General features: G+C 47.0%; 1 protein-coding gene and 1 pseudogene across 1 annotated transcript; both read left to right on the top strand.

Annotated features, from left to right (window-relative positions):
- The first annotated feature begins 25,253 nt into the window (after positions 1–25,253).
- Positions 25,254–65,154, top strand: LOC8042315 (ferritin heavy chain B). Its single transcript, XM_029988441.3, has 5 exons — positions 25,254–25,582; positions 59,039–59,151; positions 59,707–59,853; positions 59,916–60,044; positions 64,752–65,154. The coding sequence occupies exons 1-5, from the start codon at positions 25,534–25,536 to the stop codon at positions 64,902–64,904; spliced, it is 591 nt and encodes a 196-aa protein (XP_029844301.1). The 5' UTR covers positions 25,254–25,533; the 3' UTR covers positions 64,905–65,154.
- Positions 48,771–49,489, top strand: LOC115329794 (annotated as a pseudogene).
- Positions 65,155–72,089: the final 6,935 nt, after the last annotated feature.

Below are 72,089 nucleotides of genomic sequence, written 5' to 3'. Positions count from 1 at the left end.
CGATGTGCAGCGCCCCCACGGAAAATGCGAGAAGTTCTCCTCTTACGCGCGCTCTTTTGTTTTCGGAAAAACTTCGGCAGGCCGCACCAACAGGGGAGATCGAGTGGCCGTGGTAGAGGTGACGGATGCAAACTTCACTAGAATAGGTGAGCTTACTGCTCGCTTGCCCTGTAGCCTGTAAACGGAGACCCCGTCCGATGGTTTGTGGCCCTCAATTCCGAGCTTGTCTGCGAGCCCCACTAAGACGGAAGGCATTAACTTCTCGTTCATGGCCAGGATCTGCGCCTCGAAAGAGGGGGGGGGGGGGGGGGGGGGGGGGGGGGGGGGGTATTAATGTTAACCAACTGCCTACATATTGTAGGTAGGATTAAAGTAGTCCAGAGCAGTTCCACGATTACCTTAGTGTTCTATCTTTTTTTAACAAAGGTTTGTGATAATTACGTCGAACGCTTTAGAGAAATCAATATATATACACCCATGATACGCTCTTTGTTCTCAAAACGTCCCATACTTTGTTGCTCTCGTACTAAGAGTGCAGATTTGGTTGAACTACGTTTTCGAAAACCATGCTGACTATTGGAAATCACTGAGAATTTTTCTGAGTAAAAATGAAGTCTTTGATTAATTATTTTCTCAAGACAATTAGAAGAATATTTATAATAGAGAAATAGGTATATAGTTCTTAATCGCACTCTTGTCACCACCTTTAAACAAAATGACAACCTTGGCACACTACATTGCAGTAGAAAAAACACCAGGAAAAAGATATAGATTAAATATACAGGGTTGTGATGATGTGACTCAGTGTGCAAATGAAGAAGTGCAAGTCAACCATGGATCGGCTGAGAGGGACAAGGAAGATGACGAAGAAGAGAAGAGATTTGTAGTGCGTGCACGGAGCGCGGTCAAACGACTGGCCGGGAGAACATGCTGGGGGCGGAACGACACCATCGGCGAGGGCAATCGGCGGCCTCCTACTGCCTGACCAACAGCCTGTTCCAGCGAGGACAGCGCATAGAAACCTACGCTGCCCGGCTTCCTACTGCGCGAGCACTTGGTGCGGTGACTCTTGGGTCATCGACGGAAGCCAACCGCTCCCGCTCCTGACTTCCAGCCACAACCGTGGGCCGACAACGACAACTCCAGACACAAGGCCCGCTGCTGCGCATAGTGATTCAAAGACATGGGGACCTGTTGCGTTTTCCTTTCTTCCATTTTTTTAACTAAGTTTTCTTTTTTTCCTTTTAGTATAAGCATATCAACTCTTTGATTTCTTTTGTAAATACATGTTTTAAGAAAAACGAAGGACATTGTATCGTGTCAATTATTAACCCCAAAGAACCTCGCAACAAGGGTGTTTCACGAAAGGTGGACAAATTCGATATTACAAAACTACGCGTCACAACAAAAAAAGGCTTGTGTCGTTTTGGTCCTGGGCCAGGGGCCTATTTAGGAAAATAATTAAAGTTTGAGATAATTAAGTTGTTCATTATTTTTGTGTACTTAACTTTTTTTAATATTGCGTCTAAGGGCATGGTTTTAATTAGAAAATCGCTCAGCATCATCGAAAAGCACAAAATCAACAAATTGCAGAACGATAGAAGGCACGCGAAGAATTTTACTGAGCAATTTTCTAATTGAATCGACGCCCTTAAACGCAATATTAAAAAAGTAAATTACGCTAAAATAAATAACAATCTAATTATCCCGGATTTTAATCATTTTCCTAAATAGACCCCTGGCCCAGGGCCAAAACCACACAAGCCTTTTTTTGTTGCGACGCGTAGTTGTCGCAATATCGAATTCGTTCACCTTTCGTGAAACACCCTGTAAATGTTAACACGGGTGTCATTATGTCGAGGGCTTACTTAATCGCTTTAATACTAAAATCGTTCACGTCTGGACTCTTGGAGGTCTTCAGGTTTTAAAGCGAAGCTGTATATCACTCGTTGGTCGGAGTTTTTCATGCCGGCATCCTCACAAAAAAATAACCTTCAGCGATTGAGGCGAAAAGTGCATACATCACGCATACAACATACAGGCACAATTCGTTTTAATAAAGAACAAGCACAAAACAAGCATCCGAACAAGATAATTGGTGGTAAGGCGCTCCTGGTAACAATGCGAAACACATAGCGCTCACCGCATACGAAATTCTCGGTAAAGATTACTGTTGTGCCAGCTGTCGCGGCGACGGCAACTTGCGACATGGGGAGTGACGTCACTAGCCTTTCATATATGAAAGAACCCGCCTATGCTCCGTTTCACCCTACGTCCGGACGCAGCGGACGCTACGAGCTATCCTAGCCAATCCCGTTCTGTGGACGTGGCCCGTGATAGGCTTTCTGCGCGTTACTGCGCCCCCTCTCTAAGGTCACGTGATACTCACACGGCCTTGGATTGGCTCCGATGGCTCGTAACATCCGCTGCGCTTGAACGTAAGGTGAAACGGAATATAGCAACTGATTTCATTGTTGTTGCAGCACCGCTATGGGTAGGCCACGCACAGTTAGGATTCCCAAGGAGCGGCAAAGGGAAACGAAAAGGCAATACGACCAGCGGCGGCATTTGGTATAGTGCACTGCGCAATCGTTGCAGATGATCCCAGAGATTCGCTGGCCAACCACCTTCACAGTGTGGATTGGAGCCCCAAATTGTTTTAACGACCGCGAACACTTCACCGTCAGCAGTCGGATTCATAAAAAAAAGAGTTTTCGGAATTACGTCCGATATAGCTGCAAGCGTCAAACCCATGTGCAGACGCATTTATATCACTTGACTGACTGACAAAATAATTATTAAAAGCGTTCGCCAAAACACAGCAAGAGAACTGGTCGTCTCCACAGATTGTTTTAGCTAATATTTGGCGTTCGCGGTGAGGACGCACTATATTTACCCTTTCCCAAAGTATGCGCGAATTTTTATTGTTATCTCTTGTAAAAAAAGGTCGTGTCATATGCTAACTGCGCGTCTTAACAAACCCGTTAATTAGATACATTGCTTTTTGAAGGCATTAAGGTCTCCCGAGTCTCTTATTTTTACAAAGCGCTTGTACATGCTGTCTTTATTAGGCATTTTGTTCAATAACTCCTTCGTCATCCAAGGCTTGCGCATATTTTCACCCAGTTATACGGTTGTAGAAGGAAAGCTACCATCATACAGCTTTTTAAATGTTTGTAAAAAGTATTCATATGCACGATTGAAATTTGATTCCAGGTAAACTCTTTCCCAATTTACAACGCGTAAAATATCTCTATAAACCCCCATTGTAACATCAGTAACATTTCGCACTTTGAAAGTTTTTTTTTTTTTGCGTTGGGTCTTTTTCTATTTCACGAGGTTTGTTAATGAACAAAAAATATTGGTAGATGGTCCCTTTTTGGTGGCTGATGTCAACGCTAATGGCATCATCTGCTATAGAGGAAACACGAAAGTTAATAACAAAAAAAAAATCAATTGAAGTGGATGTGGAGGCCATGACTCTCATTGCTTCCGTTTCAATAAACTAGTCAAAATCATTTATTTCGATCGCCTGCATGAAGCCCTGTCACGCTGTTGTATTTGTAAGCATGGTAATGTTGTAATTTCCACCAAAAAAAGGACATAGCGGTTCTCTGTTATAAAGTTGCAAAAGTTATCGAAGTAGTCAATAAACTTGAATATATTTCCATATGGTGGACTATATGCAACAGCGAAGAGAATTTCCTTGTAATGTACACACAAAAACTCAAAATATTCTGTAATTTGGGTGAATTCGGATACCAGTTCACACACTAAGGCATTTTGCATAAGCAAAGATACCCCGCCCCCTCTCTTTTCTTTATGGTAAAGCGAGTAATGACTGTACTATGGCAAGCTAAAAACATTCGAGTAATCTTGGTACGAGGTTTCTGAGAGCATATATGACATAAAAAAAAAACAAAAAAAAACGAGACAGTCAAATAATATACAAAACTCATCCAATTTTGGTTTAACAGACCGAACATTTAAGTGGAAAAAGGAAAAACCAAGAGGTTGCTTTGAAGTGGCAACGTTTGCAAAGTCAACGGGTGCAATACACATTATAAAAATAAAACACTAAAGAATGTGCACTGGCAAAATCCACCTAACGTCTGAGTACACGCAAGTCGTCTTCACTCGAGACGACGTGGGCCTCCGCTTTTTCCTCCTGCCGAATAAACACTTTCCCGTTCCTGTACCAGACAAACTGATAATTTTTCACTATCGCCCAATCCTTTGCCTACCAGAGCAGATTCCTTCCTTGCCTCGTCATGTTTTCGGCGATGTAAAGATGACCAGTGTCAGAATTCCTGTTTAAACTATTTTTGCTCAACCAGAGCTCTCTGGTTTGCCTGGAGCACAGATTGCCTGCTAAGCGGGCAATCTGTCGAAACTTCCGGTTTTAGCTCATTGACGCCGAGTTTCGCAGGGCCTTTTGACTATCATAAACGATTTATAACGCTCAGAGAACCCCCCCCCCCCCCCCTCCCCCGTTCCGTCTCCCGCACACCATGAATCTCGAGGTTCTGCTTTCGGCTACGCCACGCAGCCGAAGGCAGAAGCTTGAGATTCATAGTAGCCGAGATCGCTTAGCTGTGATTTTAGCTTCTGCACTTCGTGCTCCGTCCCCTCTTTTTCAATTCTGTCAACCCGCTTTTTGAAGCAATTAATATCATTTGCCACGCCAATTGAGCGCTTCAATAGTTCATCATACTAATCAGAGAGCGCCTGAACTGAATGCTCAATGTCTTTCATTGTTGTTTTTAGCGACAGCAAGCTGTGAAGCTTGCGGTTCATTTCTGCAAGACTGACATGTCCCGATCGGTTTTTAGAGCGAAGCTGTATACCTCTACCAGCCAAGGAAATTTTCGTGTCGTTGGCGTTGTAAGCAAAAAACTCCCGGCGAACAATTGAAGGCAAAACAGCATATCTCCATTGAAATCAGGCATACAGCATGCAGCTCAGTATCCGCTTCAATAAAGACCACAAAACAAGCATCAAAACCACATGATAGATTATAAGGCGCGTGTAAACAATAGAAACACCCTCCCACGCGTTCCGATGAAGATTAGGTTTGCACCTACTTCGAAAGGGGTTGACGACATTCGAAGGCCCCGTGTGAAGTGCAAACCGCATAATGGAAGATAACGGCGCCGGCGAACAATGCAAAGTACGTTCCTTCTCCCAGTGTGTGTTTTCGTGTCGGCGTTCTCACGAAAAAAAAAAAAGGCTTCAGAAGATTGAAGCGAAAAGTACAAACACCACGCATACAACATACAGCACAACATTCGTTTCAATAAAGAATAAGCCCAAAACCAGCATCGTAACCATATAATGAATGATAAGGAGCTCCTGAAAACAAAGCGAAGCACGTAGCGCAGGTTGCATACGTTCCCGGTGAAGATTACTGTTGCCCAAGCTGCCGCGGCGACGGCAAATTCCGACGTGGGGAGTGACGTCACTAGCCTTTCATATGTAAAAGAAAAACCTACCTATACCCCGTTTCACCTTACGTCCAGACGCAGCGGATGCTACGAGCTATCTTAGCCAATCCCGTTCTGTGGACGTGGCCCGTGATACGCTTTCCGCGCGTCGCTGTGTCCCCTCTCTGAGGTCACGTGACACTCACATGAACTCCGATTGGCTCCGATGGCTCGTAACATCCGCTCCGCTTGAACGTAAGGTGAAACGGAGTATAGCAGCTGATTTCATTGTTGCTGCAGCACCGCGATGAATAGGCCACGCATAGTTAGGACTCCCGAGGAGCAGCGTGAATCCTAGGAGCGGCAAAGGGAAAAGAAACGGCAATACGACCAGCGGCGGCGTGCTGCGACAGGAGGCGGCATTTCGTATAGTGCAGTAGGCAATCGTTGCAGATGATGCCACAGCTTCGCTGACCAACCACCTCCACCACCTGGATTGGAGCCCCATTTTCAATTTTTTTTTTTTACGTTTTTTTTTTTTTTTTATTTTTTCCTCGATCGTTGCTAGTCTGAGCAGTTCCAGCTCGTTTTTAACTCTTCTTTTTTTTTCTTTTTTTTAAAGCGCCGATGTTGTGATTCCCGAGCACGCACCCAAATGAAAGAAGAAAAACGAATCGCATTCACAGCACAACCAAGAATCCTCCACATTACAAACATTACAAAGGTTCATGTGCTTTGCGCCATAGCGAAACCAACACACAACAAATCAGTACTTCTAGCAAACGCCTTGGCAACAGCGGCGGAACGCAGAAATAGTACAAAACAAATTGCAGGAGGCCGCTTAAAGGGGCCCTGCAAGCACTTTTTTACTAATTTTTAATTTGCACCAAACCTGAGCGCACTGAACGTAGTAACTTAGTGTAACTTTTATTTTCTTGAAATTCCCTTTATTTTAAAAGTTATAGGCAAATCAAAATTACAAAAACAAGCAAAAATAACCTCCTTCATGACGTCCTTGGTTGCTTGAGCGGCCGTGAACTAGAGGAGGGGTAGTGAGCTCGTCGCGAGCGCTCACAGCTGCCGCATTCCGTGTCGACGGCGCGAGAGGGCGCCACTAAAGCATGTTCTGGACAGGCTGTATGCCGCGGGCAGCCAGAGCTGCTCTCATTGCCTTTGCTGCGTGATTAAACACTAATTCGGCAGGACACTTCATTGGCCACAAACGACAGCAAACACGGGGTAAATATCAGCTCAGAGTGGGAGCCACTTCGCGCTGCCATACCGCGAAACGGCCAAACCGCAAGACAAAGCATCTCGCCGACGGCCTGAAGGCTCGGAGCCGGTCGGATCCTCCTGGCCATACGACCGCAGCGCTGCCGCGTACATCCGGGGCCTTTCCGTGTCGGCGCCTGATCCCACTACTTCTTTCTAGTATGCGCCGCCTTTTCCACCGCTTGGTGGCGGGTATGTCGACGGGTCATTTCTTGTTTCCGTACTTTATAAACTGCATTTGTTTCTTTTCTCATCTAAAATAGTGAACAAAAACTACTTTTATAAGTAATTGAAACGGTTCGCGACACTTATATTTTATATTTCGACTAAAAAGAAGCTTTTAGCGGCTCTGACCAGTAGTAAGCCCAGGACCAAAGACGTCACATTTTGCGCGCTTTCGGTACCATGGGTCGCCCTCGTCGGTGGAGTTGGTTTCCGCGTCGTCCGGTTAAAATATGACGCACTGATATTTAGTTACTCTCTCCGTGCCCGCTGGCTTGCCCGAACTTCAAGAGACGTGGAAACCGCAAAAAAGGTAGACGCTTAAATATGATTGCAGGGCCCCTTTAAGCTTCGCCTTTAAAGGCCAACGTTCAACCTCGGCTTTCCGCGGGGAAGATAATCCTCTTTGTGCTCCCCTCTCCTAAAATGCGAAAGGAGCCAAGTTGCGTCAAGGTAAACAGTGGAGAAGATATAGGAAAGAAGGAGGCGTGCAAAAGTGGAAAGCGCGAAGTCTACGTCGGCATCTAAGAGTGGAACGCGAAAGCCGTGCAAGCGTATCTGCGTGGCATAGTCGAATAAAGAAAAAAAATCTGCGTGGCCTACTCAGTAGCACTGTTGCGGAATGGACACCCCCATTCCATTTCCATTCCGTTCCGGGGAATTTGAGTTTCCGACCATTCCATTCATTTCAACTCCTCGGAATAGAGACACTCGGACCATTCCCACTCCTGGAATGGCAGAACTCCACCATTCCATTCCTGTGATTCCTAAACGTGAAAAAAAAAAAGAGGGTTATTGACAACCACATTCTGTTACTGAAAAAAAAAAGCATCATAAAGTTGCTGACGTTATCAAACGCGGAGACGACTGCAAAAGTATGCAAAGTTTCCTCAAATCACTCATTCTACTAAGCCGAAGGGTAGTCGCACAAAGCGCTTCGTGCCATTTGGTGTCACTGCAGACATCGATCGCGCGATCAAGCATACAAAAGCTTGCGAGTCGCAACAGACGCTAGAAATGAAGGCCACCGATTTTCTTCGCAAACGGACCGTATACTCTCCGCACACACATGGTTAGCGCGTTGTTTGTTTGATAAACCCATACAAATCTCTAGTTCGTGCGTGGCGCAAAGAAGTATCTGGCTCTCTGCTTCGAGCGCTTGCACAACAGCACCGCTAGTGCGCTGTTAGAAGCGACGCCGTGTATGCCTGCACCAAATCCTTACGCACTGTGGCAAGAACAGAAAACCGCTGATGAAGTGCAATCGGTGTTCACCGATGTTTGTTTGCAAACAAGATCGCTGCCGCCCGCTAGCGGCAGACCCCTGCGCGCTTCCGGTTTTCCTTTTGTCTCAGACCCATTTGTTATTTGTACTACATTCTACTAAGCGCGCAGGTTTTTACAAACGTATTACAGGTACTTCTCCGAAGGAAAATATTCTTACCCGATCACTGTACGTTGCTGGGGAATAAATAAGCACACTACCGGAGTCTACTGGGGCACCAAATACTGTGGCGCCCACGTGGTAGCAATGCCCGCCGAATGCGGTGAAAACGGCGCCAGCACATGGTATTGTAGCGCCATATTATGGAACCTGCCTTAAGTCGTATTCACACTGGTAATTGAACCGCATTCGCATAACCGCTTGAGAACGCAGGTGCCTTATAAATCACGCGCAGTTGATTCTGAAAACGGGCGGATCCGCTTTTCCGGTTGCGATTCGAACGCCATTGTGAACGCAGCATTCAAACGCAAATGTTCACGTGTCCTGTACGATTCGTGCGATGTCTTATCATATTCAGTCCAATTCTTTTTATATGTGTTCCAAGCTAACACTTGAAGATCCGGTCGTTATTCCGGTTCGGGAGTCCGGTCATTATTCCGGTTCGGTTTGAGTTTGGGTTCAGTAGCTTCTCCTAGACCCACAAAATGCGGGTTTACGAGAACTCGTCACAAGCCCGGTCGTCACAGGCCAACTGGTCATAAGTGAACTCATCAAAGAGGCCAACTCGTCACAGGGCATCTCGTACGAGGAATGGTCGTCACGCAGGAATAATCGTCACAAGGAACCTTCGCGTCACGGCGTGGAGTTTGACTTTAGAACTACGAATTTACTTCCGTTTATTCGTATGAATTATTTAAAGCACCGTGTTGGCAGCTGTTATCAAAATATGGCGCTGAAATTTAAATAAATATAACTAGATGCCACGACACGGTTTAGAAAGACCAAATGACAAATGCGATTTTATTGAGCTTGCACGGGCCATTACAGCATGCAACTAAAGACCGGATATTCCTAGCAATATTTTGAAGCATTCAGAAAGGAGATCCGGTAAAGTGCTCCTCTAGAACTCTAGATATGCGCTCATTCACATCTTTATATTTATGTGCGAGACGCAGCAGCGGTTGTTCCGCGTCTAGCTGGGCCATCTTCAGTCCTTGTGGGGCTTGTTCATTCTTCAGACACCTCAAGATAGGCCCAGAGGTTGGGAAGCATCGAGAAAAGACAATACTTATTGGAATATACGTCGATGGAGTATTGGACGGGCTTGACATGCACCTTTGTTATTCTGTGATCATATGCATTTTTGCATCTTCTTTTTTTTGGCGCGTGAAGAAAAGAGGCCGCGGCACAACTGGTCATTTCTGCACCATTTGTAGGCTATAAGATAATATTATAAATATACAGATAAACGAATCCTACCGATTAAATGAAATAAGTAATGAGAACGCGTTGAAGAACTAATAAACGAACGTAAAATTTGGCGTTTAAAGGTTGTTCTGGTGATCGGGCTCGGTAATACAATGAATTTGTGAAAATATTCTACAACATATTGACGCGCGCGCAGCTGGCCAAGTAGGCAGCGCGCGCGTAGCCTAACGATTATCGCGCTTGCCTTCCACGCAGAAGGCCAGGGTTCGAATCCTGGCCGCGGCTACACATTTTTGTTGACACTGTAATGTGATGTTCTCGTGAATTCGAGAACCGTCTTGCTGATTCGAGGTTAGAATGTTCTACGCGCCGAACCTTCTACGCCGAGCGATCCAGAAACCCACGAGGGTACATGGGATTCCGCCAGGCGAGCGGAGTCAGTTTTCGCCCCAGCGTTCGACTCTGCCGCTCCGACGCCCGCGACGCTCTGTTATTATCTTTTGTACCCGTTTATCTTTGGCACAAGTTCGCGACATTAAACGTTTATTTCTTTCTGTTTATTTATTGTTATTTTGGTCACTAACCGTGACAATATGACGTTTCAAAAGAGGAACGCATTTTTCTGAGAGGCTTCATGACATGGTAGGTCGAATAAAGTATTCGAGTATCTCTATGATTATGGCTTACCTTCAAGGCTTAGAGAATAGGCCGTAGTTACCTGAACAGAAAAAAACTTCGTCTTGGCAGTAGCGTGCGTGCATGCCCAACTTGCAAAGCTTCCGGTACACCGATTGGCACAGATGAAACATCCTTCAACCCTCGCTTGAGAGAAATGCCTGCGACACGCTGCGATCACGGCCGCCTCAAAGTTGCAGTAGATTACTCCGACTTCCACTCTTGACATAAAGCCGGAGAGCACCAAAAAAGTCGGAAAACGAAATGAAAGTGATGGTACTGTTTGCGGCATACGAAAACTTGAACCATGCAATATGCACAATGAAGCTTACCGCCGGTAGGTTCCTACTTGTTCGGAAGCAAAGCGTACAGAAGCCGTATCTCAGCACCATTGTACAGCCCATGCACCGTGTATAGACAAATACAAGCATGGCGCCACAAGTGGTGCCCCATGCGTGCAAGCGCGTTCAACGCGCGGGTGAACGTAGCTTTGGCAAGCTCGTAATCGCACGGGCGTGCCTGCTCGAGCAGAGACATGGCAGCGGCCAGTCGCCCAGCTTGCAATCGTGTATACCTGGTAGAATAGAGACGGCGCCGCCTTGAAAGTCCCGCCCATGAACCATGTAGCCCTCGTAGCGGAAAGGCGCTCAAAATTTTTCGGTGTGCCGAAAACCAGAAGACTGTCCTTGTCTCCAGAACCGCTGTCATGAAAAAGAGAGTGCTCATCGTGTAGCCCCGACACCTGGAAAAGACATAAAACGTATTGCTCTAAATTGATTAACCGGGTAGTTCAATAGGAATTTATGGTACAAGACTTGAATTACCTTGTACTCGTCTGGGCAGAATTATGTTTTCTCGCAGTTTTGGGAGAACGTAACGACTTAGGCGCGCTTGTCGTTGCTTTCGAATGGTACGTTTCAGCGGTCTTGGGAAAGGTATATAGCTGGGAAGCCGTATGCCCACTGACAGTAGCGGCGGCATCAAGTAGGGTCCGATGTTGCGTATCGCTTCCATTCTTTGCCATAAAATAGCGCAAAAACAAACAGTTTAGAAAGTACACTGCCAGTTCACAAAATAAACAAAGACAGAATATCTTATCTGCTTTTCTCTTCGTGATTTGACGAACTTTCAGTATGTTGGTCTCAGTTGGATCCCCAACATGAGTGTGAGTCCCAATTACGGCCACCACAACATTAATGGATCCGTCAGTAGTTGTCTTGGCCTTGTAAATAGTACGATCCCGACATATCCAGTAAATACCAGCACCGCATCTTCTACTAACTGTAGAGGAAAACCCCCCCGTAGAGTAGCAACGGAGGAAGCGGTGAGTTTTCGTTATTTCCATACTCTCCGTGCCCCTAGCAAAGACGTCAAATTTGTAGTAATGGTAACTCGTTGTGGCTTTGCGTCGCCTAGGTTGGCCTAGCTTTTGACACTGACAATGGCAGGCGACGAAAACGAAAAACGGTGGTGTTTTTTCTTGTTGTGCTGGCTTGATGGCGGCTGCAGTCTGTCCCTGAGCTCTATCTGTGAGGAACCTTATTAAAACCTTAAAAGACCTCCTGCAGCTTCTTCACGTGCCGTCTGGAAACGGTACGTCTTGAGGTGATACTCTTGGACAGGGTGACAGTCTTTGGAGCATTTCTGCCCTGTTTGTCGCGTATTTTGTGCATACCGTGTATGTGCTTTACTGCCTCTACCTCGTTGCAACTGGGGCAGATAGGGTCCGGTATTTTCCCAATTTTGTGCAGAAACTCGTTAGTGTAGGCCGTGTTTGTTCGAAGGCGACTCACGAGGGTCGACGCTGCTCGTGAGAACCCGACCATGCAGTGTCCCTCTGGGCAAGGCCGATCCCGGTCTCTCGCTTTGTGCGTGCCACTGCACGTCTTGGATCACTTGGTACTTTGTACAGGGTGCAGCTTTTTTGTAACCCGCGTTCACGGACCAGTTTTCCTATAGGCTGAACTGGTTAGAATCGAGGTTCGAAGTACTTTTGTTAGACAAACCGTAATTAGTCTAAGCATGGCTATCCCAGTTCTAAAGAAGCGCAGGTCGGGCTTCGTTTGTTACACGCGGGTACTGGACCTTTTCCCTTTGTGTAAACAAGGGAAGGGAAAAAAAAGGAAGAATGAAACGTTTGCTACACGAGGACTCTAAACCCTAGTCCATTTCTGTCAAACAAGGTCAAACGTATTCTCTCTGATACGGGGTCAACCTTGCAACCAGTGTTCCGGTGAAAATCCCCCCCCCCCGGTACGAGAGGTCCGGTGTGACCAGTTTTCCTATGATGAGTTTTCCGGTGACTAGTGGGATTGTGACGAGTGGGCCGGTTCACGCATTTTGTTCTGGTTCGGTTCTGATTAAGTGTTGCTTTTGAAATAACTATTCAGCAAGCGCAAGCCAGTTAAAACCGGTTCTTAAAAAAAAAAAAAAGGTCCACAGTTCCCAGTTGTTAAGAAGGAGAGGTGAGTTCAACACTGCGTCACCCGCATTAAAAAGAAGTGAGGTCATTAGAAGCCCTGGTCTGCAAACAAGGCAAAGGTCATGTATCCGAACGGAGAATAGGATACGCACGTGAACTTCCCAACCTCTCTCGGCTTCTGATTGGTCTACCGCGACGCTACGCTTTGGAAAGTTGAGGCAGACTCCAGACTTGTACGTGATCCGTTACAAGTAACGCAAATACTTGTAATCCCTTACATTTATCAGTATATATGTAAGGGAATAATTACATATTTCAGAAAGTAATTGTAATGTAATTCCCTTACTTTTTTTACGTAAGGGAATGACTGTAATCCGTTATAATCTTGTTTTCATTCGCCGAAGAAAAATGCGGAAACTTTGAATATAAAAAAACAATAACGAGGGTAGAAAGTTGGGCAAGTTGGTGATTCATAATGATTAAAAAGCGCAACAAAACGACGGATACAGAAGAAGACACAGACACAGCTGTGTCTGTGTGTGTCATCTTGTGTGTCCGTCGTCTTGTTGCGCTTTTTAATCATTATAAAAAATAATAATTTTGTTTCTTCTTCTGTAAGGGTAAGCTTTACCGTAATCACACTGTCACCTGCATTTACAAAACGCAAGGCCTGCCACTCTTTGATGCTCAAAGCCTTTCTTCACGTCACCTAAAACATCGACTCAAATCTTTTTGTGTGTGTGTGTGCGTGTGTGTGGTTTGGTTGTTTGCAAATCGTAACTCGTCAGCTACCTCGTCCACAACGAAGTGGGAAGCAGACTTGTACGTAATCCGTTACAAGTAACGAAATTACTTGTAATCCCTTACATTTATCAGTAATTTAGTAACGGAATAATTACATATTTTCCAGAATAATTTTAAAGTAATTCCCTTACATTTTTTACGTAACGGATTCCTTGTAATCCGTTACTTTTTTTTTAGAACCGGCCCCCCTCCCCTTCCCCGCTTTCTATATTAGTTTTTTTTTTTTTTGGTGAAGTCGAGCGCAGTGACACTGTCAGGCGAATTGATCAGCGCCCAAAGGGAGGCTTGGCACTCTTCAGTTCCGCAAAGCCTGCTTTTGCAACACCAAGCCCCTGATTTTTTTTTTTTTTTTTTTAAACCCTAACAACGATGTTAAAAAAAAAAAAAAAAAAAAATACATTTCTACAAAAAAGGGGGGGGGGGGGGGGGCAAGTTATATCCGCTTTTTTTAGTCCCTTTGTTTTTTTCTTTGCGACCGAAGACAGGGGGAGAAGGACACCAAGTGATTGTGTGCCTCTTCGAGAAGCTCGAGGCAGTAAGTGCACAGAAAAGAATTAACAATGTCCTTCTCGGTTATAGTGACAACGACCATTTTCATAATGTCACAACACGAGACAACGCTCCGTCTACCCTAAAATCCACTAAAAGAGATGTGATAATATGTGAAGGTGTTATTGCCACAAGCACCCTCGTTCGTTGCTGCACACTTAACATCTTGTCTTAGAAAACAGGATGTTTTTTTTCTGCATCTTTCACATTATTAGACCCTGTTTTAAAAGCTACTTACTTTGGTGTAGTCCAACTTCTATGGTTGGACCACTTTATTTGTGAATTCTAGCCAGGTTGTCTGCATCTCAGTCACCCTTTTTGTGAGTCAGCGTTTTGCGAGCACTTGGAAAATGGTTAATAGTCTTCCTTTCTTCTTCCTGTTTTGCCCCAGCAGGACGCATCTTATCTCAAGCAGATATTTTTACAAATAAAACATAATGGTGGCTGACGTAGACTTGATATTCTGGGCTTGGGGAGTGAGTGAAACTCGTGAGTGGGGCCATAGCGCGGAGCGCGGCTTACTTAGTACTCCGCCCTTCGCTGCCCGCGGCATCAGCGGACGTCTATCTGGAGAGCACCGGAGTAAACTGCAGTCGGTTCGAGCGCCGTGCGTTTTTGAACGGCACCAAGAAAGGTACAAACGGCAAACGTGCGTTTAAATTTCCTTGTTTTAACCGAAGTTCTAATTGATTGTTGATATGAGTGTCCTTATTTTCCTTTTATTACTTATATTTGTATACTGGAAACTTTTTTTTTATTCACCAACGTCTCAACCGAGGCTCGAACTGTTCAGACCCAAAGGAACAAGAATATCGAGCCACACCTTATTTATTATTTAATTATCACCTTAATGTTACAACTATGTTTTGAAATGTCTGGCAATAAATGTCGGTATAGTAAGATGGACATAAATCAATTCTTATTCTACTCTTGGCTAGATGTATGATGACTTCCGCAGCTTCGCAATTTAGACAAGGGAGAATATTAGTAGATCGGTCTGATGACTCCGATAACGACATCCGATACTTCGCCGCCGTCTTTGCGCATGCATCATATCCTTATCGGGTACCGTTATCGCGGGTATCGGAACGATGTACTAAGTCTCTCGAATAGCAGGCAACGGCTGCAACGACGAAGATTTGCTCTACATTCGAGGTAAATAGTACTTCTAGGGTGCCTTTATGTGCGCTTTGCTTAGGGTGAAGACATCTGACCATTTTGTCCCACACATTTATTTTTATTTTCTGTTCAGAAGCGCGTGAAAGAGCGTGACCCTGCACGCGTTTGTAGCGCTAACTGTGCTATGGCGACATTTTGTTTTCGTCGATTTCTTTGTATTTTACCCGTGAGCGCGTGCTGTCGGCATCGGGTACTACAAAGAGTGGCATCACCCTAAACAGAAGGACATTGAGGCACCCTAAGTACTTCCATTGCTTCGCTGAAAAAGCTCAATGCAGAGCATGAAGCATTCGTGAGGAACAACATTGCACTCTCATCCAGCGCTTCAGTTCAAATGGTGTTCAGCGTAGCAGTCGACATATTGAGTAAGAAATAACGCAAAATGTCTGACGAGACTTTCGAGAGCCAGTGTTGCTCAAAATACTCAAGGTCATTAAATGGAACACGTTGCAACGATAAGAACTTGAATGACCCTCTTGCCTTTATTTCCTATTTGAGGACAATAATGTTAAAAGTAACGCCACGAAAGTAACGGATTACTTTTTGGAGTAACGGTCAGTTACTTTTATGGGAGGGTAATTGTAATTGTAATAAATTACAATTTAGCCTTGAGTAATTGTAATTGTAATTCTTTACTATTTTTCAGTAACGTGTACAAGTCTGGTGGGAAGCACACCGATACAAAGAACCGGACTCTCCGTGCAAACAATATTAGGCAAACTCCCGAGTTCAAAGTGTTTACTTCTAACAAAGAACAAACACAAAAAGAAAACGTCGAAGTGCACGCGAGCTGGTGTAGCGGATCTGTGCGCGCCTTCTCTTTTTGTCTCTTCACTCCTTCTTTGCCTTCTTCTGGCTGAGAGAGAGAGAGAGAAGATGACTTCAATGATAATCTACAGTGGGGAGAAAAGCGAAGTTTCGTGGAACCGTAGTTAGGACACGGCGTCTCATTGGGCCAACAGGATCTAGCTGACGGTTTGGGTGCCGAGCGGGTAAGGGAGGCCCTGCGAACGCGTTGTTTTCTAGCCACTCAGTCGCGCGTCCAGGTGGCAGTACCTTTTTGGAAAAAGGTGGATTGAAAAGGTGTTTAAGTGCGGCGGGCGATATCTTCGCATAGAAAAGAGGCAAGATATCCGATGCGACTTTTTGAGAGACAGATGTTGCTCAAGGTCACAAAAGTGTGAGTTGCGGAAACAATAAACGCTTCCATAACACTTGTGTCTTGTTTTTTGAACATTGAAACATTTCCTTATTTCTATCAACGATGGCTGAAAACCAAAGGAAGAAAGCTGCTACATGCAGCTTGACCGGCCCTTTGGTACCCCTACAAGGCAAGCAACACTAAAACAAAAAATAACAATACCCCTAGGACAGTAAGGTTGAAAGTAACGCCGCCAAAGTAACAAATTACTTTTTTGAAGTAACGGACACTTACTTCTATGAAAGTGTAATTGTAAATTTCATTAGTTACATTTAGCCATGGATAATTGTAAATGTAATTCCTTACTTTTTTTTTTTTTTAGTGACGTGTACAAGTCTGGCAGTCTCGACTTTCTTGAGTCGCGCTTCGGGGCGTTGCGTCAGTTGAGCGATGGCGCGCTTCGTACAACTAGTAACCGCTTCCTGCCGCAAGGACGCCGTTCCGCACTCAAACTCGTTCAAACGCGAATGTGCGTATGGGCCTTAAGGCCTGGTTCACACTTGCGAATCGGCGGGCGAATCTGCCAGAATTCGGCCGCCGGGCGTAGCGTCCACTGTGCATTGCCGCGGCCGATTCCGCTTCGGCGGCAGCCGATTAGCTGTAAGTGTGAACCAGGCAGAAGAGAGATAGAAGTGAGGGAGAGAAAACGGTCGTCATCTCGCGCTTGTCGGCGAGCTAACGAGCGTTGGGCTCTTTTAGGGGGGCTGCAGTTGAGAACAGATATGTGATTTTGGCGTCCGGTAGGCCGATCTTCTCCGTCGAATGGCTCATGGCGTAGGCCTCAATATACCTTGTTAAGATTCGCGCGCAATTTGTCGTACGTTGCGCCAACCTCATTCAGCAGCCTCAAACATGGCGACCCATGTTTTACGGCAGAGCGCTGCTAGAGGATGAAAGTGCTGGCGCACTACTGCTATGACTAGCTGAGCAACGAACAGAAAAATAACAAAACAATCGAAGTACATTTGCGAATTGTGATGTTTTCCTCTTATACCTGAGGTTCTTACAGCGAATCTTGAAAAAAATTGTAGTGTTTTGCTAGTAGTCTCCAAGTGTCAAAATGAAGGCTTTGAGCATAGAAGTTAGAAGCCGCTTGTTTGACCTCATTGTCATGTACTCTAAAGCAATCGTTTAGGCACCGACCGGCATAGCCGATATAGTGGGAACCCCAACTCGCTCTCAACTCGGCTATCAGGACGTCACTTTGTTTCTTCAAACCTCTCTCGAGAAGCCAGTGGCACGCGTTCACGTAACAATAAATATGGATACAGATATGAAACGCGAAGCGCGAATTGTTTCTTCTATCAATTATAAAAATCCATTCTTTCTCCGTGCAACATACGTGTCTTCTCGCACGGATCACTTGCTCAAGGTTGGGATGCCTGTGTGTCGTACAAACAACTATTCATTCCAAGAATATCAAACGAGTGAAACAGTATCCCTGCCTGCACCTCTGCCATATCTGAAGCCACATACTTCACGATGTCTAAACCCTGAGACTGGCAAGGAAAAGTTGAAGATATATGACGAAACAGAACAAAGGTGACAGACAAGAGTCTGTCACCTTTCTTGTGTCTCTTCTAATAAATCTTCATGTTTCCTTCCCAGTCTAAGTGTTTAGACATCATGATTAATACGCACCAGCGAGCCTGCACCTTGACCCTTTTTTGATACTTCAAGAAAGTAGCCAACGATTGCATCTATTACAACCACTCCTTCCTGTAATTCCTCTGGGCCCTGATAGTGTAAAAATATAATAAAAGTACAAAAACATTTATCAAGGGGCATTTCTATCCCTGATCCCCCTCTTCTCCCTCTTTTGTCGCAAAGGCAGATGCTTTTTGTTTAACCTAGATACAAAAAGTATATCTAAGCGCTTGTAGTTTTTTTCTTTGTGCGGAGAAAAGGGAGGGAGGGAGAAGGGGATAGACGAGGGAGTACTACCATAGTCCGCCCGATGTATCAAACGAAATGCCGTAGAGCCCGCCAGCTTTACATATATATATATATATATATATATATATATATATATATATATATATATAAGGGTGTTTTTTTTAAGCTTAACAGATTTGTTTTAAAAATGCCGTGATAGTTACACTTATGCCGCTTGTGGAGGTGAGTTATACGGCCAGGGGGACATATTATAGGGGGATAATTGTAACGATCAGTTGGCTAATTAATTAAAATTCTTTAATTAACTTTTAATAAACGAAAATAGACATATGGTTCCAATTATAAATTTGCTCAGTGTCATCGAAAACCACTAAGTCAGTCATTTTCAGAAAGACTTTGAGCGCGTGATAAGCGTAGTAGTGCACTAAATTTACCACTCGTGGAGCAGGTACAAAGTTAGCGGTTGCGATAAGGCGCCCGCGCTATTTTTCGATCTCTTATCTAGCCCCAGCCTTGTACAGTCTCCGGCAATATGAAAGACCCACTGGGAGCGCGTGGCCGAGGCGGTGGCTGGCGGGGGCGCTGCGAGCGCTCCGGGCAATTCAATTTTGCTTCGAGGGCAGGACGCTCACTCGAGGCTCAGCACAATCTGATAAGCGCGTTTCGCTTTAGCTAAGCCCGAGTGAGCGTCCTTTCCTCGAAGCAGAATGGAATTGCCCGGAGCGCCTGCAGCGCCCCCGCCAGCCACCGCCTCGGCCACGCGCTCCCAGTGGGTCTTTCATATTGCCGGAGACTGTACCTGCTCCACGAGTGGTAACTTTAGTACAATACTACGCTTCTCAGGCGCCGAAAGTCTTTCTGAAAATGACTGATTTAGTGTTTTTCGATTACGCTTTGCAAGTTTCTAATTGGAACCATGTGTCTGTTTTCATTAACCAAAAAGTTAATTAACAAATTTTAATTAATTAGGCGACTGATCGTTACAATTATCCCCCTATAATATGTCCCCCTGGCCGTATAACTCACCTCCACAAACGGCATAAGTGTAACTTTCACGGCTTTTTTTAAACAAATCTGTTAAGCTTAGAAAAAACATCCTATATATATATATATATATATATATATATATATATATATATATATATATATATATATATATATATTAATTTTTTTTATTTTATTTTTTTTTCAATTTCCACTTTGCTTGAACACGTTGAGTCCTGTGTATCCTCACTCTTCAAGTGTATTTATTCTTTTACCATTTCGTTCGTGTCCCTACACTTGGTTCACCAACCGTCATGGTCGCTTGAGATTATCACGTTAACTGCCATATTTTTTTTTCCATTTTCAGGATCCCAAAGTGCAGCGACGGGGACATGGATGTCAACCAAGTGGAAACGGGCATGGTCGGACTAAAACGGGTCAATTGCTCCCAGAAATATGAATCCTGCCCGTACACCCTCTTCAAGCATTACCACGATGTTCTAGTGGACGAAGAACCTCTGTAGATGTCTCGTCCTTAGAAGGCCCACATTTTACATTTAAGGGGTCCCACGACAGTCGTTCTGAATCGGTACGAAACGGTTTTTATTAAAATAAATATAAAAATACTCAAAAGTAGCTTTGCTAACATATTCCTTGTATTTGGGGGGATTTTAGGTCAAGCGAATAAACTCAGGTTAATTTGTTAACTAAATGATGAGTAAATATGGACACGCGCTTCTCATTTTTCTCCTGCGATATTAATGTTAGGAGGGTGGTAATTTTACACCCTCCAAAGCACAGTTACCAAATTTACTTTTGACTTCCTATTTTAATTTTTTTAATTAATTAAAATCGTTTTATGCCCATTTAAGATGACCGCCGTGGGATATTGGAACCTTGAAGAGGAGATCCGCCGATTTTTAAAGCTGCTTAATCCAAATGCATCATGTGAATGCTGGTGGCTTCCTGATTCCGAAATGCTACGTCGTTCCCCAGATTCTCTCTAGTTAATTAAAAAAAGGAATATTTTGTTTGCTATACTGAAACCGCAACTTCGTTCTCCCTAGTTTTTTCCCCAGTTTTCCCCGCCATCCAAACGTGACGTCTCCGGCGGGAAGCAAGGCACGCTGTCGGCAATGAGATGCGGACGCGCCCACTTTGCTCGCGTCTAACAGCGAGCAAACAGGGGCGTTCATGCTATCTGAAGTTAGTAATCATCCGTTTTTGCACAAAGTATGACTTTCGCCTACGTGATGAACTACGAGAATAAAAACAAAGGCAATTGTGATTTTGACAAAACTTTCTTGGCAACAATGTCAAGCCTCGCGCGGCTCGCTAGTTTCGTGAAATCGCCGGCGTACCTTTTTTTCTTAATTTCTCTTTTATCACAGGCAAGCAATTACACTGGCAAAAGAAGGTCGAAGAGTCTCGGAATGCATGTTTTTACAAATTACCCGAGCACCACGAATAATGCTTGGAATGTGGGTACACGTGCTGCACACGCTCCTCTTACCTGAATGCACGTGCCATTTGTTTTATATTTGCTTTAGAAAAGTTTCCGGGTTGCAGACGCCGGCGCGTGTCCCTACAGTTGAAGCATGCATATGTTCCTTGGTGCTTGGGTAATTTAGCGAAAAGCCTATAGACCATCCCGGAAAAGCGCTGCTGGCCAGTACCAGTTTCAGCGTTTATGCGAGTGGCGCGCACTTTGTTCGGCTTCCGGAGCGACGAACATGCGTGTGCAGGGCTGCGACCTGCACTGTGATTCTCGTAAATATTGCAGTGGTGTATAGGATGGCATAAACCGCGTTCGTGTACGCCAGGTGGCGGGGCGTTACTGCTCGTTAACCCCGTGCTAAAATAGAAAAGATATCTACAAAACCGGGTATTCGACGTGACCCGACGTCACGGGACCTATGCACACATTTAGTTTCCCCGCTAAATTTAGCGGAAAAATCGACGTTACGTAACTCGATGTCACGTGACCTAAACACGAATTCAGACTGCCCGCTGAATTTGGCGGGGAAATTGTTATCACGTGACTTAGGCACCTTCAGTTTTCCCACTAAATTTAGCAAAAAAATTTTTAGGTCACGTGACCTGACGACACGTGAAACATTCATATAATCTCCCCACTAAATCTAAGAGAAAAATGGACGTCTCGTTACCTATTCATCTAGTTTCCTCGCTCAATGTACCGAGAAAATTTATAAAAATTAAGTTTCCTCACTCTCCGAAACCACGGTTTAATGGCTTCTGAATCACTTTGAACGATCACGCATTAAATACTACATTTCATGCTTTGGAGATAGAGGTCCCTGCCAATTTTTAAAAGTAATTTTTGGTTTGCACAGTTTTTATTAGCGGTACATCTACCCGCCTCCCCTCAGCAACCTTTGTATGTTTCGTAGTTTTACTAAATATTAAACCCTATTAACATTTCTCTGCGATAGAAGAAAATTAAGATGTTTCCACCACCTCTTCTGCGAGAGAAAATTCCACGCCAACTATTTGACAAACATACCTGGCAATGGCTCTATCGTACATCCAAGCTTAACATCTGCTCCCTAAAACTCTGTAATACCAGACATGAACTGCAGTGTGTCGAAAGCATGTCTAAACCCAAACATGAACTTTGTTTAGACAAACCGATTCTCGCTCTCGACATATCGGCCGCGTGATTGTAACGCCGAGAGTAGCTCCAGCTGGCTGCGACAGCTCCCGCTGTCCTTAGCTGATCGGTTACCACGCTACTAGAGTGGTTATAAAATAAAATACAAAATGTTCACTGAAGCCAATGTGAACAACAGATGTGACTGCGTCAAATGTCGACTGGTGCTAGAATATGCACGATTTTTCCCGATTTTATTAGCGCTCCTCTTTGGACAGATGTCTTAGTGGTACAGAGCCGGCTTGAGTCTGCGACTGACACACTTGAAGCTGTTCCAACTGCAGAAGGATACACAACTGTCAGCACGCTGCTGTACAGTGTTCTCAGCACAGGGGAGAATGTCTCATGCGACACTAGTTCTCTCGTCACACGGCTCTCGCAAAACCACCTTGACGTGGCTCGCCTCCACTGCTGCCGGGGAACGCAATCCCCCCCCCCCCCCCCCCCCCCCAAAAAAAAAAAGCTTTTTTCGTTCTTTTTTTGTGTTATCTTGAAGCTGCGAAAACATCATCTCGATCGTTGGCGACCGGAAAGCCGCTGTGTGGCTCCCCGGGTCGCTTGTCCGTCCTCCCGCTACTGACGGATAGGGAAAAGTAGGGATCTTTTAAGGCTGCCCGTAGACACAGTCGCCTCCAAGAACTTAAGCGGCCGCAGTAATTTGAAAATTTGATACCTCCCCGGAAAAACTTCATTTTTATAAAATGTTTTGACTGGTAGTTGAGAAAGGGTTATTGGTGCAGTCTGCCAATTTCCAGCCAAATCGAAGCCTATAGAAAAATCAGCGGAGTTCTTCAAGCGCATTGCGGAGTAGGAAAAAATAAGGTCCTTTGGGCATACAATATAGTAGCACACGCAATGTTCCAGTTATAATGATATTATTCAAAAATTTAGCCAATGGCGTGCCCCTTGCTCTAAAATGGCACATTGCGCATTGATACAAGACATCACGATTAGCATAAGGCTCGAATACATTGCGAACAATGAACCGAAAATCGCGCGCAAATAGGAATTTGAGAACACAATGCCGCATTATTATTTTTTTTTTAACACTCGTAGGCATTTATTGTACGGTAATCGCGATTGTGATTTACGCGTAGACAATACCGGCAATGTTCGAAAATAGTGTCAAAGTATTTTCCCATGTCCCGAAATTTCGTATGATTTTCGGTTGGTTTTTCGCAAATGCATTCCAGCCTTCAACGTGCAATTTGCACTTTTTTAGATGATATATTGAATTTGCATCTGAAATAATACAGTGCGACCGTCGTTGGGAGCACACTGTGATGCACTACTCTCAGAGAAGAATTTCTGCGTGCGAGGCTGCAATAGACTCCTTTCGAAAGACTGCCCTCTGTTGGCAGCTGTGGGATCTTTGCACAATGGTGGACTAAAATCCTGACGTCACGGCACACTTTACGCGTGTCACGGTTCAGGGGCCAACCATAGGGATGAGAAAAAAAAATGCGCTCGACGAAGGAAATAACAATATTTATAAGAGACGAGGGAATACACAAATATTAACGCTGCCTGAATATATACAAATGTATGGAAGTTCGAAACAAAAAAAAAGTCTTACATAGGATGCCCACGTAAGGATCTCAGTTGTGGACCGCAATGTTGACGGTGTCTCCGAATTGCGTCCGGCTTATGTCGTCCTTGTTCTAGTTGATAGACATTAAGGGTCGTTGCTCAAATTTCACTGCAGTCGCGTCGTGACACCACCGAATGCGTTTGGCTGGATTAGAAAGTAAAAAAAAAAAAAAGACAGAAAAAGGTGATGAGCGCAGTGACGTCGCACTTTAGACGCAGTTTGATTGGCTCGTCGGCTCGTAGCGTTGGTCGCGCTCCGGCGTTTGCTATCTTATGGAAATGACTTGCAAGTTCCACGATGACAGTAATTATTCCGCCATTGTGGAGTGGTTCCAACCTTCGAATAATCGGCACGTGACTTTCGAAAGGGGTCTATCGATCATTAGCGCATCGTTTCGTCTCTTCCTTCTGTTCTCCTTGTTTTCTGGCGCTTTTTGAATCTAAGATGTACCAACTTGCCCAACTCCAGATTCTTCTTCTATCGATCAACTCCACTCACTGACGTCACGCCCCTGCGGTGGCGCTGCTGTCGGTACTGGAGCATGAGCAACGCTTCCCTCCTCCCGAATTCGGTTTCTGCGCACGCGCAGTGCCCACACACTGTGTTGGTGTATCGTTCAACTCAACTCACTGACCTCACACCCCTGCTGTCGGCACTGCGCATGCGCAACTGCTTTGCCTGACACGAATCTGATTTCTGCACACCCGCAATGACCACAACTTGTGTGGGCAAACGCGGGCTTTTTGTAAACAGTGTGTTCGTCTATAGAATAAGAGTTACCGACAGTTTAAGAAACACAAGGCTTTTTTACTTTTCTTGCTTAGTTCTTCGGTGTTCGAATTCCGCAATTTCATTGCCTACGAAGATGGAGGCTAGGGAATCGCCACGACCTGCGTTTTTCCTGCTCTTAGTGACATCAAGCATCAAGTGTCGGCATTGCATATAGCATCAACGCTTGATGCATATAGCATCAAGTGTCGGCATTGCACCCCTATAGTATTGCGTAGTCACGCACTGCATACTGGTCGGTTGGTTCCGGGCTTCTTTTCTGCGAGATTCATCGTTATTCAAATGAAACGTTCAAACAAGAGCTCGTGCATTTTGTTGCGCGTATTTGCCTTTGGTCGAGGCATACTTGAAGTGTGACGCACGTCCTGGCGCGATGCGGCAATGATACGCACGGCTGCCAGACTGGCTAATGGATTCTCTGGCATAATAGTGTGACTTGGCTTCTCACAGCCGAAACCTATAGTCAAATCCACTACACGCGTAGGAGTAAACAGAGTACTGGCGCTCCCAGTGAGCTTCAAGTTGTTCTTACCGCGTCTCGCCGAGATGACCAGGCCACTAGCCCTGGCGATGACCAACTCACACAAACCCTGAGTTCGAGAGAAGAGCACCGTGCTGTTTAGAATGTCTGAAAGTGCCGCTCGTGTGACTATAGCGATGAAGTAAATCCAAGATATTAAATAAGACACTAAATTGATGGGCGTGCCGCAGCCTAGAAGAGTTAATACAGGTGAGTTACCTGGTCTATTATCACTAGAAAAACCAATCAAGAAGGAAAACTCACAAACACGCCAAATATGAGCTGTTTTATTTTTTTATGTCTGCGAGCGGTGTTTTGTTTGTTTGCTTACTAGGCCATTCCACATGCGTGAATTCGAGCGTCTCAATCAACTCAATGACCGAACGGTCTGACTACGAAACTGGCATTGTCTCCGAGTCACGCGGGTGCATGCGCTCAAGATTGCTGGTCGGAGCCTCCTCGTCGCCCCAAGTCGTCGAAATCTTAGAAGAGTGCAATTTCGCCAAGGCGCCGATAAGCTAAGAAACCAATAAGACTCAACCAACTTGAGTACTTGTTATCGGACCCTTCGAACGCTGGCCGACAAAGATAGTTGGCGCGGAACGCAGAGCAGCGCCTTGCACAGACTCCATTTTTCAGACGCACGAAAGACCGATCAGCACCCGCTCGATCCACATCCACCATGAAGCAATTTGTGGTCCTCCTTGCGCTCATCGGCGCAGCGACGTCAGGTAGGTCCGATCTGGCCTTTCACGAGGCTGTTACCTGCGCACCTTTGCCATCTATGAGCCTTCCGGTACAAGGTGATATGATGCGCAGGCAGAGAGGAACAAGGCAGAATTTGAATCACCAGCCGAACCAACCACTCTGGGAAGCACGTTTTCTTTTTCCACTTGGCGATGAGATGTGTTTTCTGATCCGGAAAAATCGCCTGGTTCATACTATAAGGATTTCTCGGTGTCTTTTTGTATTCTAGTGGTGCGTTTTTGTCGAGTGTTTTTATCTTAAATACCTTTTAAAAATAACATACATGTCATCAACATCTTGTAAACCCTGAGATGGGGAACGATAAAAAAACGGACGTTCCCCCTCTTAGGGTTTACAAGATGTCGATTGATTACCAGCTCGCCTGCACTCTCTCACTGCTTACAATACATGTCATTTCATTTTTGAGTGTGTGTGCGTTTTGTTTGCTCCTTTGGGTGGTCCTTAACCGGTGCAAGAACTTTGGACCATCCTATAGAAGACAGGAACACACAACAGAGAACAAATACACATAGTAAACGGCTTGCTTGTTTTTGTCTCGTGTCGTCTATGGTTATTCCCCAGAGTCTAGACTTTCTGGCGCCTTTATATGACTATGTCACGTTCATAAGCAGACGCCTTATAGTCGAATCCAGCACGCAACAATTTCGAAAGCACCCTTCTGGCAATAAGCCCGTTCGAGAACCGAATCACGCATCGAGTTAATTTGAAAGAGAAAACAAAGAACCAATAACTGCTTCTGAGCGAGCGCGTTATTCTCGAGCAAGCCTGTGAAAAGTGCGCACCCTGTCGTAAAAAACAAAAAACAAAAAAAAAATATGACAAAAAGAAACGTTTGAGACTTTGTAACGGCCCTGGAAAGACGGGCACTGACGCTCGTTTGCACGCTGCTATCCTCGACTGAAAGGAACAACTGTTATTTTGTGACGTGGAAGGGAGCAGAGAGGAGCTCGTTCTGACCACGCACATCGTCAAACCTTTTTTTTTTTATCAGCAGACTACTTCCGAGTGTGTTCATCCTCAACTTTCTTGGACATTAACGCCTATGATAAATGCACTAAAATGAGAATTTTAACTGAACAACAAACATCACAATTATCCCCGGGAATATTTTAGATGACAGTCATGAAATATCAATAAGAAGTAATTAAACTTTTGGACGCGTATAGTTTCTATTACATAGCTCTACAGTTTCTTTGCATTGAATCCTGCCACAATTATCACAAAATTATAAATATCTGCTTTTCTTGATAAAATATTGTAGTATTTTACGATATTTTATCTGTAATTACCTCGATATCAAAGAACACCAATCAATTGGAATTTCAATATTTCCTCAAAAACTTTCTATTCAACAGAATGTGCCAGAAAGTTGGTCATGACGCACCGCAGCTCGACAATACGTGGGGCAATAGTCCACGCTGCAGAGTAAAAAGTTAAACTTTCGATATATCGATATACAGAAGAACGTTGTAAGGGCGGGTGTTCCTGCAATCGCTATACTGTGTAACGCGTATTTATGTCCAAATCCACCGGGTTAGCTACAGCAGAGGCTCTTTTGGTGACGTCACGTCACCAATAATTATGCTTCGCCAAAAAAAAAAAAGGAATTACATTTTTTAATTACGTATGAAGCGTAGCGATTATACGTCCCGCCGATTGAAATGTAAACGGAGCGTTTCAAAGCTAAAAAATGGTATTAATGACAATGACTAATTAAACATAGAAACACATACGCACAAAAAAAAATCGAGGCTTTTTTTTAAGCACACCACACATACGATTGCTAAAAATTACAGGAAGATTTGTTGGTAGATTCTTAGGAAATGCGTTAGCATGACCCTTGGGAAACGCCACACACGTCTATACTTTAGGAAACGCTAACACTGACCCCTTCACTTTTCTGCTTTGGCTTTCTCTTTTGCTTCCCTTAGTTTTTGCTGCCTCTTTTTGGCCTCGTTACGGGGTCAGTGTCAGTGTTTGTCACAGGGGGACGTGTGGAGCATTTCCCAAGGGACATGCTAACGCATTCCTCAAGAGTCTACCAACGGATCTTCCTGTAATCTTTTTCACCCCTTTTCTGCACTCTGCCTGTCAGGGTACGCGACGCCCTTGGAGACGGTCATCCATATCACTCGTGGAACGAATCACATCCATTATCCATACCCCTCGTGGAAGAAACCGAAATTAAGTTATTAAGTTCCCTATTCTGAACCAGCAAAGCAGAGGAACTGAATCACACGAGTTACAAATATGCGATCACCTATGCAAGAACACATAACTGACTGTGTATTTGATTGTCTGCCTACGAAACCAGATATACAGTCAATGACAAAACAAACTGCAAAAAGAAACGAAAGTAGAATGGATGATACAAACAAAACTAATTTAGGCAGAAACCCCCCCACCCTTCCCCCTTCCCCAAAGCGGTGTGTTTAGTGTCTAACTGGTCGTCGTTGAACAAAACCAATACGCTCTTGCGCATTATTATGTTTCCAAAATCCCGAGGATCGCTAGTCTTGCAGGGTGACATTGCGTATATGCGGTTGCGTGTGGCCTTCAAAATTCGAAACCGGGCCCGTTCTTCTGCTGTGCACCGTGCCTCAGATGCTATTTTGTCGGAGCGGAATGTTACAAGACATAACATTCAGTTGTCGAAACACAGCGTCGTATGAGTAACACCATGACGTTGTGGGTCTGACACTCCATAATTCGTGCATGGTCATTTTAACATGCGTCCACGAGTTTTTTTTTTTTTTTTCTATCTTTATTTTATTAGTAGTTCTTACCCTCGAACGAAACGAGGCTGACGCGTTAACTCTTGTCACTGAGAACACAAGAAACGCAGGGCGTGATGTATTATGTTTCCTCTTTTTACTTCCCATTTGGTTCTTAGGTGTTCTTATCGGTGAATGCTGTAATCTGATTGACCGTGGACCGATAATGAGATGCACGCCACGTCCTGCCTTTCTTAAGCTGTCACTGACTCTAGCGCCACTCAGCTCTGCTCGCTTCGCTGTCTTTTAGCCCAACTAAAGGCCATGTTCTAGTTTACTGCCGACAAGCATCGAGCAATGCAGAGCCACGCTAAGCCGTCGTCAACCCCGTTTAGCTAACAGTATACTCCAAAAAAAAAAAAAAAAAAATCCCATTGAAAGGTTTTTCGACGCCGCAAGAACTCTTTCAGTTCGTAAAGAACCGTTTCGCCCAACGAGGTAGAGGGGCTTAGAGTGATAAACCGGAAGTTCGGAAGTGGCACCCCCCCGGTTGCCGCCATATTTTACGCAAATGTGACCACTCGTCACGTGACCTCCCAAGAGCCGTGACGTCACAGGTAAGATGGCAGCGCCCAGAGCTGGCGGATGCGAGTTTGTTCGGTGCGCGGTAGCCGTGATGTGCAGCTGCTTTCCGACGACTTCGGGCTTCTTCGTGCTCGCTGACGCAGGTATAATGTGAAAATATGAAGGAATGAGACTTTATACCGTTTTTGCGCAAGATCGCTCTGGATCATCTGCAGGATATTAACGCCTGTGAGACAGCATCAGCTCTGCATCGCCGTACCGGTGCTTGGATTCCGGGATGTGAACGAGGATCGATAGAACTTTGAGTGCGTTTAACATGAAATTTTCGCATTCTCTTAGCTTTGTTTGAACGTTGAAATATCTGAGAATCTACGCGAAATGTATACGTCGCGTTAGGGCCTAAGGGAAGTTGTTTCAGCCCTCCGTCACCTAACAACCATAGCAACTTTTAGCGAGGAAGCTCCTGCGATTTTAACCTTTTGTGCTAATCCACGATTCTACATTCGATCGCTTTTCTTCCTTTTTTTGTGTGTGTGTGTGTGTGTGAAGTGCACCCTTATTTTCAGCTACGTGGTTGGCGTTTTATTGAGTATGGGGAAGAATAATTCGTTGCAGGCACCTACTTCAAAGCTATTCGACTTGCTATAAGAACAACTGTCTTGGTGCATGCATAGGTTAACTGCGCATTTTTTCTGTTTTGTAGGATTTATTGCAGCTATACTCTTTTCCATCAAGAGTGCGTTGTATTAGTCGGTCAATTATTTAATTGTTCTAATTACCTGGATAAGATGATTCATATTTGTGTTCATCCCTTGCCTGGACAGCAGTCTTGTTGAAAAATGTTGACTACCATTCCTTTCGGTCTCTTCAATAGACTCTTTTTAAAAGTGTGGGCTGTCTATACTTCGCATCACCGTAACTTGGAAAAGGCCAACCGCCACAGCCCCCTCGAGCCAATCAGAGAGACGGAGCAAAGGCGTGTGACAAATCTGTGCAGACGAGCACTCTGGTGATATGCTGTCATGTGCCTCTCTCCAATGTGTGTATTGACTCACCGAGACCGTAGCCTTTGCCGTCTGCCAAATTCTGATGAAACAAATTACAGTAGCTACTACTGTAATTACCCCAGGCTTTCATACTTTGGGTATTTGTTCGACAAAAATGTTATGTCCGCCATCCCTGTGAATTCGGCTCAGCACCTATTGGACTCGAATGCTGCATTGGCGTTCGACGTGAACTGGGGCCCATTCGTGTGCTTAGCGCCGAAAAAAATGGTGACGGTTGTGTTGCTTGATAAGGTTCTGCAAAGGGTCTATTGTGTCATACATATAGGAAGTGTCATGCTATATAAAAATGCATCAACACATACTATTAAACTATATGCTCAGAGGTGTGTTTGTTTTTCCAATTAACAAGTTACAGCAGTGTGCTTTAATTCTATTATCATGTGTGTAGCTTTAAGTATCCTCTCTGCAATGCCTACGAAGGCCCCTGGAAGGAATAAATTAATAAATAACATTTTCACATCACTGGAGTTGGTTTTCGGATGCACCACATGTTCAGGAAAGGTTGAACAAGTGGAGTCCCTTGCAAGAAGTCTGCCAGTTTGGTATGACCCCTTAATTAATATTGAAGGGTCAGAGAAGAGAGTGTCCTCGTAAGGTCCAGAGCGTGCAATGGACACAATTCTCGGTGTGTAGACTCTCAAGGCATGAAGGCAAGCGGAAATATGTTTATCTGGTTAGTGTATCAAATATGTTTATTTCCACTTGATTACATAATTATTGATTCTTAGTAAATAGTTCCATAACGAGTTCTTTCTGCGACAGTCTCGTGTCAGGCGTTCAGTCGTAGTACCTGTGGACCTTGTTGTCGGATGACGCTCCTGGCACGTCGGTGTTCAGTTTGGTCGAGTGGCAACTTTGACCGACTGATGCTGTCTTGTAATCATACGTCATGTGCACTGAAGCTGCAGGGCTTGCTTCTAATCCGAAAATTTTCCTGGTAGTTTTCGGCATCAATGTCGCAAGCTCGGGCATGTATTGCTTACGTGACTGTGCCTTTTGCTGCACCGTTGACTTGAAAGCTGGCAACAATTTTTGTTTGCTATCCAAGTCTGGTGATGCTTGCAGTTCACTTTTGAGAGCAACCAACCATTCTATTCCTTCAAGTCACTCAGGGGCATTCTCCCTCAAAGTTGGAAATTGTGTGCTTCGTGGAGTGGACACTGAAAATTGGTGTCAGCAAATTTTTAGGTATTGTCCTTGGACGACAACCGACACCAAATCCACTGTCACTGCATCGCCGCTCACCTGCTTTGTCGTGCTTACCTCTTGTTGAGGTGATGGACATGAGGAGCTTTGGGGTAATCAGGGATTCAGAATCTTCGATTCAGCACCTTCGGCATCAGGGACAAAGGTCGCCGAAGGTAATCCTTAATCTCCCGTGGTCGCTCCTCGAGACGTAATCGAAGGTCGTTTGGCACGAACCCTCGCCGACCAATTCATTGGTACGGGCTGCTTTGGTAGATATGGTCGGCTTCATGCAGTGGTAGCAAAGTGGTTTTCGGTCGCACATTCGCATCACCTACGTTTTCTTCGGTGTACTTTGTTGAGCACAGTCCTACACACGATGTCGGGAATGCTTCGGCGTTAGAGTGTCTCATTGAATTGGCATTGAATACTAAGGGGCAGCCGGTGGCGGTCGTCGTGCCATTGTGGCGTAAGTTGCCCTTGGTTTGTCAGATGCCGCTTCGCTCGCAGAAGTCTCGGTTGAAATAGCTGTGGAACTTCTTCCGAAACAATCTCGGCAATCAAAATAAAAGCCGGGCAACTGATGGCAGGAAGTAGCTTCCTGATCTCCTCCCAGACAACGTCGTGGGTGATGTCGTGGATGCCTGGGAGGCTGGCGTCGAAGTAGTAGCTGGACAACTCGAGTGTCGAGACGCCGGGAAGTTTGTTCATAGTGGCAGGCTCGGGCTTGCAGTGCACATCCCATGTTGGAAGCCTCAGTGATATGAACACTTCGACTGTTGTTGGGGGGTTGCGGACAAGGCTGCCGAAGGTGTTGTCCCTCACGTGAGGCGCATGGGATTCTTAGGTTCTTGTCTTCTGTAGCATCAAGGTCGGCGTGGGTGTGGGCGCTCGATCAAGCGCAAAACATCCTCCATGAGTTCGGTGGCGCTCTCATTGGGGCAGTGTCCTGGGCAGAATCAAGACTGCGGCTCTCTTTTGTTGATGTTGGCTGACGGATGCGCGCTTCAGCTTGATCTTGCAAACTTCCCATGACGTTAAGGAGGATCCATGGTTCTCAGACCAGCGCCGGCAGTTGCTTCCATGAGAAGTATAGGTTCCGCAGGAGCTGGTTGTCTGTCCACCCAATGTGGCGGGCGACACTGTCATATTGTTCAATCCAGTCCTTGACGTCTTCATACAGCTTGCGTGAAAAAGCGTCGGAGTGTGATTTGCGACGGGCATGCAAACAATGGTGGGAGGGGACACAATTTGCTGCTACAGGTTTGTCATTGTTGGCTTAGTCAGGTTCGGATTTTCTGACAGGAGACTGAATTCCGGTGGTTTTTCCTGGTAGCAGCAACTGGCTCGGATTTCAGGTGCTTCGTGGTGTATTTCCGAGGTTACTCCTTGTGGTACTCGGTCGTCTTGCGGTTGTTCTGCCAGGCTCGGGTCAGGACTTTGCCTACGGCTCGACAGGGGTATAAGACGCAGAATAGTCCGCCAGCCGTGTCCCATTATCGGGTAACTCGGCTGAAGAGCCGCCGGGTTCACACAGAGTGAAGGGCTACGGGTAAAGTGCCCAGCACCTCCACCTGAACATACGATTACAGCTGAGCATGACCTGCAGTGTCCCAGAATAGTGAATATTGATAGAAGATAGGACTGGAACAAGGATCCGTGACAGTATAACAAAACTAGCAGAAGAGAATCTATCCTGACCACTGAAGAAGCTGCATTGCTTTAGTGGCATTCTGTCCGAATAAATCCTCTCCTTCGGGGTTTGGCGACTGCCGTGGACGAACTGAACTGAAATTGATGTGGGACCACTTTTCTGGTAATGAGCCACTGCAGACAGTTGCTACAAAGCGGCGTGAGCTGGGTACGTAACACGCTCGGTGAAATGTCCGGACAGCTTGCAATTCACGTAACGAGTGTGGATGAAACGTTTGTGTTGACGGAACGAGCGACTGACCAGCGGGATCAATACCAACTGCAACACCTGTGCTCCGTGAAAGTGCACGTCTACGCCGGAACAATTTCGGAAGCAGCACAGTATCACCTAAAGCATGGCACAGGAACTACCAGCTTGAAGGCAGCTCTTCGGTGCGCCGCACACCTGTGTTCCGTGAAAGTGCACTTCTACGCCGGAACAATTTGTAAGCAGCACAGCATCATTCAGCACGGCACGGGAACTACCAGCTTCAAGGCAGCCTTCCGGTGCGCCGCACAACCGAAGTGAGCCCTCGGTCATTTGATCGAAGCTGCACCACGATTGCACACCGCCAAGCACGACTCACGCAATTTCCGTCGCTAAACTGTGTATCCAAATATATTGCACACGCTTCACTGCAAACCTCGAAGATTCCGATGGTCAACGAGAGCACAGAAACGTCGCCTTAAATTTTATCCTAGCGGTATCCGAATCAATCCGAGGTCCGAGCAACGTAGGTCAGATTGTCTCTTCCGTGGCAATATCCCGGTCGGTCACCAGCGAAATGCACACAGTTTCTCCGTATTTTCACGTTATACCTACGTCAAACACCACGCTGAACTCTGAACTCGTTTTCGTCCGGCCTCATATGACGGCTTCCGCGTCTGAAATCAACTCGCCGAGACGAACGACAACCAACAAAGCATCCGACAAGCTCCGGCCCAGCTGGGGCCAGCCGCTGCATGGGCGCTGCCATCTTTCCTGTGACGTCACGTATTTGGTTTGGTCATGTGACGTGTGGTCAAATTTGCGTACAATGGCAGCCTCCTTATGGGGGTCACTTTCGAGTGCAGACCGGAACCCCGGTTTATCGCTCTAAGCCCCTCTACCTCGTTGGTTTCGCCTCAAGCACTATCGCCCCCTGGCGCACTAGAAAGGCAACTGGGCGATGAAGAACTCTTTCGCATCAAAAAGGAGACCCTTGTAGGTTTTCACCAAGATCTCTCTCAAGGCTCGTTGACTTAGTTGCGCTTGAATGTGTTAAGACTGCTTGAGTCGAGCTGTTGCTGTGACGACCCTTACGACGAGCCAATGGGGATACGCTCTGCTGCACGACGCAACGCAGTGGACTAACTGTGTGAACGAGCCTTTAGGGGGTGCTTAAAAGAACTTTTAGGGTGCAAAATATGGACAAGCCGAAGAACCCCTAAGAGTTCTTTTTACGACCAGATGTTTCTTTAGAGTGTAAGGTTGGAGAGTGCTTCTAGGAACGGCATGGGGCAAGACGACAGGGAATGGCGTCTTCATACACCAGGAATATTTGAAACATGAGGGTAGCGTATTCGTGAAGAAAATACTTATTCAATAAAACCCTCCTTTCCCTGGCGAGGACTTGAGAAAAATGGTAGCCATGTTTAATTTTCGCATGGCCGGGTTGGAGCTAAGTCCATGTTTGTCAGTCAGAATGCGCTAAACTTCAAAACTTTGCTAAAACGTGCTGTATTCGTAGCCAGCTTTATAACGTGGAATACGTTGTTAAGCTGGCTATTTATAAAAAGAGTGGCATAAAAAGTGACATCCACGTGACGTCATCAGCTTGATATCATCAGCATCACACGACTACCGTCTGCTAAACCTGGCAGTCGATATCCTGCCCGGCAAATATAGCAGATCTTGTTAACTTGGTACATCTCGAACTTTGGTGGTTATTGCAATAATGTCACCGCCGCCTCAAGATTCCCTCGCTGGTGGCGCCTCACTCCCCATGGCTGGCGGAAGCGAACATGTGATCTTAATGACAACCAGTGGCCTTCTCGCCAGAAGTCGGGGTATAAGTCTCGATACCTAAACTACTCTATTGAGACCTCCTGACCGACGTTTGACAACTCTGTAAGTTATGACTAAAGTACCGGTTACACCCAGGTACACGCCAAAATTCGCTGACAGCAAAACAAAAAAAAAACTCCGTTTTAAGCACTCATATAACCTAAACAATAAAAGTACAGTACAGTCTGGTATTTCTAAATTATTGTTACATTAAAATTCTTTATTTTTTGTCGCCCGAACCATCAGGAGTTGAACAAGAAAAAAAAAAGTGTTTTGCTAATTAATGTTTTTATAACTCTGGTGAGTTAGGAATATGGGTATGTATGAATAAGTAAGGTGGAGGGTGATCTACAAGGCGCGACACACTGAGAACCAACTGTTACCTATTTTTTGTCATTTCTTCACGGATGGATTGCTGCAATCAGGGCTATACTCGACGACAACTTTTCTTGGCATTTCCGAGGAGAGGAAGAGAGCGCGCGCACAGCTTTAATCAGCGCTCCAAAGCAAAGGGGAGAAAGCACGCGTGTCCGTACCTTCGACGGCATTGCCAAGACAAGCTGTCCCCAAGTATAGCAGTCTAATAGAATGCATTTGTGCGGGGCACCAATCTTGGTAGGCAAGATTTGGTGTCTTCAATGCCCAACCCGCTTAAAGAATATATATATATAAAAAAAACGCCGTTGTCGTGTTTGTGTTTAATGAGGCGCGTAGTCTGTGTACTTGGGTTGAGCGAACGCCGTGCTTGCGCCATCAAGTTCCACACCACTAACATAGGGCTCTCTCGCTACGTGCACGACGCCATTGAGACACGAAAACGGTTTATATGAAAGTCCCTATTGTGTTCAATATAATTAACAGTATTTTTCATGTCAGACATCAACAATAACACGCAATCAAATAATAGATAACGGACATATCTACACTCAATGCACGAACGACTATACTTCCATTTCGTCGTTTACCCTGAGACTGGGGGGTTTTTTGAAGAGCAGAAGAAACAGAAAAAACAGACAGGTCTCAACCTGACTATACTTCGTTTCAGCTTAGGTCTGAGCGCGGCCGATGTTATGAGGCGAACGGCCAATCAAACAGCGAAAGAGGCACAACGTCATGGCGTGCTCTCTGCGCTTTATAGAACTAGCCGGCAGAGGAGCACGCACAGAAAGACGGCGAACACCGGCTGGTCCTATCAACTGTAGAGAGCACGCCATGACGTTGTGCCTCTTTCGCTGTTTGATTGGCCCTTCGGCTCATAACATCGGCCGCGCTCAGACCTAAGCTGAAACGAAGTATAGGATCAAGCACAGCATGCAGTACCACCATGTTTAGTATTCATTCTCTATAAAAGTTTTAAGTATCTTTTTTTTTCAATTAAAGAAACGAAACAAAGGTATATGATACGTATAGATACACCAGCGTTTCAAGGTTTATTGATGCAGTTGAACATCAGCTTTTTGTCAAATTACGAGTTAAAGTAGTATATTGTTTAGCTTCAAGAAAAACGTGAGTAACCGTTTTGCAGTGTCATTCACGCAACTCATACTGAGTCTTTTTTTTTTTCGTATGCCTCCATGCCTCCATGCCTCCTTGGAGGCTCCATGGAGGCATGCCTCCATGGCTGTTGGGGATTGCAGCAGGCATGCCTCCATGCCTGCTGCAATCCCCAACAGGGATTGGCAGCATTCTGCTAGAAAGAAATAAAATAAATAAATGTTTCACGCGTTTGCTCGCGGCCTGTCACTTTCCGACTGACCTAAGTGCAATCCTTTGATGCTACCTAAGTACCGCGGTTGTGATGTCAAAGTTGATGTAGCATATTGTTGAAGTTCAAGAAAGACGTCGTTTGCAGTATCATTCGCGCACCTCATACTGAGTCTTTTTTTTTTTGTATGTCTCAATGATTGCTACAATCCCCAACGGGAATGGACAGTATTCTGGAGCAAATGCATAAAATAAATAAAATTGTCACGTGTTTGTTCCAGGCCTACCACGTTCCGACTGACCTAATTACAGTCCCTCAATGTTACCTAAATACCGCGGTCGCGACGTCAACGTAATTGAACCAGGCATTTAGAAGTTTAGTGGCCACGCAAATGAAGGTTCTGGGAATGCGCGCACTGTCTTTCACCTGTCAGTAAATTCTCACCCATTTTTGCCTCGGAAGATCTTTGAACCAGGGAGTGCCGCTTCATCTTCCGCTATTTAGTGACATTGCGCGATTGCCTGTGGTCGTCTGTGGAAGAAACGCTATCGTCTCGGTACTTCCAACTTCCAGGGGCGTTTTCTGTATTTGCGAAAATACAGTGAGTGTGCAGGAGAGCTGGTGGATGTTCATCATGTTGAAAATTACCCGAGACAGTGTTAAAAGATGGAAAGCTTAGTAGAAGAAAAAGGACAAAGGAAAAGGAACGTCTCAAATTCAGCTACTGAGTTTATTTCTTCAAATCCTTACATAGCCTTGCCGCGAGGCGCATTCTTTGTATAAAACAGGTTCAATGCTTTGCCAGCATGTTCTTCCATGATCTGCGTACTGCACGCGCTTCGTGCTTCGGCGCACTTATAAAGCGGCTTTAAGGAGGTCTATCAACTACATGTCATTAGTGCTAGTGTGGCCGAAAGACACAGCATTCTCGCGTTATTTTTGCCAGTACTCACGTCTTGACAATGCTCCCAGTGAGAGCTCCTCAAATTGTGGTTCGTTTCAAGTTCAACAAGCCGGCAGTTGCAGACCTTTTGGAGATGAGACGCAGCTCAAGAAATTTTCGTTTTAGATGAAAGGGGGTCCGCCAGGACGGGCGAACGAGATAAGCGAGCCTCTAATCATGCGTCAACCCGCCGCCCACTTCATTCCTCTCAAACGCCGGCGTTCCACACATTCGCTCAAACGACTCTACGTCCCTTCCACCTTTGCGAGGCAGAAGCGATCGAAGAGGACGCCCATCGGTAGTGTTCATCTCTGTGTTGGCAGCGTCGATAAGGCGACTTTTGGGAAATGACGAAAGTCTCGCCAGCCCGCTTTTCTTCGTGCTGCTCGAGTGGATTCTTACCAAGAGCCTCTCGAGTGCGGCTGATAGGGACGGTCCAAAGGGCGCCCACCTCGAAAGACGGAAGCCACACTTCTTGACATCGACGCGTCAAGTTACACGCGGCTTAGAAAACACCAGTTGATCGCTTATACCCGAAAGATAAACAATCCGCAGTTGCAACGTGATCATTATTATTATTAATATTATTAAATAGAAAATGCAAAGAGGTTTGTTTGTTTTTTCAATGAAGAAACAAAACGGTCAATCACTCGCAACCCCAATCATTGACCTTCCTTCGACCTGCTTAGCCTGTGATGAGGGCGAGCTACATGGTGCTCCAATGATGGCGCGTTACCACTACCAAAGAGACGGTCACTCCTTCCGCCACTGAGACTACTAGTCCTTTGGAGGTTGATACTTCACGAACTCCTCACTACCTAACCTGATAAAAAAAAAAAAAAAGGTGACTGGCCTTGAGAGTGAATCGCAGCGCAGTGCAGATGCAGAAGCATTTGTGAGACTATTGCGACCACGTCAAAAAGGCGTTCTTCACCGGGAGGATGTTTGCATCCAAACGTTGTAGGGTCATCGAATGCAGAAAACTGTCCATCCCGTGTAATAATGATGAAAAGGCAGGGTAACTCAACAAATTCACGGACTGCGACAGCAACCATAATTGGTCGACATTACGTTAGAATAACCACTGCCTAAACACGCTTTCACGTAACACAAAGGTTTCACTCGGTTTACGGGTAATTTATAGGCGCTTATGGCCTGAATGTCCAACGAGACTGAATGTCCAACGAGCTTGAATGTCCAATCGGTCACGTGACAGGCGAGACGGAATATAAAACGAGACGAAAGATGCAATCGAGACGGTATGTCCATCAAGTCTGAATTTCCAACGAGACGAAAGGTCCAACCGACACGGAATATCCAACACGCCTGAATGTCCAACGAGGCGAAAGATCCAACCGAGACAGAATGTCCAACGAGCCTGAATGTCCAACGAGTCTGAATATCCAACGGATACGGAATGAACTTTGCATAGAATTTAGAAGATATTTCTTTTTTCGAAAAGTAGGATTACTGATAGTTAGGGTGGTGAAAAATACGTTCGATGGAATGGGGTATCGGACATTCTGGTGCGGAGATATCGGTACGCGGCCGTTTCGGTACGTGGTCGTTTTGGTGTGCCGCTTGAGCTTGCTGCACGCCGAGATGGATGCGTTCGCGTCCTTTATCAGCAGTCAAGCTCCCACGTATCAAGACGTAATCAACTACCTCGACAGGATCACGAGCTACGGAGTGCTTCCAGAAGCCAGTTAAATTACACGGATTTCTGAAAACCACTATGCATGGCACATGCGAAAAAAAAATGCGTACTGCGTGATATTAGTAATATTGCTCTAGTCTGTGACATACAAACCTCCTGGCAGGGAATGCATGCGTACGTAAACTACTGACAACTGCAGAGCACAGTGAGTAGTTGTCTGTTCCAAAGTTAAACGCACAAAAATAAACATTTGTCAAATTCACACAATTGTTCTACATTTACTCATGAACTGTCGGGTCACACCCCCAACCACCCCCGTGCAGTTATAGGCGCGTTAGATGTATATTTTATTTTTTTAGAAAATGTATATATTTTCTTTTATTGATGGGATATTACGCTTGTGCAAACTGCTGATACCTCGCGCGTACGAACAACTCCCAAAGCTCCTTTAAAAATTTGAAATATTGACTCGGCGCGTAGTCAGTGGCGCTGGCGGGCGGTCAAGTGAATGCGGATCTCTTAACGTATAAAGTGACCACCCGTCCCGCGATTCGCGGGACTGTCCCGCATTGAAGGCTCGTGTCCCGCGTCCCGCAAGAAATATAAAAATCTTCAAAATGTCCCGCATTTCAGACTGTCGTAAAACTCACTACGCAGCTTATGGCGCTGCCAAACAACGGGGCACGGAAAAGCGCGGAGATCGCTGGTGAGCGTGTGAACCGCGATGGTACACCATTTTCTATTCAAGCATTGGGGGAAGTTACCGTCGCTCTTGCAGGAGATCTGACGGGCATGCTCCGCGTTGTGCCTCTCTTCCCTTGGTGGCAAAATATTGCAAGAGAAAATTGCTTACCAAAAGTTGAAAATTAATTATTTTGATTATTTTCAAATCATGCTGCGCCAATGCAAAAAAAAATTGCATGCAAAAAGTTTTTTTTTTTTTTTTTTTTTTTTGTAAAGACGATTACACGAGGCAAGAAGACTGCAACTCCCAACGGTTAAAAACAACAACGTAAGATTCGAAATTTGTGTAGGAGCATGTTGGTAAAAATACGAGTCGCAAGCAAACAAGAAGCCGTAAAAGATTTACTGCTTCTATCATTTTGACGCATTGAGTTCGGTTGCAGTCGGCTTTATGTTTTGAACTCAGACAATATCACTTGTAGTGAAAATTATTCGAGCTTAGTTGCCGCAATAAAATTTGCAGCTGTATGTATGATATGCTTTCGGACAAGACATGATATCAAATGTGTTTGCAGAGCCACATTTCGTGGCGTGTGTTGATAAATTTCCTCGAATAGGTTATTTTTTTCATTATGTGTTTTAACCAGAGACTGGGGGAGAAGGCGGAAAAACAATTTTCCTCCTCCTGCCCCAGTCTCGGGTTAAAAGGCAGCATGGTAAACTTCCACCAGCCCGACTGCGCACTAAGTTCTTTTTTGCAGTTGCCACAGTCGAAATATAATGCCGTTCTTCTCTTACAAACCCCCTCTCCCTCCTCCTCGCCCCCCCCCCCCCCCCCCGGTCAGCAGCGTGTCCCGCATTTCGCTAGCGGGAAGGTGGTCACCCTATTTACGTAGGGGCGAGAGAGAAAAGGGGAAAGGGCTACCGGCGCTTTCCCCCTTTCTGGTTGTGTAGAAAGAGTGAAAGTCCCGGATGAGAGGCTTGGCCGGTGTTGGGTGTCTGCTGTGCCCCATCTTCGATCGCGCTTTGTTTTCTGTTTTGAACTCGCAAACTTAATTAGAGCAACGGGCTTCGATGGTAACGGTCCCCCGGTCATCGGGGCACCATTGCTCGGTCATAGGGTGCAGGAATAACGACAGAAAGCGTCGAATACTGTCCGAGGACCTATGTAGCTTGCATGGGATCCGGCAAGGCATGTGCGGCTGCAATGTCTTCAAAGGCCCGTTCACACTCTTGCGACCGAGTAAGGCCGAGAGAAACCAGACCGGTTTATAAGCCTCTTGCGATCTCTTAGGACCAGCTCCGCGCTGCAGCGCATCCGGTCTTAAGAAGTCGCAAAAGGCTTAAAAACCGGTCTGGCCTCTTTTGGTCTTACTCGGTCGCAAGAGCGTGAACAGCGCTTAAGGCCCATTCACACTCTTGCAACTGAGTACGACCGAGAGAGACCAGACCGGTTTTTAAGCCTCTTGCGATCTCTTAGGACCAGCTCCGCTGCCGCGCATCCGGTCCTAAGAAGTCGCAAAAGGCTAAAAAACCGGTCTGGTCTCTCTCGATCTTACTCGGTCGCAAGAGTGTGAACGGCGCTTCAAGCTCCATCGCTTTCCACATGACCCCGGTTTCAGGTGGCAGTGGATTGCGTCCGTAAACCGAAAAGGCGTTTCCTCAACGCCAACCTCTCGACTGTGCTCGGAACATTTTTTGTGAATGGAGCGCGCACCGAATGCTGTACCGCCGATGAACATGGGGTACGCTAGCAAGGTGCGTGAGAGTTTTCTCGTGATAACTGCTGTTTCAGCTTGTAAAATTTTGTAACTGAATATATCTTAATATTGGTAATTTGCAGTGGTGACTGACTCGATTTTATCGTATACAACACTTAGTTGAAGGCTCGCTTCCGCCGCCGAGTGAGGCTGGAAATGTTTGAACTGGTAGTTTTATAGGTTTTCCTGAATCGAGATCTCCTGCGTGATACCAGAGAGCCGGCAAAAGCGCTCCTTGGAGTGGCGCTGGTGGGTAGTTTCCGTTGACTGGGCGCTGTGAAACGCTCGATAGTCGCTGCAGGGTACGTCTCGTGTGTTGCGATCTGCGTTTTCGAGCCCAGTGTGCAAGTTTCTTTGTTCGAGTCATGGCATCCGTCAGTGCGGCGACAGGGGGAACAGCGGCAGCGAACGTGCCAGCGATAGAAATTGGAGGTGAGTACTCAAAATATTGCATCAAATAGTAAAATAATTCGTGGCTGCTTCGAGGCTTTCTGCGGTTCGATGTAAGTACATCTAGAACGTCTTTGTTGTTCATTTACAACGAAATATAAGAAGACGGACACAAAGATAAAAGCAGCGCAGCAAAACGATCAGTAGCAGCTCCAGATGTTTACAAAAGTTAATTGAGGTTCCCATTTCGTGTATCGCTTGTTGATTACTAAAAATGGCTACGTTGAAATAGGCCCATTGCAAGCAAAAATGTATAAATGGTTCACATTTACAGTCATGTGGAAAGCGATGGAAATTAAAAAAAACATTGCAGCCGCACTCGCCTTGCCGGATTCCATGCAAGGCACATATAAGTCCTCGGACAGTATTCGACGCTTTCTGTCGCTATTCGTGCACCCTATCACCCAGCAATGGTGTCCCGATGACCGGGGGACTGTCGCCCTTGAAGACCATGGCTCTAATTAAGTTTGGGAGTTTGAAACAAAGAAGAAAGCGCGAACGAAGTTGGGGCACTGCAGACACCCAACACCGGCCAAGCCTCTCATCCGGGGCTTTCACTCGTTCTACACAACCAGAAAGGGGGAAAGCGCCGGTAGCCATTTCCCCTTTGCTCTCTCGCTCTCAAAATGGCGCTACCCACGATAAAACGGTCTATAAATGCAAACGGGCAGGAATCAGGACTGAACTATAGTCAGTTACAGGTTAAGAAGGTAGCGGCAAATGCCCCTCAAAGGGAATCGGATATCCCTCCGCCACCTCCGCATCCAATAGCGTCCCACCGTTTCCGTGACGTCGCGGCTAACGCGCGAGGAGGGTCTTGCCTTTCTGTACATATTTGCTTTATCTTTCGACTTTGACTTAGCATTGTGGAAGCCACGAGAGGGAGATTAGAGTTCCCCCCACCGACGGAAACAAATACGACCTTCGGGGATTAGCTTCCCCCCCGATGGATACAAAGGCCGCTTTCAGGGGCTCGGTTCCCTCTCCGATGAATACAAAGGTCGCTTTCTTAAAAAGTGTGATTGGAGACAAGTGGGAATCCATTGAAGCGGAACAAGGGCTGAGTTTACATGGATGCGATCGTAGCGAATCGAATCGAGATTAACCGCCTATGATTGGGTAGACGAGGAAGGGAAAGGAGGATCGCGGGCGCGTGACTGGTCACATCTCGATTCGATGCGCCATGGTCGCATCCATGGAAACGTAGCCACTGAGCGTTTCCAGTGAACTCTTCTTTCGACTGCGGAGAGATTTGAAACGGGCGCATCACACTTGTGGGAGGAGCTTCTCCTACCTTCTTGACTTGTAACCGACTATAGACATTTCTGGAGTCTGGAGCGCGGCTTTCATGGACGTTCCCAATTGCGATGCACTAGAACACCCGGACACTGCATCCCTATTATATATTTCAAATTGGCTGACCTATGTCATCGGAACATTCCAAACATTTGAACTGTTAATATCAAAGGAGCGTTTGGCGTCGTACAATCGACACCTTTAACCGATTGGTACATAGCTGCGCATCGGCGCTCAGCTAACTAACCATCAAGCCTTCCTATAGATGAAATTATAATATTCGTGTCTCCTCTGCTTCTGTGTCGGTCCGTCAATGTCGGCTTTTGTGGCCCGACATTTTAGTATGATGAAACTACATCAATGCCTGCAGGAACGAGGACTAAATATATATACACACAAGTTTGTACATTTAAAAAGGAAAATTATTCTAGCACGTGACAGGCGAGACGGAATGTCCAACGTGCCTGAATGTCCAACAAGACGAAAGATCCAACCGAGACGAAATATACAACGAGCCTGAAAGTCCATCGAGACGAAAGATCCAACCGAGACGGAATGTACAACGAGCCTGAATGTCCATCGAGACGAAATATCCAATCGAGGCGGAATGTACAACAAGCCTGAATGTCCAACGAGACAGAAGATCCAACCGAGACGGAATGTCCAACGCGCCTGAATGTCTAACGTGCCTTAATATCCATTATTGGATCTTCCGTCTCGTTCGACATTCAGGCTCGTTGGACATTCCGTCTCGTAATCATTTATAGGTAGGTCAAGCTTGAAGAAAGAATAAGGACGAAGACGACAAAACCACATCTTTCATTCAATCCTGACCCGCACCAACACGTCTTTTGTCTATTAATTATATGTAGGCTTCCGTGCTTTCGGTAACCTAAACCCCAATAATTAACCCCCGGGCCCGTTTGACCAAATTCGGGGGAAACTGCAAAACCCCGGAACGGAGCTTTCCTTCACTGTCCAAAACCCAAGCTTCCGGGGAAAAAAATCTTCAACTACAATTGTGTATTGGGTTTACCTTGAACGATTGCACTGTTTGCGAGGCCACCTCTTTCTCTGGAAACCAGGCCCCATATCCCGTTTCTTTCTTTCATAGGTACCCGGACGTTTTCCAAGTATTCTGGCACGAACATCTTCTCTGGAGGTTGGGGAATCCTATGCCCGTGTCTTGTTTTCCTCAGAAAAAGGCCCGATAAACAACGATTTCTTGTTCGAAACCGAACAACTGACACCGAAAAACACCCGAACCTGCTGGGAAAATAAACCCCAAAAAAACACCCCAGAATTTAAAAAAAAAAAAAAAAAAAAAAAACGGAAACACGGAATTTTTTTTTAATGTAGGGTTCTATGTTTTCGGTATATGTCGATCAACGCCAAAATTTATCCCACAAGCCGATTTTCTCAAATCGGGAAAAAGCGATAAACACCAAATCGAAGCTGTTCTTGTATATATATATATATAAAAAAAAAAGTTCCACGAAAAGAAAATCTTTGTCCACAGCTATATTTTGTGTTGGCCCGGAACGCAGCTCCCAATGAACTGTCCGCGAGGCTTGTTCTTGCTTCAGGACATCTTTCCTTTTCTCACCGGTGCGGGGACATTTTCTAGGTATTCGTTCGGGTGACGCGTATGTTCCCCGAATTTTATGGCAACAAGAAAACCCCCCAAACACGTAACCCAATTTATAGGACTGGTAGTTTCCAGTGCCCCTCGGGATGCCCATATACGTAGCAAAAAACTAATAATTAAAGGGTCGCATATTCACTTGAGCATCAAAATCAGCATTTGATATTGATTTTGAGGCTCAATTGAAACATGGAGATCAAGTCAGCAGCAAAGTCCATCAACACGTATTCAATTTAAATTAGCCCCGATAGCAGCTTCCTCCTCATTAAGAAATTGAATAAATCAATTTCTTAATGATTAGCACTGCGAGTAACTAGAGAAGTGTCTCTGGCTTTTCTATGTACTATTTGAAGGTATAAAAATGTAAACTCACTGGGGTCAAAAAAAAAGAGAAAAGCTTATTCAAATGAACAAATGTCCAGCCAAGCCGTTTTTTTTTTGTTTTGTTTTTTTCGAGAATTAATCAAATAGTAATTTAAACCCTGGCGTTTATACCAACAGAAGAAAAAGAAAACGGTTGGAAGGAAGAAATAGAATTTACTCACATTTTATACTTCCACTTTGCCAAAAGAAACGCCAGAGTGGCCCATCATGTATTGTTTCACGGGAGCACATGGTAACCACTGGGGGACCGATCAGGCCATGCGCATGAGCGACCAAACTTCCGACTGGTCCTAAGACATGTCAGTAAGACGGCAAAACTCGATCAGGCGTCGCTCAATCACTGCCTCGTGTGCATTCACATGAGGTCGTGATTGCCGCTGTCTGACCGGGTTCAGCCGCCATTTTTCGCCCGTCATATGTCCAGTAGGATATTTTATAGCGCATGGGTATGGGCCAGCCAGGTCCCCAGAGGCTATCATATGTTGGGTGGCATGAAAAAATCCCTGCGAAGACACCACTTCGCGGTCATTTATCCGCTGGAAGCAGCTGTCCATGTGTGAGAGGCATTCCCAAAAAGTGGTTCCAGCATGGTATGGAGAGGCGCCACATCGGTGGTGCAAGGGCATTTGGCTCCAGGGGGAGTCTGTCGAGGAGGTAGACATCTGTGCCGAACTCCAAGTGACCGGTATCTGCAGCCGAAAAATAAATTGCGAATCAATATGGTGCGCCCCTCGTCTTATGGTGTCTGGAACGCGTCTGCGACTGGTCTGCTTAGCGTCCTATTCGGCCCTTACATCAAAAGTGTTTCCCGAATGGCAATAAGTGACTTCACAGAAGCCGGAGTGTCATGCTGTCGGACGTCACGATCCCGGCGTAAAGAACGACCGAACGCCAGTGTCGCTGTCGTCGCAGCGTTCCACTCCTGGTTGTCGAAGCTTGTGTGGGACTGTCAAGCTAGAGAAGAACCTGCAGCAGAGCAGGCGTCTGCCACATCGACCACCGCTACTGGAACACCACCAGGATCGCGACTGGCGATAGCATGACACTTCTATGACGTCATCAGGCAGAAATCAAGGGACCACTTTTTTTGGACGCGGTAAACACACCAGTCGGAGACGCCTTCCAGGCACCATTCTCTCGTACAACCCCCAATCCATCCGCCATTGCCATGGGGTGATAAAGGCACTTCACACAGCACACGGCGTTTGCTGGACGGGAGCGGAGGTTTTTCCTTGGCTTCCGGTCCGCTTTGGGACGTTTTTTGGCGGGGGGAAAGTCACCTTACATCCTTGGACAAAGCCTTGGAGCATGCTCATGACGTAGGACAGGACGTAGCCACTTACACTGCTGGCTGTCGTTGAGGCTTCTGCTGTTGTTGTCACTCCTCAACCTCCCGAAAACAAGAAAGGGGAGAAGACGACAGCGAGGGTGAGAGGATGAACGCCTTCCAGTTTCGCACAGGGCAGCCTGGCCGCTGAAAACGCACGCGTGCGCCAAAACGTTCACGTTTTATTTATTTATTTATTTATTTTTTTTTGTCGTGCGCGGTACAAGCCGTGTGGTGTGTGTAGAGCCCTTTAATCTGCACTTCATGTGATGATAAAATTTAGATCATTCTTTAACCCGCACATTAACGACTGAGCGGAGCTAACGTGTCAGAGCACCTGACACCCCCCCCCCCCCCCCCCCCCCCCCCCCCCGTCTTTCCCCTAAAATAGTTTTGGGTTTTCGGTATTTGCGTAAAAATAGATAAATGCACGAATAATTTTTGACAGATCGGTGAAGAAATAAATACCGAATACCCGATCATTCACTTAGCGACGCGTTTATGAGCATTTTATTCCCCAATTTCTTGGTAAGTATACGTGTTGTTCAGAGAACAATGCAGATACCGGTCAGGAAAACGCTAAATTTTCGAGGACAACGTATCAAAAAAAGTCATAACAGCCGAAGAAGCATTTTTTAAATATTAATACAGCCGTACTTTAATTTGGTTTCCCAAGAGTATGGCAACAAGACCTCTCACGGACAACCTTTCTTCCACGGGGAGATATAGTGATAGACAGTATATGTTACCTGTGCACATTCCTTTTCAACATAGTCACCATGCTTGCCCAAAGATTTGTTCCAACTTTAGGCTATGGCATCGATGCCGGCACAGAAGAAATCTACGTCAAATCCCTAAAACCACGTCATGACGGTTTGCTGAACTTCTGTATTGCTTGTGAAACGCCTACCACCCAGGTGCTTCTTGCATTGTCGAAGACATAGAAATCATTGGCTGCTGTAATGTGGGAGATGTAGAAAAAGGGAAGGATTTCCTTGGATTGAAATGACAACGGACTGGCGTTTATTCGTTAGTTGGTAGCCATCTTGGAGAGTGTTCCAGTAGCCAGACCAAGCCAGATTTATGGCTAGTTTCCACTACAGTAGACACTACATTTAACCCCCTGAGAAAATAATTTCAACAAGACTGCAACACTAAAAGTATGCTGAAAATGTCCGACTGGTAGAGGAGTTCTCTTTCACACCAGTTATCCCCCTGAGAAAATAAGATTCAAAGAATTGGATTGCTCTGATACATTCAGTTAACTTGCAATGTTTCTTTGAAAAAAAATTCCTCATCAACTTTTTGTTAGAAAAGAAATATTTTCTACACTGCAAAGTCCGAAAGATGATGAGGAGTACGACGAACTCTTGTCGAATAACGGCGCTCAGCACAGCTTGGTTAGGTCACTGGCGGTGCAGATGGGGCCAGAGATGAGCGATGGTCTAAAGAGATGCGATTGCCAGGGTTGGGTGGAGGGGGCTCTAGGTCTTCGATGCCCAGTTCTTCTCGTCCAGGCGTGATGATCACTTGCGATGTATCCTTGAAGAAGGCGGCGTTTTGCGTTATGACTTTCCCATTACGAGAGGCCTTGGCGCGAGATCCATGAACCTCAATGACTGTGTAGAGCTTGGGGTCGTACAACGGAGTGAACTTGTTTCGCCGCTCCTGTCTGCAGATTACAAGTTTACCATGAACAAACTTGTGATGCTGAGTGAGTCGCCGTGCATCAGCAAATTCTTTGTTGTATCTTTTCCTGGGTTCGTCGTTTCTTTGTGCCTTGATGTGAGTATAGGCTACTGCTGTCTGGGTCGGGGATTACCGGAAGTAGGTTGCGCACTGTGCGCTTGAAAAGGAGCTCAAACAGTAAACTTCCCGTAGAGCCATGTGGGGCGGAGCGGTAGGCTAGCAATAAAGATTGTAGCTTGACCGTCCAGTCCTTTCCTCCTATTCTGCTTGTCAAGACTAGCTTATTGAGCGTTTTCATAAATCTCTCTACCTCACAGTTTGCCTCGGGCCAAAGTGGCGTGACACGGTGGTGTTTGAATCCGAATTTTTCAGGGAATCTTGAGAAGTCTCCGCTGTGAAATGGGGGGTTATTGTCAGTCTTCAGTACCGTTGGAATGCCGAACTGGGCGAAAATGGTACGTAGTTTGCCGATGACAACTGGTGCGGCAAGTGTTCGCAGCATGTTTACTACTGGGTATTTTGAGTGGTCCTCGATGAGGACTATTGCGTACTTGCCATCAGGAAATGGTCCAGCGAAGTCTCGAGACAACTCAGTCCAAGGGCACTCCGGTAGTTTGGACGAAGGCAGTGGATCGCGGTGGTGTTCAGGTGTTGCCGCCTGGCAGGCAATGGAGCTCTTCACAATACTGTCCACAAGCTTGTCTACCCCAGGGAACAAGACTTTGCTTCGCAGCAGTTGTTTTGTTTTGAAGATTCCATGATGCCCCTTGTGTGCAAGGTGGACTGCCTTATGCTGTAGGTTGGTAGGTATCACGATCCGCGTCCCTCGCAGGATCAGTCCTGCTCTGGACAGGCTGAATTCACTCATTACTCGGGAAAATGGACGGAGAAGTTCATCCATCCCGGCATTTTTGTCGAGTTGTGGCAGTTGCAAGGCTTTGGTCACCTTGGTCAGCTGGGGGTCTGCCTTGGTTTCCTTTGAGACATTTTCCAAGGTCATGGCGCATGGTAAGCTGTGCTGTATCATGCAGGCCACATAGTCTTCTGACATCTTTACCAGGGTGCAAAGCCTGTCTTTCTTTTCTGGTGGGGTCTGTGGTGGATGTCAAGACAAATAATCGCTGGGATTAGTTGACCCCTTGGTGTGTACAACGTCGAAGCGGTATGGCTGAAGTCCAAATGCCAGACGTTCGATCCTCGCTGACGGAGAAGAACGTGGGTTAGAGAGGATGTTGACGAGCGGTTTGTGGTCGGTGAGCACTCGAAAGTTGGTACTGAACAAGTAGATCTGGAAGTGCTCCACGCCCCAGACCACAGCCAACATCTCTCGTTCTATCTGAGAGTACCGAGTTTCCACAGCCGTCAAGGCTCGGCTTCCGTAGGCAACCACCTTAGTTCCAGCTGCGGAGGACTGGCCGAGAATTGCACCGAGACCATGTGGTGCAGCATCGACGATGAGATCTATGCTCTTCTCGGGGTCGAAATAGGCTATAATAGTAAAGTTCGAGAGCATACCTTTGAGCTCGTCGAATGCTCTTTGTTCAACGCTGGTCCCAGTCCATGGAGTTCCTCTGATGGTCAGCTGGTGCAACGGTTGAGTCAGGTTTGCGAGGTTGGGGAGGAAACGTCCGCAGTAGTTGAACATCCCTAGGAGACTCCGGACTTCATTGGCATTTGTTGGTGGGGCAGCGTTCTAGAGAGCCGACACCTTCATCGGATCTGGTTGTACTCCAGCACTCGAGAAGACGTGTCCAAAAAAAAGTGAGCTGCTCTTGAAAGAAGCTACACTTCTTGGGATTTAGCGTGAGCCCACCCTTGCTCAGACGTTCCAACGTTGCCTCAAGGGCCTGGTCGTGGTCTTCCTTGGTCGTGCCGTAAACCAGGATATCATCACTGACGTTAAGCACGTTGTGAATGCTGCCGAGGACTTGTCGTATGGTGTCTTGAAATACGTCTGCTGCTGAGTTGATACCAAAATTCAGTCGTTTGTACCTGAAGAGTCCGGCGTGTGTCGAAAAAGTTGTGATTGGCCGGGAGTCTTCGTACAACTGAAGCTGGTGGTACCCTTCCTTGAGGTCGAGTTTGGAGAACACCGTTGCTTCAATGGGTACTGCGAGGATGTCGTACACTGTTGGCGTGATGTGCCGCTCGCGGCAGGTCGCCTTGTTGGCGCATCGCATGTCTACGCACATCCGCAAAGCTTCCTGGTCGTGTGGCTTGGGCACTAGAACAACCGGAGACACCCACGGTGTTGGCCCTTCCTCTGTTTTCTCAATGATGTCGAGTGCTAGCAGTCTAGTCAGTTCTGCCTCTAGTGGTTTCCTCATGGCAAAAGGGATGCGACGGTGAGGTTGTGCGACTGGTGGCCCACTGTCATCTACATGCAGGCGCACCTGTTGGTATCGAAGGCATCCAACTCAGTTGAAAAGGTAGGGGTACAGTTGCTGAATATTGTTTTCCGTCAGGGTGTCTTCGACGTTGTAGGTGATGTGGACTAAACCCAGACTTGAGGCTGCAGAAAAACTCAGAAGGGCTGGATGGTCACCGCTGACAACGAATATTTCGCATGTGCCTTCCTGAGCTTTGTATTTCATGGTCCCGGACAGTTTGCCAAGCACTGGCAGTGGGGACGTTGCACCGTATGCGAAAAGTTTTGCACCTGTTTGCTCCAAGCTGTGACGGAGCCCGAGTTTCGTCAGGTCGCTTGATCCCACAGTTGACACAGTAGCTCCTGTATATCGAGGGTGAATTCTACTGGTGTGCCGTTGACCTCCACGATCACTCGCGGTGACCTCGAGATGTCGCGTGAAGTGTCAGTTGCGAAAGTGTACTCGTCGCTGTCCGAGCCAGCGTTCTTGCAACTTGCATATTGCCGCGCGCCAAGTAGGCAGCGCGGCCGTAGCCTAACGGTTATCGCGCTTGCCTCCCACGCGAAGGGCCAGGGTTCGATTCCTGGCCGCGGCTATGCATTTTTGTTAACACTGTAATGTGATGTTCTGGTGAAATCGAGAACCGTCTAGCTGATTCGAGGTCAGAATGTTCTACGCGTCGAACCTTCTACGTCGAATGCTCCAGAAGCCAACGTGTGTACAAAAGCGGCTCCGCGGGCAAGCCGGAGTCAGTCTCGCCCCAGCGCTCGATCCTGCGGTTTCGCCGATTTCGACGCCCGCAACGCTTTGTTATTATCTTTTGTACTCTTTTATTTTTGGCACAAGTTCGCCACATTAAACGTTTATTTCTTCCTGTTCATCTATTGTTTTTTGGTCACCACCCGTGACATATTGGTGGAGGTGCGGGGTAACGCATGCCCGTGCAGCGTTCCCCTCCGAGGGTTCGCAGTGCAAGTCCGACGCCAAGCCCACGAAGAACCGACGAAGGCACTACCGAGATCCGGTTCAGTCGTCGCACCCAAGGCCTACACCCGGAATACGGACTTCTGCCGCCCAGGACCAAGCAGCCAACGAAGCCGACGATGGCCGACCAGTCGCCGACCCCCGCCGCTCTTGCCGTCGTCTACCTGCCCGCCGCTCTCCGTACGCCGACTCCCTTCCACGGCGAGATCCATGAGGATGTCGAAGACTGGATCAAGCACTACGAGCGTGTGGCGCGGCACAACAGATGGACTGCGGAGCAGTGCCTCCAGAACCTCTACTTCTCCTTGGAGGGTACCGCGAGGCAGTGGTTCAAGAACCACGAGGCGTCGCTTACGTCGTGGGACACCTGTATCGCTGGCCTGAAGGAGACATTCACGAACCAGACACGACAACAGCGAGCGGAAGACCTCCTTCAAGTACGAACTCAAGGGCCCAACGAAACGGTAACCAGCTTCGTTGAAGACGTCCTCCGCCTGAGCAGCCGCGCCGACCCTCAGTCCACCGAGGAAAAGAAGCTGCGTATCCTGATGCGCGGCGTGAAGGACGACATTTTCGGTGGCCTCGTACGCAACCCACCGACGACGATTCAAGAATTTGTAACCGAGGCGACGAACATTGAGCGTGCACTGCAAGCCCGAGCCAGCCACTACCAGAGGCTACCCGGCGTCAGCGCGGTTCCGCCGTCCGGTTGCGACCTTGGCTCCAGCATCTCCAGCATTCGAGAGATCATCCGGGACGTCGTCCGGGAGGAAATTAAGAAGCTCCTGCCTGCTACCCACCAGCCGGCTTCGGTGTCAATAGCCGAAGTTTTCCGCGACAAGGTTCAGCGGGCAATTCAACAGGAGGCTCCTGCCAACGTAGCTGCACCCGAGGAGCCCACCGTGACCTACGCCGCAGTGGCCCGACGGTCACCGCCTCCTCCTCGCGCCTATGTCGCGCCGCCCCGACGCCAGTCTCCTGCACCGCAGCACGACCGACGCCGCGACGTCCAGCCCCAGTACGCCAGCCAGGAGCCCCGTGTACCTCGGAAGACCGATGTGTGGCGAACGGCCGACCGACGCCCGCTCTGCTACCACTGCGGGGAAGCCGACCATGTGTACCGCCGATGCCCATACCGACGACTCGGGCTGCGCGGATTCCACCCAAACGACCCGCGCCCCCGGTATGGTGAACGCCCTCGGGAGATCGACGAGTACCTGCGACGACCCCAGTCCCCCGAGCCTGCGTCCCGCCGAGAGTTCCGGTCGCCATCGCCCCGACGTCCAGCTTCGCCGATGCACCGACCCCGACGTGAAAGCCTGTCACCCCTCGCTCCTCACCGGGGAAACTAGGCACGGCAACCCCTGGAGGTGGAGTTGCCGAAGACAACCGACGTAAAGAGCCTCCAAGAACGACGGAGCGCTCCCACTCTCCCGACCCCACGCATCACAACGACGCTCCTGCATCGGTGTCCAACAACCTGAACGTTGTGATCGACGGCCTCGACGCATCGGCACTCGTGGACACCGGAGCAGACTACTCAGTCTTGAGTGGGAGGCTCTCCCGCCGCCTTCGAAAAGTCATGACGCCGTGGGAAGGACCCCAAATACGAACCGCCGGAGGACATCTCATCACACCAGTCGGGAGATGCACTGCTCGCGTCGAGATCCACGGTGAAACGTGCTCTGTCAAGTTCGTCGTTCTGCAAGACTGTTCGAGGGACGTTATCCTCGGAATGGACTTTCTCTGCGAGTATGGCGCCGTCATCGACCTCAGAACAAACCGGCTGACGCTACGAAAACCTGCTCCACCAGCGGAGGAACCACAAGCGACGTCACCCACGGTCCGAGTCCTCGCAAACCACGTAAACCTACCACCGCGGTCGAGTGTTTTCGTACTTGTGGGGATCGATGAAGCTTCCAGTGGCTAAGTTCTTCTCGAGGGAAGCCTCCAATTGCTCCTGGGAAGAGGCATAGGCGTCGCAAGGGGAGTAGCTGAACTTCAGGATGGGCGGACTGTGGCCCTCGTGACGAACTTCCGAAACGAAACGCAACACCTCACGAAAGGTGCAGCCGTGGGCCACGTCGAGAAACTCCGAAACCCCGCCGAAATCACCGCGATTACTGACGAATCCTCGCCGCCCCAGCAAGACAGTACGTCGCCAGCGCAGCTCGACATTGACCCTAAGCTTCCGGACCCTAAACGGCGTCAGCTGGCTAACCTCCTCGCCGAATACCGCGACTGCTTTGCGACGTCGTCGAAGATGCGCCAGACCGCGGTTGCCAAGCACCGCATCGTTACCGAGGACGACGCGCGCCCTGTGCATCGATCGCCGTACAGAGTCTCCGCTAAGGAAAGGGAGGTGATCCATCAGCAAGTTCAAGAGATGCTGAATGACGACATAATCCAACCTTCATGCAGTCCATGGGCCTCTCCAGTCGTGCTGGTTAAGAAGAAGGACGGAACTCTTCGGTTCTGCGTGGACTACCGGCAGCTCAACACGGTTACGAAGAAAGACGTCTACCCACTCGCCCGCATCGACGACACTCTAGACCGGCTGCGCCACTCTCGATACTTTTCATCGATGGACCTGAAGAGCGGCTACTGGCAAATCGAGGTCGACGAACGGGACCGAGAGAAGACAGCCTTCGTCACGCCGGATGGACTGTACGAGTTCAAGGTGATGCCCTTCGGACTATGCACGGCGCCAGCAACTTTCCAGCGTGTCATGGACACCGTACTGGCAGGGCTGAAGTGGCAGTGTTGTCTCGTCTACCTTGACGACGTCGTAGTATTTTCAGCTGACTTCGACGAGCACTTGAGACGACCCCGAGCTGTTCTTCAAGCTATTCAGACCGCCGGACTCACACTCAAGCCGTCAAAGTGCCGGTTCGCCTATGACGAACTGAAGTTCCTTGGCCACGTGGTTAGTAACGAAGGCGTCCGCCCAGACCCCGAGAAGACTCGCGCCGTCGCGGCATTTCCAGCGCCGACAGATAAGAAGGCCGTGCGAAGATTCCTTGGACTTTGTGCCTATTATCGACGCTTCGTTCGGGATTTCGCAAGGATTTCCGCACCACTTACGAATCTCACGAAGGACGCCGAGAAGTTCGAATGGGCCGAGGAGCTACAGCAGGCATTCGACGAACTGCAACAACGACTCCAGACTCCTCCTGTGCTTGGACATTTCGACCAGGCTGCGGAAACAGAAATTCACACGGACGCAAGTAACGCGGGACTGGGCGCAGTACTAGTCCAAGTGCAAGAAGGCATCGAGCGAGTCATCGCCTACGCAAGTCGGACATTGTCCAAGGCGGAGAAAAATTACTCCACGACTGAGAAAGAATGCCTTGCGGTCGTCTGGGCAATAACGAAGTTTCGTCCGTACTTGTACGGGAGTCCGTTCCGTGTAGTCACGGACCACCACTCGCTCTGCTGGCTTGCGAACCTGAAGGACCCGTCAGGACGCCTCGCTCGATGGAGTCTTCGACTACAAGAGTTCAACATGACAGTGGTCTATAAGTCAGGCCGCAAGCACAGCGACGCCGACTGCCTGTCCAGAGCCCCCGTCGAAACCCCTTCCGGCTGCAGCGACGACAATGACGACGAGTGCTTCCTAGGAGCAGTGAACACCAACAATATGGCACGACGTCAACGGGACGATCCTGAGCTGCGCGCATTAATCGAGCACCTGGAAGGGGGCAGGAGTACCGTGCCACGTGTCTTCTCACGAGTACTGCCGATGCCGACCTTCGCCATCCGACAAGGTGTACTCTACAAAGAGAACTTCGGCGACAACAACACACCGTGGTTGCTGGTAATCCCTAGTGACCTTCGAGAAGAGATCTTCCAAGCCTGCCACGACGACCCGACATCCGGACACCTTGGTTACAGCCGAACACTGGCCCGTATTCGTGAAAAGTATTACTGGCCGAAGCTCCCCAAGACCGTCCACCTATACACACGATCATGCCACGAGTGCCAGCGACGCAAGAAACCGCCGACGAGGCCGGCCGGACTTCTGCAGCCTATTTCTCCTCCAACTACACCCTTCCAGCAGATCGGAATGGATCTACTTGGTCCTTTTCCACCTTCGACGTCGGGGAACCGCTGGATCATCGTCGCCACAGATTATCTCACGCGGTACGCCGAAACGAAAGCTCTTCCTTCAGGGACTGCTGTGGAAGTCGCCAAGTTTTTCATCGAGTCCATCGTCCTCCGGCACGGCGCTCCCGAAGTTCTGATTACAGATCGCGGATCTTCGTTCATGGCCCAGCTGACGCAAGAGATTCTTCGTCTCAGTGGCACCGGCCATCGTCGAACCACTGCATACCACCCGCAGACCAACGGGCTGACCGAGCGACTCAACAAGACAATCGCCGATATGATCTCTATGTACGTCGACGTAGAGCACAAGACGTGGGACGAGGTGTTGCCCTACGTCACGTTTGCCTACAATACGGCGGTTCAGGAGACCACTGGATTCACCCCTTTCCAGCTGGTACATGGTCGGAAGGTAACGACCATGCTGGACGCAATGCTGCCCCATGAGCCATCTGACAATGAGAGCGACGACGCCCAGGCGGTTGCTCAACGCGCCGAAGAAGTCCGCCAGCTCGCCCGACTCATGATTCAAGACCAGCAACGCGTCGACGCTGGCCGCTACAACCTTCGTCGCAGGGACGTTCACTTCCAGCCCGGAGACAGGGTGTGGGTGTGGACGCCCATCCGTCGCCGCGGCCTCAGTGAGAAACTGCTGAAACGGTACTTCGGACCATACAAGGTACTTCGTCGCCTCGGCGAGCTGAGCTACGAGGTGATGCCCGACGGAACAAGAACATCATCACGCCGCCCACCACGACCTGAAGTCGTCCACGTCGTGCGCCTGAAGCCGTACTACGCTCGATAGGACTGTGGATCTTATGTGTTTCAAGTGACTCTTTAGTTTGCCGTTCTTTTTATGTGCTTTGTTTTGTTTTGGGATGCATCGGGGCGATGCACTTTTTAAGGGGGGAGTAATGCCGCGCGCCAAGTAGGCAGCGCGGCCGTAGCCTAACGGTTATCGCGCTTGCCTCCCACGCGAAGGGCCAGGGTTCGATTCCTGGCCGCGGCTATGCATTTTTGTGAACACTGTAATGTGATGTTCTGGTGAAATCGAGAACCGTCTAGCTGATTCGAGGTCAGAATGTTCTACGCGTCGAACCTTCTACGTCGAATGCTCCAGAAGCCAACGTGTGTACAAAAGCGGCTCCGCGGGCAAGCCGGAGTCAGTCTCGCCCCAGCGCTCGATCCTGCGGTTTCGCCGATTTCGACGCCCGCGACGCTTTGTTATTATCTTTTGTACTCTTTTATTTTTGGCACAAGTTCGCCACATTAAACGTTTATTTCTTCCTGTTCATCTATTGTTTTTTGGTCACCACCCGTGACAATATAGCATGGACAGTGACTGGAGCCGACCGACATACTTTGGAAAAGTGGCCAGCCTTCTGGCATGACCTGCAGGACTTGCCTCTGGCTGGGCAGCTTGATCGACCACTGTCGTACGGTTACGATCCTCCACAGTTGTAGCATGTTGCATCCGGGTGTTGACGACGTCAATTATCACGAGGATGTGATGCGGTTTTCTGGTGGCGCTTGGGCGGTTGGTGGTGCGAAGACGACTTGGCGTTCGCTGCTATCGCTGCCACTGTGTTCTCGCTGTGCTGCTGCTGCCTTCCTTGTTCCATCAAGGTGACCGTTGTGCTCCACTTCTTCAAATAACCTCCCCTGTTTGAGGATTCACTCCAAATCGAGGTCATGATGCATGGCATATAGCGGCGAAGGCGTGAAGATGTTGTAGACAGCAGGATCTGATTTTTGATTTCCGTGTCTGGATCGGCGAAGGCGCAATGTCGCGCTAGCTGTCGTAGTTTGGCGTAAAATGAGTCAAGGGACTCTCCTTCTACTTGCTTGGCTTGCCGGAAACGGTAGACCTCGAAGGTTGTGTTGACCTGTGGAGCGAAATAGGCGTCCAGCTTCTTGCGTGCTCCGGTGTAGAGCGGGCTTTCGCCAGCGGTGCTTGAGACAGTTGACGCTGTTGCCGCAGGTGCGGTCGCAGGAGGTTCGGGGAGCGCGCAGTAGGTGTCATGGACTTCCTCCCCGATGTAGTGTAGCAGCAAAGCGGTCTTACGGGCGTCGCGTGTGATGCCGCAGGCCACACGAAGTTCTCAAAGCGTCTTACCCACTTCAACCGCTTGGTGCCGACGTTATTGGCGTCAGTGGCACGCGCGTTTAAGGAAAACGTGGGGAGCGTGCTGTGCTCCATCTCGTCAAACAAGATGTCCGTTGTTGGGTGTAGAGGGGTCCGTGCGGTTCAAAATCGCTGTTGGGCGATTCTTGCGTTGTTCTAGTGCATCGTCACCATTGTAATGTGGGAGATGTAGAAAAATGGAAGGATTCCCTTGGATCGAAACCACAACGTACTGGCGTTTATTCGTTCGTTGGTAGCCATCTTGGAGAGTGTTCCAGTTGCCAGGCCAAGCCAGATTTATGGCTAGATTCCACTACAGTAGACACTACAGGTGCTGGTCGGGGCTGTAGGAAGAATGCTTCACTACCTCCCACCGGAAGCGCTGTAATAACGCACGCGAGCTGTTGACTGAGTGGGGTCGGCGTTGATATTGTTTTGTCTTGCATCTTTTAAGTTTCCATCATTGTCATGCTTCCATGATATGACATTAGTACCGTACACGTGAACATGTCGACAATACATTTCAACTGCTGAGGTGCCCTTTAGAAGCAAAATCCTGATAACACCACGAGCTTCCACATTTGACCCTGTTTTTGAAAGCGCACCCATCAAACAACTTATACGCGTATTGCGAGGGCGTGTCACAACATTTGCGCCATCTAACCGATGTCTGACATAACTGTGATCGTCTCCTGCGGCCCTGAGGAGAAATTATAACAAGAGGAGGAATGTGACGCCCGTGAGAGTTCTTGTTACCTTACTTTTCTAATAATCAATTATATCATTACTGTCACGCGGTTTCATGGATGCAAAATAAACACTGACAAACACCAATTTTATGTTAGAAAAGAGAAAACATGTTACGACGAATCAGGCCATTCGTAAACACCGATTTTTTGCGTCAAATAGTGCCCGTAGATAAACGCCGAAAAGCCAAATCCCCTCTGTTGCATCGAGACTTTTATTCATTGGTCACTCAAATAACTGCACGAATTCTGTCCTTTCAGGAAACAATTTGTTCGAAAACCTGGACAAGTACCCGCTTCAAGATGAATGTCAAGCAGCGCTGCAGGAACACATAAATGTAGAAATGCACGCAAGCCTCGTATATATGCAGATGGTAGGTAACGTTTGGGGCATTCGGAATGATTCCATTAATTTCGAACTACTTCGTCTAATCTAGAAGAACTGGACGAATTTGTTCCAAAACGTCGCTGCGATGGTGGATGTTATACTCTTCGCAGGAATGAAGAATATGGCAAATTGTCTCGTCCTCCTAGTGCCACAAAAAAGCGGAAGTGTCGACAATTAAAATGTTTACTTAGCATGCTTAAATAAGGGACCTCCGACTCGCGATCCCGTCTAATACCCTTGTTACACGGGCACACTTAACTGCAGTTACGCTAAACCACAATTAGCGCACAATACTTGCCGACAACATTCTGCGGCGATGCAGTCAGAGCTATGGGCGAACGTGCGCTTGAGCATCTTGAGCACCCATCAAAGCAGTGCACGCGCTCTCTTCACTTCTTTTGAAATAGCTGTCCGAGGGTATAGTGCGGCATCGGTGCTGACACGTAACCGCAGTTAAAGCTGAGTTAACCGCGGTTAAGTGTGCCCGTGTAACAGGGGTATTAGAGTGTGACATAAATTTCACAGAAATGTTCTGTTTCAGGCGGCACACTTCGACAATAACAAAGTGGCACGCAAAGGTTTCAGTACTTTCTTCGCGGAGAACTCCAAGGAGGAACGTGAGCACGCCCAAAAGATCATCGACTACATCAACAAGAGGGGCAGCACCGTCTCACTCGTCAATATCGACGTAAGCAAATGAATGCGACAAACCCGCGTTGCCGTGATTCTAAAAACGGTGTCGTCGTGCAGATGCCCCAGATCACCACTTGGAAATCCGTTTTGCAAGCGCTGCGAGATGCCATCAGCTTGGAGAACAAAGTGACCAACAAGCTCCACGCCGTGCACAAGACTGCCGATGAGGAGTGCAAAGACCCTCAGGTACGGATTGCATTCCGAAGGTGTTAGGAAGGCGTTCGGTCACATCCAATGTCGTTTAAAAACGAAACGACAAAATGTACATGCTGTCCCCACAAAAAAGAAAGTTGTTAGTGTTTTCTTTACAGCAAAAATAAACTGCGCATCGCCGAGCTCTCAGTATCCGCCCAGATATAGCATTAGCACTCCGGAATAGACTCCAAAGTTTTAGAAGTAACCGCTCTCTTACTCAAATGTTATAGGCGATTTCCGGAAATATTCAATGGGAAATTGGTGACCGACGACATCCTCAGATACATGGGGATGAATGAAGCAAACAACCGGGAACGGGCCCCATTTTCCCATTCAAAGTTTCAGAAATTCACCTATAGGTGAATTTCTGAAACTTTGAATGGGAAGCGTTAGTGGATCGAAGCGGTAGTGCACACGCTGTATACAGCGTGTACACTAACGCTTCGATCCCACTTTGGACGGTCCGCATAAATCGGGTTCACAACGTATCGCCCAAGGATTTATTACGGATGTGCCCGAAGGTGGTGGAAGCTTTCACTAAAATTGTGGAAAGATTGGCTCACCTGAGTAAATCACGAAAAATCAAAAACTATGTTTTCCCTATACCTTGTATGCACACTTAAATAATCCTTTGTCACTGTGGCGCTTATTTGTGCCAAATTAAGTGGAGAATATAAGCAAATTGTATTTTCTTTACATGTCACCGATTTTTCAGTCGTAATAAACGCCATAATAGCAAACAACGATTTTTTTATGATTTTGAGAAAAAAGGCTTAGCGATAATTTTTGCATAAACAAAACCAGTTTTAAATTTCCGTCTTTTGACTCCGGAGGTTTCATGTACTATTCATACTCACAATTAATTAATTCATCACCTTCGGGCACCTCTGTGGCAAATCCTAGCACGATATGTTGAGAAATCGATTTTCGCGGACCGTCCAGAGATCGAAGCGTTAGTGTACACGTACAGGGTGAAACAAGGAGGCGCCAGGCTCTTTAAATCGACCGGAAAATTCGGTTTCTCAGCCTATCGCGCTACGACTTTGTGCAGCGTTGCCCACAGATGGTGCTTTTTTTTTTTTTTTTTTGTAAAATTTGCAAAGAGCGAACTTACCTGAGGAAAAAGTAAAGAAAGAAAAAGGCTTAGCTCCTATGGAAACTCAGCGAAGCCACCGGTCTGCAAACAACACGGCGCCTTTTCGCACGGGAGACAAGAGATGGCGCAAGCGGTCGCGACGCCAACTGCCGTCAACGAACGAGCAGACGACGCCGAGAGCCGGCGTAATTAGCAAACAAGGAACTGCGCAGTTCCTTGTTGTTACCGCGCCTGTTTTTGTTTCTGCGACTGTCGCCGCCTGCGCAACCAGGGTTGCCAGGTGCTTGTACTCTGACCCGCCAAATTTCTACGAGATATAGCCCAAAAATAGCCAAATGTCGATCCAAAAAAATAGCCCAAAAATAGCCAAAAAAAACGGACCGTTTTATACGTTTGTTTTAAACACAAAAGACGACATAATACATGTTTATACATCAAATATAAATATTCACACCACTAGCATCACTAGTTCGTAGAACCAACGACTAAAACACGGGTGCATCACTACTGACAAAATGGGACACGTGTCGTTCAGGGTGTTTATTTTTTTATTTTTTTATTTTTTTTAAGGATTTTGGAACATAAGTAATGAACACTGTGTTGTGTGCTCTGCAACGGTGCCGAAATTCCCCAGAAATGGCGTCGCTTGCACGTTCGGCGAACTTCCTGAAACGCTCGTACGAGCGAATGTCAACAGATCTTCCACTGTATTAATTGGACGCTTCGGGGGTATCGGGGTATGGTGACTAGAATGACGTCACGGGAAAACTACGCAGAGTTAAACACGACGTATAGGTGCATGCCAATCAACAGGCAACCTGAAGAATGCGAAGAGGAGATGATGTTGGGGCCGCAAGGAATTGCGCCGTCACTGGTTGAGATGCAGGAAAAACAGCACACGCTTGCATTCCGACAAATTTCGAGGGTAAACAATTGCACAAGGTGTGCAAAGAGCAGACGAATTTGCTTGCTGTCGCATACTTATCAGGGTTAACAGACTGAAGCGCCAAATGTTTACGTAACTTACTCTAAAAATGCCATATTTAAGCCTATAAACCGCTGATTTCTGCTATAAACCCAAGTGCTTTGAGGCATTTTGGTGTGCCCGGCACGGGTCACAAATAGCCCAATACTAGCCAAATAGCCAATTGCCATTTTTTTTCCGCCAACTGCAAATTAAACTAGCCCAATTTGGCTATTTATAGCCCAACCTGGCAACCCAGCGGAACGCGCGCCGCTTTTGAGTCGAAAAGATTGTCTGCTAAAGACGCTGGCTCTCGGCGCCGTATGCTCGTTCGTTGGCGGCGTTCGTTGCGCCATCTCTTGTCTCCCGTGCGAAACGGCGCCGTGTTGTTTGCAGACCGGTGGCTTCGCTGCGTTTCCATAGGAGCTAAGCCTTTTTCTTTCTTTACTTTTTCCTCAGGTAAATTCGCTCTTCGCAAATTTTACAAAAAAAAAAATGCACCATATGTCGGCAACGCTGCACAAAGTCGTAGCGCGATAGGTTAAGAAACCGAATTTTCCGGTCGATTTAAAGAGCCTGGCGTCTCCTTGTTTCACCCTGTAGTATAACTTCTGGATAAGATTAGGCTTAGTTTTGAAACTGGCATCTTTGGGCGGAGACTGCGTTCGGGGATGCCTGGTTTATTTTTGCGGTGAAACCCCGCCCCCCGCCCCCCCCCCCCCCCCCCTCAAAAAAAAAAAGAACTGTAAATATTTTTCAGAGAGACATAAATAAAAACATTTTCCGGGAAAGTGAATTACGGTGGTTTCAGGCTGTTACGATTTGGCGTGAACTGAATATCCTCCATGGAAGTATAGCGCAACTTGTTTATACGCCTCGCAAGTGGGCTCATTTTCGTCTTCTGCGCATGAAAAAGGAAGGAGCGGTGACGTCAGAACGCCGAGCCCTGATTGGCTGATCGCGACCCCCTATCTGAGCGTCGTCTGCTCCTTTGCAACGTCGTCTGCTCACAACGTCGTCTGCGTCTGTCTTACCTTTCCTGCGACTTTCGGAAGTGCAGGTCTTTACGAGCGAGCTCGACTTCGCCTTTCAGAGAGGGCAGACGAAATAACTCGAGCGGTACGTTGTTTTTGCCTAACAACTAGCAGACGCGCATCAAGGGGGAAAGTCAAAGGACTCACTGGCGAGGTGTCCCGGGGCGCCGAGGTTTGTTTGATAAGAACCGAGAGTGAGCGTGTTAAGGCCCGTTCACACTCTTGCAACCGAGTGCGACCGAGAGAGACCAAACCGGTTTTTAAGCCTTTTGCGATCTCTTAGGACCAGCTCCGCTCAGTGAATCCGGTCCCAAGAAGTCTTTCTCGGTCGTACTCGGTTGCAAGAGTGTGAACGGCGCTTTAGTGTCCGCAATTTCCCTCCCAAATCCTCCTTTCGTGTGCGGCGAAACCCCTCATTCTTTAACGGCGTCGGCGGGTTGGCGCAGTTAACGTCGTCTGCTTTACGTCCGCTAGTCAAAGCGATGGCTGCTTTACCTTTCCTGCGTCTGTCGGAGATTCACCGCTTTTTCACCGGCGAGAGTCACCGTTGTCTCGGGAAACAGGGAGATAACAAGAGGAAGAAATTAACCTCTTAATCTAAAACTGAGGACAGCGATCAAAGTATAATACGGGAAGAGTTCACAAGGGTCGCGCGGGCATATTCCATTCAGCACACCAACCGGTCGTGGGCAGACGGTCGCCGAGTCGCGGAGTGCCTGCTAGGCCTAACTGCCGTGCTCGCTTGGTCGCGTTCGGTGAAATCGTGGTCGTTGGAGCTTTTCCCGGGTGTTTGTGGATGCAGCGTTCTTGTTCGTCGTGGTCTGTTTCAAGTACTTTTTTCTTGCTGCTTGAAGTCGCGACGCGTGAGAAGCGCACGTAGAAAAATAAACGTCCGTGGGTCGTCGCTGTCGGCCATGCTGATTTGATCGTAAGAAGTGCGTAAGACAGCTTCGGAGCTGTCGTAGGATTTCGTCGTAACCTGCGCAAAACTTACAAAAATTTCGTTTCGTGAATACGAATTTGTTATTAAGTTATGTCTTACGCACATTTTTGGCGTAAGATCGTTTCGTGAATCTGGCCTCTGCGCTTTCGAAAGTCGCAGGAAAGGTAAGACAGACGCAGACGACGTTGCGAGCAGACGACGTTGCAAAGGAGCAGACGACGCTCAGATAGGGGGTCGCGATCAGCCAATCAGGGCTCGGCGTTCTGACGTCACCGCTACCCCCTGCGCAAGAAGCAGACGAACTTTAAAAAATTCCTGTGCTTAGGGGTGAGAAGTTTGTGGCAAGTGTTGCTGCTGAATGAGGCATGTGTCAAAAATGATGTATTCTCGCCGATGTGTCTTATGTCCCGATCCGTGAACTCGGATATGCAACAATTTCCTCGTTCGTTTTCTTCCTTTTTTTTTTTTGTTTTCCTTCTTACGAATATGTTATTATACAGAGGGTGGAAATTGGTTACATCCTTCAAAGAAAACATTAGGTCATGGGAAAAAGACCGTGCACGGTGTTAAGATACATTTGGTGTGTTGTAGGGGATGAACAACCATATTGAATATGAACTCCCTGTACACTACAGTAACCAAATGAAATTTTATGTTACAGCTCATGGACTTCATCGAGAGCGAGTTCTTGGAGGAGCAAGTGACTTCCATTGACAAGCTGCAGCGAATGATTACAGTACTCAGTAACATGGACTCAGGCACGGGGGAGTACCTGTTGGACAGAGAGCTGCTCGGGGACAAGAAGGAGTTTTAAGCACTTGCTTTTCAGTAGAATCCCAATTCTCAAGGCGTGTCGCTGAGTCGGCGACAAAGCAAGATGTATTGAAGGACTCAAACTGCAAGAAACACTTTCTGGTTGCCTAGAAAAATTCATATGTATTGGTTAAACGCTTCAAAACTTTCCCTATCCCAACTATTCGATTTGTTTTTAAGGTTCCCACCGATTTTAGTTTTCACGAATTCTGGGGAGCAGGGGCCTCTGTTGCAATAAAAGGTCAAACGACCCGAAGGTGACTGTTTGATTCCCACATGTCAGTCTTCCATTCTATGCTATACTCGTTGTCAACTAAAAAAAAAAAAAAAAAAAAAAAAAAACACGTTTTGCGCATTGATTATATGCCGCGCGTAGTTATTACAAGATTTGGTTGTCGGAGGAAGAAGCCATATGCTTTTGTTGTTTGAAAGGTGTATGTCTTGATATGATAGCCTATATCTAACCTGAAATTCACCTACATTATGGCTTAGTTCACCACATAAAGGGGGAAATTAGTAATACTCCGCGAGGAGCCGGACTTGTTTACTACGGTTCTTGAGGTGAAAACGAGAATATATATGCACAGAATAAGCGTTTGCACAATTCACCACTCTGCAACTTGCTTGTGGGGACCCATTTAACTCGAAGTGGTCAGCGATTGTCTCTCAAAGTGTCCGGAGATGCTGAACTTAGTGTAGTGTGCACTCGATTTAGTGGATAGCGTAAATCGGTTGCTTGATACGTTTAGTTGCACTTTCCTACAAAGATGTAATTCTGGGTGAAGTTAAAGGGTAACTCCGATCAAAAGTCGAACCGAAGTAAATGACTGATATCGATTTACCGACACTAAATACGAGCACTGCCAAAATATTACACTAATGGGAAACCGCGATTCACTCTAAAACTGATATTACAAATGCTACCGCCAGCTTCTCAGCGGGCATTTAACGGGTTGGCTGTTTGTCAAGCAACCTTGTGCCCTGATGTCATCTTTGTTTCCAAGGTTTTTTGTTGGCACTGCCACTCCCCAAGGAGCTCCCAATGGGTTGCGAACATTCCTTGGATGTTCTGAATGTTGAAGGAATGTTAAAACACCATTGGGAACGTTCTAGGAACATTCGTATGCGAACATTCCCTACAAGGTAAGCTGCTCAACATCCAAGGAATGTTCGTTGGCGAAAATTAGTATGCACAATGTTCTCGGAATGTTTCCTTTCAAACATTCGTATGCGCAACATTATTGGAACGTTCGCTTGCGAACATTCCTAGAATGTTCGCTTACGAGAGAGCTCCGTAAAGCTCCGTAAACAACAGGTTGCGTGAGAGCTCCGTAGAGCTCCGTAAACAACAGGTTGCGTGAGAGCTCCGTAAAGTTGAATGTTCGCTTGCGAACATTCAACTTTACGGAGCTGTTCGAAACACCATCCACTATATACCACGTTGTGCCAAAAATATGCAAATTAAGTGGAGTTTCTGGAAACTTAGCATAAGAGATCAGCTTTATCTTCTATAAGTCTACCGAGGAGTGTAATATAAGGTGTAGGAGAAAAGCAATGATTTTCAAAATTGATAATGAACTTGGCACTCACTGCGCATGTAGAGGGGCAGTTTTGAATGGACCAGATTTTTAGTATCTGGGATTTAAAACTTTGAAAAAGGTATTTTTCTATTGAATGTGGGATGCCATCGGTTATGTTGACAGCACGTTTTGAATGAAACAAGTTGATCAAGTGACAGGTAGGAGTAAACTGCCATTAGTACGTGCTCGTGGCTGGTGCGCTGGAAAAGCGGCTAGCTTGTGCTCACGCCTCCTAAAAATCTGTTTCGATTAAAAAATATCGCGATCGCCCTGTGAGGAGCTTTATCACATCCATATATGTTGCGCGGCTCATTGGGGCTCAGCCTAAGCAAGCCGTAATTCTGGAATCTTTGTCAATAGTCGTCAGAGAATGTTTCCTGAATGTAGCGATGTACCCACGCCACGTTCCACAGCAATTGAAAGGATGTCCCTGGATAAATTTGCAACATTTCAGGAAATTTGCAGAAGTTCTTTGGGCGTTCTGAGAATTAATGTTCTTAGAACCTTGTTGGGATATTTAAATGTTGATTAAATGTCCTGGTAATGTTCTATGTCGTTCTCAGGACGTTCTAAGATTGTCCCATAGAAAACATTCCCCGAATGTAGCGATAAGACCCTGCGCCACATTCTGACAACGTTGATAGAATGTTCTTACGCAAATTTGCAACATTCCAAGAATGTCGACTATGTTCTTTCGAACATTCCCGGAATGTCCTCAGAACGTTCTCGTGCTACGTGGGTTCTTTCGCCGTGTTTTTCTGTTGCGTTTTCAACTCTCCCAGACGACCGACCGAAACCTTGCAAGGTTTCGGTCGTCCGTCCGGCTGATCGGTTTTGGTTGCCATGCCATTTCGGTCCTTTCAGATCTTCGAAGCTTCAAAAAGATCGTTCTGAACCAGTCGTGCCAAGATCGCTATGCAGCTTCATCGTACTGGAAGCGTTCCTCGCCAATACAAGCGTCTTTGGCACTGTGTGCCCAATCAACTAATCAATATAGCTTATATGTCCACACATTTCTTACAATGTTTTTTTTTCGTGCGTATTTCACGGCACAAAATATTTTTCAATGCTTCCAAGCGCCGACGCCACATGTGGTGGCGGTGTGAAGATGTGCGCTTGTTTCGCAGGTGTGTGGATAGCAAAATCCCTGGATCCTGTCACCGGAAATTTTGATCGGCTCAACAAGAATGAAGAGATCAAAGAGGAACTGTTCATTCCATGAACCGAAATGGCGACTGTTCATACGGGGAGCGTGACGCTATTTTCCCAGGATCCAGTGACTTTAGGAGAATGCACGTTTCTGAAGTTCCCGCATTAAAGACAACGTAAAAACTAGTGTTATTATTCTACGGTCGCCTAAGCGAAGTGCCACTGAGCCTGAAGCGTTTATATTGTACGGTGGTTTAATATTGTTTCGGACGAGTTGGCAATTCATGACCTATAGGTAACAAAGGCAGTTTTTTACCTATTTGTTAAAAGGTAGTTTTTACGTATTTGGTAAAGGTAGTTGTTTACCCATTTGGTAAAGAAACTCAAATAAAGTCATCAGTTTCCTGCAAGAGCATCTATTGACATCAATTACCTATATACTATGCCTTGCCTTAGAGGTGCCTTTTAGAGTGCATCGAAGACAGCAGACTCGTTTAGTGCTTTAGCCTTCGAAAATGCCTCAGGCCTTTCTCAAAGCAGTCGATGTGTTTTAGAGCGCAGCTCTTAGGCGCCCGTTTCCGGCTAGAGCGGCGTCGGCGTAACCAAGGTCACGTGACCCCTCCCAAGGTAACCTCAAGGTCACGTGACCCCTCCCAAGGTCACCTCAAGGTTACGTGACCCCCCAAGGTCACGTGCCCACCCCTCCCCGAAGTCACGTGACCCCCTCCCCCGAGGTCAGGTGACGCCCCAGGAGCATATTAAAGAATGAGGGGAGGAGGAGAAAGAGGAGTCTACCCTCCCCTCAGTACCCTTCCCTCCTCCTCCTCAAGAGCTGCGCTCCAATTCGGCGTTACAGGGAGTTGTAAACGGCTTTCACTTTTTTGAATAAAAAATAAATTATATTTTGCTCTAAGGCAGCTCGAGCCCATAAGAAGTGGATTAGTTCCCTGTAAATAGTACGTTAGTGCCCCTGCCACACGAAAAAAAATTAATATATTTTCATTAAACGATATTATGGGATTGAATCAGCTCGCGATTCTGAGTGACTATAATACGAGCGTCACGAGCTGATTTGCCGACCCCATATTGCCATTCGATCGAAATTACATTCATTTTGCCATGTGGCGGGGGTATAATGCAAGAATTCAGTGATTGCAGGCGTTGACGTCGCTTACATGACTGCAATTGTGACACTTGTCTAGCCGTGTCCGCCTTGACTAAGTCTGCCTGATTTTTACTGCGATCCGTTTTGCTGTGTCTCGCCATTTTGTGGAATTCTGCATAAAATATGCATTCCTACAGCCGTAATTACGTGGCTCAATGTTTTCGACTTAAGACAATCCCATTTTTTTGTAGACATCTTATGCTTATACCTCGTGCCATTTCATATCAATTATTTAGCGGTGGAATATTTTGTCCATGTAATAAAATGTTTTCTAGCCCCGCTGATATGGGCAACTTTTATTTTAGCTAATAAGACACGCTTATGACTAAAGGCCCGTTCACACTCTTGCGACCGAGTACGACTGAGAGAGACGAGATTTCTTACAACTTCTTAAATGTTTTTAGAATCAGGGAACACACTGGCATTGTGGCGCCATCTATGCGGTGACCCTGGAACTGCATTTCACAAGAGCGAACATTTTGCGGGATTTCCGAGGTCAAATGTGCGTAATACCCATAGAAAGGCTCTTTTATAACATTGACAAAAGTTTTTTGAGCCAAAAAAAAAAGGATAATGCGCGAGAAATAAAAAAAAAAAAATATGCCGGACCGCCGAGGTTACACTGCTTCCCAATAGATGGCGCCAGTGTGTTCTCTGGTTTAAGAAGTTTGAAAGGGGGGGGGGGGGCGGTGCCACGATTTCCGGACTTCGGTCAAAGATTGCTGGAAGTTGCCCTCTGACACTTCTGAAGTAAAGAACAGAAAACCGATTTCGCCTGCGTGTCCTAGTTGTTGCGTAAAAAAAAGATAAAGATTGGCATTTCGGGCACCCCTCAACTCACTCCCAGCCTTCAGGGTCACACCTGGTCCCCCTCCTAGTGACGTCATTCGGAGTGCCGTGTAGCTTCCCGTGTGCTATCTCGGAGGACGCTTCCTCTCCCTCTCTCCGCTGACATTAGCGGGCGTTATGCTGCAGCTTAGAGCCGAGCGAGGTCACGTAATCTTTTCGCCGTAGTTGCTTCGGCTGCCACTTGGGGCTGCAGGTGGGGGAAAATGCTCGACTTTTGCTTCGCGATTATGCAGCGGAATTGCGACATTTTTAATGAAGGAAGTGTTTTCTCTATCCTCCGGGACACGGTTAACAACGTAAAAATGACGAGATGCAAATTCTTTTAATCATAAAATCGTTGCACCGGCCCCTTAAGGAACCCAGGTTTAAGAGGTCGCAAGAGTGTGAACGGGCCTTTAAACCGGGTTGTTACGCCGGTCGATCCACGCGCGTTGCCTTCGTTTCGACGCGCGCCCCCGTTGGTCTTCCTTTGCGACGTCACGAGAAGAGCGCTACACTTCTACGAGTTGATAGAAGGGTGGAAAGTTGGGCCAGTTGGTAGCGACAAGTTGGTAGTGATTCATGGTAAAGATTAAAGAGCACAAGAAACGAGGACATCGGGGAAGAAACACACACCACGAACTGGCGTTTACTCGCAACTCATCCATTTATTGTGACCTAGTAGATAAAGAAAACACAGAAAAAGACGAACAGTCCCCCACATCGCCCGTGCGCGACCCACTTCCATAAGAGGAAAAAAAAAAGTTCGAAAACACGTTTTTAAGCAATGCACATCTAAAACACGCGGGATATGACAGATTCAAGATAAAACTGCAAATGAGACAGATTTTTTTCTCTCAAATCTGCCATGTCCCGCGTGTTTTAGTTGTACGCTGTTGACAAATAATTTCAAGATTTTTTTTTTTCATTTTTGTCGAAGTGGGTTGCGCATGGGCGATCTGAGAGAGTGTTCTTTTTCTGCGTTTTGTAGACTGTGGTGCGTGTTTCTTAACCATGAGAGACTATATACTTTGTTTTAGTAAAGACGCAGGCGACGCAACCAGCTAATGGGACCAGTCAAGCAGCGTCAAAAGTGCAAGTCACTGGGCCTTCTTTGCTTAAGATTAGTTCAACGACGATAGAACATGCGCAGAAACATGACGAGCATCATGAAGGTGCGCTTTTGACGCTCTCTGATTGGGCCCATCAGTTCGTAGCGTCGGCTACGTCTAGACTTAGAAACACTGACACCCCCCCCCCCCCCCCCCCCCAAAAAAAAGAGTTTTTTCTTTTTTTTTTTTTTTTTGTTAGGCGATTTACTATGGTGTCAGGAGACTAATCAAACAATATTTTGCTAAAGCGCCACGTATACTTTTAATAACGTAAAAAGAAAACGCAGCAGCTTGAAACCGAAACTGGACTGGGGAGGAAGAAGAAATATAGAGGAGAAAGTTACCGTTAATCACCTGTCTGTGAAACCTTTCTTTTTTTTTTTTTTTCCAGTCAACGTGTTTTCACCATTTTATAACCACAAAAAATGGGTACCATATGTTTGTCTATTTTTAGCATTGAGTGTGTGGCTTCGATGACCCACGACTGATTATCAATGCAGGGGCGGATCCAAGGGGGGGGGGGGGGGGGGCGACAAAGGCGGCCGCCCCTCCCCCCCCCCTGCTTCCCCCTTCTAGGAGGGCAATTTGACATGGGTGGATCCCCCCCCCCCGGGTGGATTCCGAGTCAAGAGGTCCAATGAGTCAAAAGATCCAACGCGTCAAAAGATCCATCATTGGATCTTCTGACTCGTTGGACCTTTAGACTCGTTGGACCTCTTGACTCGCCGTGGATCTTTTGACTCGTTGGACCTCTTGACTCGTTGGACCTCTTGACCCACATTGGATCTTTTGACTCGTGTCGGGCGAGTCAAAAGATCCAACGAGTCAAAAGATCCATTATTGGACCTTTTAACTTGTTGGACCTCTTGACTTCCTGTCCGATAACGGGGAAAAGAGGGGGGGGGGGGGGAGGGTGAAGGGCTTCGAAGAAAGTTGGAACAAAAACAGCAGGAAAAGAAAGAAAAGCCAAACAACGATGAATGACGGCTTTTGGGTGGCTAGGAGGGGGTGACGGTCACTGCACTGCAACGAGTTGGGATCCCGCGAATAATAACAAAGCAAAAAAAAAAAGAAAAGATGAGGATGGGAGAAGATGATGCAGTGGCCTCGGGAACGACAGGTTTTGGCATCCTAAATCGGTAGCCAAGTCACGGCGTTGTGCGTTTTCCATTTCAATCGGCTGGTGATCAACGTAATCTCTTCGTGCTGTATGCTTGACTACCGCAGGAATTTCCCAAAAATTTCGCGCGCTGTACTAGCTTGAAAGTCACTACACAAATGCACCCGCGCACACTAAAAGTGCAAAGCCGTGAGGCACTCTGCGATTGATTGGACTAGCCGGTAATAGCATG

The sequence above is a fragment of the Ixodes scapularis genome, unplaced genomic scaffold, assembly GCF_016920785.2.
Source record: "Ixodes scapularis isolate PalLabHiFi unplaced genomic scaffold, ASM1692078v2 PGA_scaffold9__187_contigs__length_104089568, whole genome shotgun sequence".
Classification (NCBI taxonomy): Eukaryota; Metazoa; Arthropoda; class Arachnida; order Ixodida; family Ixodidae; genus Ixodes; species Ixodes scapularis.
The sequence above is the reverse complement of the archived record's forward strand: the minus strand, read 5'-3'. Positions and strand labels throughout refer to the sequence as shown.

Coding starts and splice junctions, on each gene's coding strand:
- LOC8042315 (XM_029988441.3), top strand. CDS start 25,534: ATGAAGCAATTTGTGGTCCTCCTTGCGCTCATCGGCGCAGCGACGTCA. Junction 59,854..59,915: donor TCTCACTCGTCAATATCGAC/GTAAGCAAATGA, acceptor GTCGTCGTGCAG/ATGCCCCAGATCACCACTTG. Junction 60,045..64,751: donor AGGAGTGCAAAGACCCTCAG/GTACGGATTGCA, acceptor TTTATGTTACAG/CTCATGGACTTCATCGAGAG.